At 40.1% G+C, this 71,123-nt stretch overlaps 5 protein-coding genes across 6 annotated transcripts; 4 read left to right on the top strand and 1 right to left on the bottom strand.

Annotated features, from left to right (window-relative positions):
* Positions 1 to 16,135: 16,135 nt before the first annotated feature.
* Positions 16,136 to 19,411, top strand: LOC127764230 (probable protein phosphatase 2C 12). The gene is made up of 2 exons (XM_052289082.1): positions 16,136 to 16,574; positions 17,918 to 19,411. The coding sequence occupies exons 1-2, from the start codon at positions 16,389 to 16,391 to the stop codon at positions 18,896 to 18,898; spliced, it is 1,167 nt and encodes a 388-aa protein (XP_052145042.1). The 5' UTR covers positions 16,136 to 16,388; the 3' UTR covers positions 18,899 to 19,411.
* Positions 19,412 to 23,863: 4,452 nt separating this feature from the next.
* Positions 23,864 to 31,725, bottom strand: LOC127763072 (serine/threonine protein phosphatase 2A 55 kDa regulatory subunit B beta isoform). Of its 2 annotated transcripts, none has more exons than XM_052287655.1 (14): positions 31,432 to 31,725; positions 29,478 to 29,581; positions 29,303 to 29,398; positions 28,458 to 28,577; positions 27,886 to 28,089; positions 27,603 to 27,694; positions 27,219 to 27,337; positions 26,281 to 26,404; positions 26,001 to 26,124; positions 25,379 to 25,447; positions 25,211 to 25,302; positions 25,034 to 25,111; positions 24,597 to 24,664; positions 23,864 to 24,488 (listed from the first exon to the last, which is right to left on the bottom strand). In XM_052287655.1, the coding sequence occupies exons 1-14, from the start codon at positions 31,577 to 31,579 to the stop codon at positions 24,352 to 24,354; spliced, it is 1,575 nt and encodes a 524-aa protein (XP_052143615.1). In that variant the 5' UTR covers positions 31,580 to 31,725; the 3' UTR covers positions 23,864 to 24,351. The 2 variants fall into 2 exon arrangements, with proteins under 2 accessions (XP_052143615.1, XP_052143614.1); XM_052287654.1 differs by having other exon boundaries at positions 27,883 to 28,089; positions 31,432 to 31,717.
* Positions 31,726 to 41,653: 9,928 nt separating this feature from the next.
* On the top strand, positions 41,654 to 47,182 carry LOC127764294 (uncharacterized). Its single transcript, XM_052289151.1, has 7 exons — positions 41,654 to 42,096; positions 42,825 to 42,931; positions 43,034 to 43,219; positions 43,331 to 43,426; positions 43,558 to 43,629; positions 43,864 to 43,980; positions 45,772 to 47,182. Exons 1-7 carry the CDS (start codon positions 41,742 to 41,744, stop codon positions 46,939 to 46,941), a joined length of 2,103 nt encoding a protein of 700 aa, XP_052145111.1. The 5' UTR covers positions 41,654 to 41,741; the 3' UTR covers positions 46,942 to 47,182.
* A 507-nt stretch (positions 47,183 to 47,689) lies between these two features.
* Positions 47,690 to 56,206, top strand: LOC127764295 (uncharacterized). The gene is made up of 16 exons (XM_052289153.1): positions 47,690 to 47,936; positions 48,041 to 48,090; positions 48,227 to 48,287; positions 48,865 to 48,960; positions 49,045 to 49,194; positions 49,497 to 49,628; positions 49,930 to 50,057; positions 50,625 to 50,667; positions 51,289 to 51,372; positions 52,464 to 52,505; positions 52,679 to 52,749; positions 53,036 to 53,089; positions 53,205 to 53,310; positions 53,454 to 53,522; positions 54,263 to 54,406; positions 55,535 to 56,206. Exons 1-16 carry the CDS (start codon positions 47,781 to 47,783, stop codon positions 55,661 to 55,663), a joined length of 1,515 nt encoding a protein of 504 aa, XP_052145113.1. The 5' UTR covers positions 47,690 to 47,780; the 3' UTR covers positions 55,664 to 56,206.
* A 9,721-nt stretch (positions 56,207 to 65,927) lies between these two features.
* On the top strand, positions 65,928 to 70,446 carry LOC127764466 (protein NDL1-like). Its single transcript, XM_052289350.1, has 11 exons — positions 65,928 to 66,246; positions 68,369 to 68,468; positions 68,549 to 68,646; positions 68,769 to 68,857; positions 68,947 to 69,007; positions 69,089 to 69,175; positions 69,245 to 69,322; positions 69,419 to 69,475; positions 69,567 to 69,622; positions 69,713 to 69,848; positions 69,939 to 70,446. Exons 1-11 carry the CDS (start codon positions 66,184 to 66,186, stop codon positions 70,158 to 70,160), a joined length of 1,047 nt encoding a protein of 348 aa, XP_052145310.1. The 5' UTR covers positions 65,928 to 66,183; the 3' UTR covers positions 70,161 to 70,446.
* Positions 70,447 to 71,123: the final 677 nt, after the last annotated feature.

Consider the following 71,123-nt stretch of genomic DNA (forward strand, 5'->3'; position numbering starts at 1 on the left):
TGGAGGAAGTGGCGATTCCAATATGTAAGGTCAAGGCGATTGAAGTAGTGGGCAGTAGCAATGGCCGCTCAGCGACTCAGCGAGACGATGGTGGCGTTAGGTTTTAGGAGACAGTGAATAAGGTTAGCGTGATAGGAATAGGTCGAGACGCCGCTGACCATGGCTGACCATAGGCATGGGTTGACGATGACGGTGGATGTCATGATAGGTGCGGCGTGCTAGGGAGGTCCATGGTAAAGTGGTGTGTGGGCGGTAATTAGACATTCTAAATAATAGGATCTGCACGATAGTTATGGGCTATGGCAGTATCTTTTTAGACTATGTTTAAAAAAGTTGAAGATTATAAGAAATATATAGCTCGTGAGTATACAGTTAGTAAGAATCCCGAGAAATTGATAGCCTACCTTCTAGCTGCTACTAGTTTGTTTTTTGGACTTTATTTGAAATAATCTTAAATTCTTGATGAGAATTTGAACTATTTAAGGGAGCTGACGATTCTAGCTGGATAGCTAGACCAGCCAGAAGCTTCGCTAAATATAGCCTCAGCTATATAAAGTTCCATTTGGCACTGGTCACCGCACTTGTGCACTGTAGCATGAACGGTGGAAGATGGAAAATATGTATGTAGAGTACCATCACATATATATATCATGAGTGCTTCTTGATCTCAAAGGGCAATCCTGCATGACTCATGTTTTTGTTGACTTTATATATTGCCTTTATCCGAATTCTGCATGTTTTAAGTCTGGCCGAAATCATCGGCTCTCTGTTGGCCAACATGTTTGCTTCCAGTAGCTTCCTCATGTGTTAAATTATATGCTTTATAGTATTCTTGTTAGGTCTTACCAACCTTCGGCAAATTAATTTGAGGCTGATATTTTCCGACAATCGAACTATGCCTGAAAACCTATACCCTTTTTAAAATTTGTTACGCTTTCTTGGTTTGGAGTACCATTTAGAGCATGGATAATAGTGAGCTATAAGTTTACTACTACCTTCGTCCTAAAATAAGTGCAGCCGTGAATATCTATGTCCAACGTTTGACCGTCTGTCTTATTTGAAAAATTTATGAAAAAATTAAAAATATTTAGTCATACATAAAATACTATTCATGTTTTATTATCTAATAGCAATAAAAATACTAATCATAAAAAAAATTTCAAATAAGACGAACGATCAAACGTTGAACGTGAATAGTGTAAAACTGCACTTATTTTGGGACGGAGGGAGTATAATCTTACGTGGAGGAGAGAGGTAACAAAAAAAAATCAATGGTTTTGGCTTTTATGCAAGAGCTATCTTAACACAATCTCCAAAATAAATACATTAAATATATAAGTAAGAGATAGAGAAACGAGAAGAAAATTGTAGTCAACTTTATAGCTAATCTATTATATATGTTGACTTTAAGATGTGCTAATAGTATGAAGTGAGCTCTACTATTATCCTTGCTCTTAGTAGTACTAATTAAAACCTTAGCGAGTGTTGACACTACCAAAGTATAGAATTTGTGCTAGCATATAAGCAAAAATTTGATAGCAAACTTTACATTAATATGATGTTATTGAAATTTGGCAAAATGTTGGCAGGGTAAAAATTAGCTTCAATTTAATTAAATAAGCCCGTTATACTTCTGTCCTGAGATGTCCTTGACATCTTTAGCTTAAAAATATCATGATTTATGTGGTTCCAAAACTAACAAGCTGTGTTAATCGTCCTAATATAAAAATGCATGCCTAATAAAAATCGTAGGCTGGGCACCAACCTACGAATTTCAGTACAATTTAGCTAGCATGCATCATATCGCTGTGATATTCACAATCAATTTCTTAATGACACTAGTGACATATTGCAGTCATTTCGCTGTAGTTAGCTTCCAATATCAATGGAGAATCTACCTTCAATTTGCCTCTCCAGCTGCAATTTCAATTGATCGTAATGTGCCTTACACATTACGCCCTACAATGTGTGATATATGTTTGTTTCAGTTTTAATGCTTGAAACAAACAATCAAACCCTGGACCAAAACAAATATCCTAATATTAATTTATTTGTTCTAAAGCGAACGTGATTTTTTTCAGATTACACGGCAAACGCACACGCGCGCACATCACTACACACACAACTCCCCACTCACACCCCCCACGAATTTGTCCCCTAACATATGCTTTAAGAGACGGAAACCAGTGACACACATCTATGGTCTCACACCTGCATATGCGTAATATTTGTGGGCATCAGAATTTGAACCCTGTGGGTAAGTCATGCACCCACGACTCTATCGGCACACCATTTGTGCTTCCCCAAAGCGAACGTGATTTTGTTCCTATCACACATGTCTTCTAGCTGCTCGGTAAATCTTAGCTCATTACTGATGAGTTAATCCCACAAGGTTCTCTAAAATATTGTCAAAGGTGAGATATTCACAACTTAGGTCCCATTTTAATAATTTAAGAAAGGACATGAATTTCACAGAAAAAACAATTTGATCCCCATAGAATTAGGAATTAGGAATTTAATTTAATATTGCAATTCGTGAAATCTCCATTCTGATAGCAGAAAATTATATGTGGCAACATACATTCTTTATATAACTTTTTTTCTTATTTTATAATTTTGAGTCGACTAAGGCTACTGTAATAGGGAAAAAAATAAAAAGAATAGAATAGAATAGCGCAAATGCAGAGAAGGCTTGATGCCCGAAGAAAATGATAGTTAATAGGAAATGATTAACATCTAAGCACCAAAGTTACATGAACAGACGGGGCCTAGCGATGCTCCGGTGCTCTCTACTAGTATAATAGTACCAATAAAAATGATCTGGACCCTTCGTTAATAAGGGTAAATTAGTAATTTACTAGTATGGTGATTAGGGATAATCTTGTTATTTTTTTTCCATCTAGATCGATCAATGGTCATATATTGCGTTGATGTCGCTCATATTCCTTCAAAAAAAGCTAAGAAAAGGACAAAAAAAAAAGGTGTCAGCACCATAAATGATGATTATACCCTTTCACATCTTTTTTTTTACAATAATATCCCTCCAAGTTTCTACTACCACTAACTTAAAGTGATAGTACAAATAAATTTGAACCCTTGATTAAAAGATCAACGATTCATATTACTTTTTACTGTAGATAGCAACATAGTGAGCTCATGTAAATATAATTAGAAAAATTACTTGATACCAAGGATATTTTGCTAGGGTCGTCAATCGTCATAGTTTAATCAACGCCCGGTGACTTATAACAAACGACCGGTGACCATCGATAAATGTTATGTGTAAAGTATGCATATATATCACAAAATAGGGAGAGGAGTAGTGAAACACTCAAAAAAGCGGTCAAGTGATCGCAACTGTTTGTATGAAATCGATCCTGAATTTCATATATGTTGTCAACGGTAGCGAATTCTAGAGTCATATTATTATAGTCCTTATAAAAAAACCGGTTATCAAATCGACGAAACGACAAGAGATTAAATTAGTTCACTCATCACTAATCAACCTAATTAAAGTCACCCATATTAATTCTAAAGCCATTGGCCGTTGCTATAGCTGAGCTAAGCTGCAGGTACCTAATTAAAGTGCAACGTAAGGTCGTAAGCACAATGTTTTGTCAACCAAATAATCGCTGTCACCCCTTACGTGTCGGATTTATGTGTAGTTCAGCTACCCAATTAGTTTTGTTTGCTCATAATACAGTTTAATTACTAGTTTTGTCGCTGGCAAATCACCAACTTGTAGAGAGGGTTAATTAAGCTGACGTGGCCATGTATGGATCCAGTAAGAACTAATATCGGGTTTTGTTTAATTGTTCTTGCCCATTGTTAAATGGTTAATTAATTACTTAAGGAGTACTCCCTCCGTCAAAAAAAATCTAGATAAGGATTAGATGCTACTAAAGATAATAAATCTGAATAACCTACTATTCAGATTCGTTGTCTTAGGTAATATCGAATTCCTATGTAAGTTAGGTTTTTCTTATGGAGGGAGTAGGTGTGATTACTTGGGAGGTTAGCCACTTGGCAGCAAATGATTGGACAGGGGGTGGAGGATTTTACAATGTCATCTACTCTGACGAAGATCAGCAGCAGTCAACGAACTCCCTTGACTCAGCATGAGAGCATGCAAATTAATTGTTATCTCAAAGAGAAAATGGAAAAAGGTTTTAGAATGATAATAATATCATGTTCATTAATTGTTGCAACTCTTCATCGATTTCTATGAGTAAACTTCTCAGACTGTTATATTTTATTTTATAAAAAATATATATATAACTATTAGTGTAGAAAATATATGATACCCCACACACGTGCACCTATCTTGGTATAGTACCACATACCAATTCCTATAAAAAAACAAATCTCAGATTGGGTAGAGTGTTGATTAGATAAGTAAACATACGCCGAGAAATAAAAACTCGGCTTATCTTATATACTTATATAGTACATCCCCACTAAGTGTAGTTAATACTATCTCTCTTCTCTCATTAAGCCATATCACCTTAAATATTTCTAGCATTTGGATGATAGATCTATGGTCCAAATTGTTTTTTCTTTCTTCTCTCTTAAAAACATGCCATCTAAATTATTTTTAGGCTCAAAATTGTATCGAATTGTTTTAGTTTTGATAATCAAATTACATCTTATTTGTATATATTATGCAACTTAATTTTCCGCAGCAACGTGACGGGGTATTCATCTAGTTTCTATTTGTACCCAACCATTACTACTCAAGATGTATCTAACTTGCATAACTAGTTTTATTTGAAAAAAAAAACATATATGAGGGTGTAAATGTAAGGCCTCTCAGGAGGGAAGGCCAACTGAAAGGAATCCAAGGAAAGAAAATACAAGCCATCTCTAATCTCATCGAGCAAATTAGGGGAGCCCGAATACAACTAGCTGCTGATCACCATACCTGAGCTATGTGCCGACATAGTGCGGCAAACTAGATTTGTGTTTTTTCTCTCCATACTTTATACTCATGAGATTGGCAACACTGGCCTATGATCAAATAGGAGTAAGACTACCTTGAGATCAGTTTTCAAAAAAAAACCTTGAGATTCCAAACCTATAAAAAAAATTCATGCCTCTCTTGCTCTCTCTATATCTTCGTTTCTATTCTAATATCAACCGCACCTCCACTTGTACAAATATTCCGTCCATTTCTAACTTATTTGATATTGGTTAGTTCTATTTTATACTAACCAATATTAAATAAAGAAATAGAGGAAGCACATCTTGTATAGTGTATACACGGATACTACGGTCGATATTGATCCATCGACAAGAAGTCCTTTTAAAAATATATAAATAAGTCCATTTTTCATGTTTGTAATAGCTAATACTCCATTCATCCCAAAATAATTTTGTTTTTCACCCACCCACACATACCAACACAAAATAAAAAAAACTAGAATACCCTACTTTATCAAATCCCAATGCAACTATTCCCACTTTATCTACTCACATTACAATTATTCACTACTTTAATATACTCCAATGCAATGATTACTTTACTAATAAACTTATTTTGGTACAAATGAAAGGAAGGATCTAAAGATAAACTTATTGCAGAAAGGAGGTACTCCCCTATCCCAAAATATAAGCATTTTTTATCTCGGTACGGTTTCGAGATGCTACTTTGACCAACAATATCTATAAAATTAAGATGTTTTAAATAAAAAAGAGATGCATATTATAATAGTTCATTTAATGATAAATATAGTAACATCAAATTTACATTATTAATATTTTTAAATTTTTTGCTACCAATAGTTAAAATTTAAAAAGTTTGACTTCGCACTATTCTAAAAATACTTATATTTTGGGACGGAGGGAGTAGTATTTAATTAGTCATGTTCTTATAGGCTCGAGCCCAACCACACATCCAAACGGTGCCTCTCTGTTGACGGTCAATTTGCACATATATTAATATTGAGTTATGTGCTTATAATCCTCTTGTTAGTCAATCCAACCTTCGGCAAATTAATTTGGGGGTGATATTTATCTACAATTGGACTGTGCCCGAAAACGTAGGCCCTTCTTAAATTTGTTGTGTTACTCTGTCCTGAGATGTCCTTGACATCTTTAGCTTAAAAATATCATTATTTGTGTGGTTCCAAAACTACAACAAGCTGTGTTAATTAATCGTCCTTTTAAAAAAGCATGCCTAACAGTAACTCTAGGCTGGGCACCTACCTACGAATTTTCAGTACAATTTTGCTATCATGCATCATATCGCTGTGATGTTCACAATTTCTTAATGACACTAGTGACATATGGTGATCATTTCACTGTAGTTAGCTTCCAATATCAATAGAGAATCAACCTTCAATTTGCCTCTCTCCTAGTGCAATTTGAATTGATCGTAATGTACGTCTTACACATTACGCACTACATAATGTGTAATGTGTTATACTACCTTCGTCCCAAAATAATTGCAATTCTATGTTGTTTAGCATATATTAAGGTTTGATAAGAAAGACTATGGTGCCCCTCATTAAATGGTGTTTATATGAGAGTGGAAAGATGGTTGAGAGTAAAATAGGGAGAAATTTGAATGAGATATGATTGATGGGGCAATTATTACTTTAGAATTATAATTATTTTAGGACGAATTTTAAATCCTAGAAATGCAATTATTTTGGGACAGAGGTAGTATATGTTAGGTTCAATTAATGCTTGAAACAAACAACCAAAACCTGGACCAATACTAATGTCCTCAATATCAATTTCCTCGTTCCAAAGCGAACGTGATTTGTTCCTACCACATGTTTTCCACCTAGCCCAGTTGGTCGCCATCAAATCTCGTCTGTGTCGCCTACCACTAGAGCGGCACAAGCGACAAACCCTAGCCGCTGCCACCCACCTCTCCCTCCCTCCGCCTCGTTGCCACCAGAGTAGGCTGGCCAGCAAGCCGTGCAGCGTGCCAGGATGGCAGCGGCTGCCCCAAACCTGGCGTGGGCAGACCTAGGGTGAAGGACAGCCAGGGTGACGCCACAACGTCCAAGCTCACGATGGTGGAGGTCACAGAGGGCGTGCCATGTGAGCATCGGCTCAACGGCAAGGCAGTGGAGGCGATGGCTGGGACTCAAGGTGGTGGTGGAGGTCACAGCCGAGGCTGGAGGTGGCAGTGGAGGCCACCACCAGCCCTCAGGTGGTAGATCCACGGCCGCGAGGACATATCCACCCAGACCTGCTTGAGGGGGACCAACGGATGGTGATGGCTCTAGAGATGGTGTGGCTAGGGACCTCTATGCTCGCACGGTGGTAGGGGCGATGGCAATGTCTTGACTGAACCCTGTGAGGAGGGGGACACTATCTGGAATGGTGGCAGAGGGAGCTAGGCATGGAGGTGGCTTGCACGACCGGATCTGGCATTCTATTGGCCAGATCCGGTCCTCTCCCATACGATGACGACGGTGGGAGGCGCACGTGGCGAGGTCCAACGCAGCACAAGGATGGACAATGACCTGGCTGGTGATGAGGCCGAGCCCTGCGAGGCAGCAATGGCGTGAGACAGTGGGGAGCCAGTGTCACGTGATAGCGTTGACAAGGCTTATGGGCTTGCTATCCCTAGTGATGTGCAGGGATATTGTGGCTAGTGTGTCGTCAACTCACCAGAGTTCACCGATGTGCGGGCCACCTTTCCCTAGGCAGTGCGATGGAGGATGCTCAGGGGTTGCCAACGGTGATGACCCCCAAGTGGAGGCCTACGACGGTGATAGGCAGGCAGATGCTGGCTGGTGGGGTTGTCGGTACAGTGGTTTCCATGCGCCGATGTTGGGTTGTTGGTGGTGGAGCATTAAAGCGGCAACTGCAAATTGAGAAGGCTCGAGCGGCCGGTGAGAACTTAACCCGGTCTTGCTAGGACGACAATGGTGGCACCTTGGCCGTCACTTTCCCTTTTAGGGGCGTTGTCGAGATGTCCCTCTCCTTTCCTAGTTGGGCCGTTGGGTGAAAACCTTACCTTGGATCTCCTTTGAGACCTCGCTGGATGGTGGCAGCACTCTTCATCATATTTCTCTCTAGAGACGTCATCTAGGATACCTCTTTATCGCCAAAATTGCTTTCAGATAGTCTTTGCGAAGGGCTTGGATGGCGGCATGTTGATGGGTCTGTTCGAGGAAGAGGAACCTTTCTTCGCTCTTGCCTCTCCCTCTACAACCTTCCATTTCAGCGACGTCTAGGAGTCTAGGTACTTAGCTATTTAGAGTCGACTTTGGGCATACAACTGTAGCTCTTTGTTGGTTTAGTGGCGGCAAGTTAGGTGCTAGTGCCTTCCTCGGTTGCGTGGAATGGCATGTGTGGTGGTGGTCTTTTGTTTTCTTTTCCTGACTATAATCTTTCAGGTTATAGTCTTGTAACTTTTTCCAGCCATATTCAATGACACTTCGCCCAACTGCCGATTTGTTCAAAAAAAAAAAAGTTTTTCAGCTGCTCAGACAAATCTTAGCTCAAACAGATGACTTAATTCCACAAGGTTCTCTAAGATGTTGTCAAAGGTAAGATATTCACAATTTAGGTCCCTTTTTAATTAGAGTACAGGAATTTCATAGAAAACAATTCGATTATTGAAATATGGTTTTCTTTGGATTTATAATTCCACGACTTCAATATAATATTGCAATTCTTGAAATCTCCAATCTGATAGCAGAAAATATGTGGCAACATAGATTTTTTTTTCCAATTCTAATAGAGTTTAGTATGTAACATATTCTTTATATAACATGTTTTTCTCTTATTTTACAAATTTGAGTTTTTTAAAAAATGAGCATCATTGTATATGAGAAATTATAAGTTTTAAAATATTTTATTGTAAATTTTGTACATGTGAAGTGTTGTTTAAACTTGTCATCTACCACCCTCCATCTATATGTTCCCAAACTACGTACTACAATACGCATGGCACTATTTTTTGTTTGAAATAAGTTAGGCGTTATTAACAATTCTACAACCAAAATTAAATTTCTCATAGGCATGTTATTATGTTTTATTTTGAAGTCACACATCAGTGCTAGATCATACCAACGACCGACACAGATGTAGGACCAGATGTCCAGATTAAGCACAGATGGACCTAATTAAGGAGCACAGGTGCTTCCAAGAGCTAGCTGTGCCGGTTCAAGAACCTGCACAAAAATATTGTACCGGAGGATGGGGTCATCAGTATCGAATGTTTTATGTCGGTTCATAAACCGGCACAGATGAACTGATATTAATAGTTTTATATAGTTGTGAAGGGTAATGCAATTGAAAAAAAAAAGAAATGAATAGTCTATAAGGCGTTGTAACATACACTGGTGGAGAAGTGCTTTTTAGTCCCGGTTCATCACCCTTTATAGTTTCGGTTTTACAACCGGGACTACGAATCCAGGACTAATTAAAGATTGCTATCTTTAATCCCGGGTGAATTAACCGGGAGTAAAAATCCATTTTTAATACCGGTTGGTGTTACCAACCGGGACTAAAGATAGAGCTAGGCTAGCTAGATCCGGTTATTCCATTATTTTTTTCTTTTCTTCATTGTTTTTAATATATTGATTTCACTCCATCCCCATCCCAAAATCCCAAATAAATTATCCCCAAATCCTCAAATCCTCAAATCCCCAAATCCCAAATCCAAATACATCACAAAATCTTAAAAAAAATACATCACAACTTCTACAAAATTCATCACAAATACATCACATATTCACATAACACATAAATCAAATACACATATCTGAATCACAAATTCTCAAAAAAAAAGAAAAAAACGCCCGCTGTCGCTGCCGCGCCACGCCGCCCGCCGCTGCAAGGCCGCCCGGCCCTCCGCCCACTGGTGCGCCACCGCGAGGCCGCCCGGCCCTCTACGCCACCCGGCCCTCCGCGTTGCAGATCAAAAGTGGGGATGATGAGGGAGGGAAAGGAGGAGAGGAGTTAAAGGAGAGGAGGAGGAGGAAGAGAAAGAGATGGGATGACGAAGAGATAAGGTCAGGGAGGAGGAGATAGAATTTATTAACTGATCCCGTCTTCTCCTCCTCGATCTCGCGCACGCCTCGTACTCTCCGCCGCACATACCGATCTTTTGTTCCGGTTGGTGTTACCAACCGGGACTAGAAATAGATCCAACCGGTACTAAAGATAATAGGGATCTTTAGTCGGGACTAAAGATGAAAAAGTAGCTCTAACCTTTTGAACCGGGACTAAAGATAATCTTAAGTCCCGGTTTTTATTGTAACCGGGACTATTGTGAATTTTGACCGACCGACCAAAGATGGGTTTTTTATCAGTGATAACTGACCATCCATAAATGTAATTCAAAGTATCTTTTGGCATGCATAACGTAAAATGGGGAGAGGGGTAATAAAACACTCAAAAAAGTTTGTCAATCCCAACTGTTTCTATGAAATTGATCCTGAATTATATATTCCTCTTTTAAATTGTCAACGGTAGAAAATTCTAGCTAGCTAGAGTCACGTACGATGAAAGTGCTTTATATTAGTCCTTAATAAACCGTTAATTAATTAATCAAACCGACGAGACGACAAGAGATTAGCTCACTAATCACTAATCAATCTAAGTTAAAGCCACCCATTATAAAGCCATTAGCCGTTGCTACAGCTGAGCTATAGCTGCTATATATACCTAACTAATTAAAGTGCAAGGTAAGCACAATGTTTTGTCAACCAAATAATCGCTGTACCTTACGTGTCGGATTGTGTGTAGTGTATAGCTACACGCGATTAATTTTGTTTTCTCATATTAACGCAGTTTACTTTGTCACTGGCAAATCATTAACTTGCAGAGAGGGGTTAATTAAGCTGACGTGACCGTGTATGGAATGAGTAGGAACTTAGAGAAAAAAATTATTATCACCTTCTTATTTAGATCACCTAATAAAAAGAATAAATGCACCTAAAGGTATTATATAGATCTTAAGGTGAAGGATTAAATAAAATGAATTTAGAGAAGGGGAAGGTGCATGATAGTTAATTACATGCATATATTTCTTGTACTATAAAACATGGAAAAAATAGTCGTGCTCTGTATTTTGAATGGGTAGAGCAATTAATCGTTCTTACCAATACTCTCGACGGTTTTATAATTCTTGACGTTTTAGATAAGATTTAGGTCAACTTTTATAATTTTGACTAGTAATAACTCTAAAAAATACTTAGTTGAAAGTCACTAGAACAACATATATATATATATATATATATATATATATATATATATATATAGATTTATCTTACAAAGTACTATAACATAAGTAAAATAAATGTTATTTATTATATATATTATAATAATAAATAGTCAAAAGATATATTTCAAAGACTGCGTTGTTATCCAAAACGTCAAGAATTATGGAACTGATTGGAGTATTTAATTAGTGAGGAGGTTTTACCCATTATTTCAAAAGGTAGTTAATTAGTGAGGTGCATGGGTGATTAATTAGCTTGGAGGTTAGCCACTTGGTGGCACATGGTTGGACATTGGGTGCAGGGTTTTTGAGTGTTATCAACACTGACGGAGATCAGCAGCAGTCAACGAACTCCCTTGGTCTGACGATGACTGCAAGCAAATTATTACTATTAGAAAAGGAAAAAGGTTCTAGAATAACCATATGAATATTACTTTCACTGTTCAAACACACGTAGAATTATGTATTTCTAGCTGGGTATATATCTCGATATTCAATCCATGTGTATTGGAAAATCATGTCACAGCTTTATTTTTCAAAAGAAGATTTATGTTTATTTTCCTATTTGTTGTTTAAATAACCATGCCAATTTATCAGAAAATCGATGCTCCGAAATACTTACTTCAATAACAAACGGGCAATTTTGAAATTTAGAGCTTGCAGTAGGAAACTGAAATGCAGCAATGGTGAAAGAGCCCTCACATATCATGCATTGTGTTCTACCAGTGACAGAGAAACCGGGGCATTTAACTTTTTGCCACTTTTAAGACGTGGCAATTAAGAATTTGCTACTCACGATCTATGATATGTGGGTCCTTATGTGTCTATGACATGTGAGTTTAATGACGAATCCTTAATTACCACCTGTAAGAGTGGCAAATAGTTAAATATCTCCAGAGAAACCATGTTACACTTATTTTGTCTTTTTCTTATGTCCTTAATTTTAGCAAAAGGTGCTGGGTAAAGATAGGAATACAATGGAACACGCAATTGAATTTCTTCCAATGGTTAGCCCTTTCAAGATATAGATTCAAAGGTTTCTTGGAAATTATGTTAATAGTATGTTGGCATTTGTGAAAACAAAGAAATGGGATGGTATTTCGGAATATTTTGGTAACTGAAGAAGGATGGTTCACCTGTTTCAAGAACGAGATTATCCTACATATGTGTAGGATGAATGAGACCCTTAGATTTTTCTCTTCTTAACTGATAATTTACTTTTGTTTTTTTCTTTTCTAGACCTAGTTTTTTTAAAAATATATATATTTTTATTATAATTTACACTACTAGGCACGGCCTGGTAACAATTTAAGTAAAAAAAACTTCTCATCTTCTCATCCAAACCTCTTCTTACTCACATGCCTTTACACTGTTCGAATTGGACGAACTAGATACATATTAAATTTGCCCTGTTTTGTTGCGCAAAAAGTCACGGATGTTTTCTCTTGGTTTGGAAGTATCAACTTCCCTACTTTTCCAGGGGAAGATGGAGTTGCCACTTGCCTACAAGGACAGCTCCATCATTTCTATCTCCTTTTGCCATGGATAGATAGCAACAGCAATAGCCAACCCCCCCCCCCCCCTCCACCGCCCGATGCGTAAGCAATGGCCGAGATCATTTTCAGCCCATGGAGCACCTAACTTGTTTGACATGGAAAGCACACCCATGTAGCCGACAAGGCTAATTAGTGATTGACAAACCAGAGCGCAAGAGAATTAGCTCTGCAGGTACTAGACACGCAAACTTAATTGTCTACATGTGACATTTTGTACGGATTAACCAATCACGTGGGATGGATTATTTCAGATAAAATGATAATATGACTATTTCGAACGCGTCTACGGCTCGCACCCAAATGAGACCATAGCACATAATGTCTTTTAGTCATAGAGCCACATGCATATCCCTTAGGATTTTCTTATTTTTATGATGAATTAGGGGCATAAACAGGGATCCTAAATCCCAAGTAAGCATTGTTCGTCTCTTAGGTATAAAGTTCAACCCCACGTAAATACATTCATATCTATTTGATTTCTACTTTACCTATATTAATTTTATTTTGATATACTCATGTTTTCGATTGTGCATAATCAGATTGTTGGCATGAATCTCTCTATCTTATTAGTTATTACTAAGAGAAATTTTATAGTACTGGAGAGGTACCAAGAAAATAACAAAATTTACATGAAAACTTCAGTAACTTTCGATACCTTTTTTTAAATCATTCTATTACAAATATCGGAGAACTCGAACACTTTACCAAGATTGTAACTCCGCGCACCATATTGCCAGTTTCTTTAGAGCTTGCTCGACCGTACAATCCGGATAACCTCACTCTCCCTAGCCGAAGTACATGTGTAGTGGCCAGTGGCTTCCCAGAAAGCTGGAAAAGAACACAACAAATTCAATTAAAGAGATCGAAAGAGAGACATTGATGATGGATCGACTGGGCACTTGCTGCTGCATGGTTGCTGGCAAAATTGTACAGTGGTACAAAACATTACAACTGATCGATCGATTGATCAGTCAATTGGCAAGAGGGTTAATTCAGAGAGAAGAGAGGCCTCACCATGTGTAAACACCCCTCCATCGGTTTCACTTTCACCAGAGAAAAGGTTGCACCTTAGCTATAGGGCTTGTTTAGGGGAGTTAATGATAGCTGCAGTTTCTTCTAGAATCAGAAGCTCTATCAAACAGTCCAGCTTTCCGTTCAGATTCTGAGAAGCTGTAGTTTTAGAATCTAAAAAATGAACTAGAAAATAAAAGCTGGAAAATCTAGTTTCTCCATATTTAAGCTAGCTACCAACTAGCAACTTCTTACAATTTTGAGCTCTCCAAACAGATTCTATAGTTAGCTAGGACGGTTAGCTAGCTTGGGTGCAGTGTGGGCCCGGGAGAGGATAATTAACTATGAATCTGACAAGTGAACCCGGCCAATCAGGAGCTGCCAAGTCAGAGGCCCTGTGGTTTTAGGAGTGATTGCTGGGTGGTTCTTGGGTCAATTTCTTTGGCTGGATGTTGATCTTGAACCAAGTGATCAGATCAGCTCCGTACATGCCTCGTATTTTAAAAGCTTATCATGGACTCCTTTAAATGAAGGAATGTTAGTGTAGAATACTCACTTAAATTAGTTCAATTCGTAAGAAATTCCTCTAAAATTCATCTGTTTCAAATGAGTATCTACACTGATATAGACCCCCTTTAATTTATAGAGAAAAACATAGAATACTTGGAAGATTTCAATCTCATAGGAAAAATATCCTAAGGAGGCCTTTGAAACAAAGGGTTCAAATTCTATCATTTCCTTCAAAATTATTATGAAATAGAAAATCCTACAAATATTTTGGAAGAAAATAAGCATAAGGTCCTACATCATGTTTTTCTTCATTTTATGACTCTAAATTCTTGTGTGTCACCTGTTTGTTTTTCATTCATATAAGAATTCAATAAGTATGACATTTCATTTCCATGTTTTTCACATACATGTGTTTTCAGAATCCCGTGTTTTGAAATGGATTTCTAAAATGCATATTGTTACGAAAATTTAGAAATTGCATATCTTCAAGATATTGTCATCAAAATTTCAAAATGCATTCACATGATTACATGTAAATAAAAAGTTAGTACCATGATTTTGCAAAAGCTAGAGAATAGCATTATTGTACTTCCAAAAAAATATCTTTATTAATTGTATACCAACTCAATTAATGGAGGAAATGACATAAACAGCATCATGCAAAGAAGGTACTCCTACTTGGTTGTGCAATTCACCAAATACCGGACCAGATTTTTCTCATGGAAATTAACCTCTAGAACACACAACTGCTAGCTGCCACGTATACATATACGCGGAAAAACTATACGCTGCAATTGTTTTCAAAGCATTTTCGCTGCGTGTTTGAGAAAAAATGAAAATCAAGTCACTGCGAGTTGATGCAGGTAGTATCACACACAGTACTACAAGACCTTTTTGCCAGCTGTCACAATCGTACACAGATGGTTCACGGAATGACGGCAAGATCCGACGGCTGACAAGATGCTCTCTCTCTCTCTCTCTGTTGTTAAATCTGATGACGGATGGCCTAGCCTGACTTCCAATCCAAGCACCGGTTGGTATAGTAGTAGTTCTCTTTTTTCCTTATTTTTTTTCTAGTGACAATGAAATGGTGATGCAAGATAGTAGTACCTGATGAATATATTATGCGACATGTGTTTGCAATTACACTCACGTTTTTGGGGTTACACTTTTCTCGCCTTCTCCTAATAGCCTGCCTAGAGTAGAGCTATGAAGTGGTTACCGCTCGAAGGGTTATCACTTCAATAAAGCTTAGAAAAGTTCAAATGTGGTCTTCTTATAAGATGTTACTCTCTCCATTGAGACTTTCTAGCATTGTTCACATTCTATATATATATATATATATATATATGTGTGTGTGTTAATGAATTTATATATATATATATATATGTCTAGATTCATTAACATATAAAAAAAAATCTTTTGTGTAATAGAGCATCAATTTGAGGGTTACATTATTTCGGCAAATACCGGTAATCCAAACCTTACGTCTAATCATCCTAAGAAAACGTCCAAAGAATCGATAGAAAATATTCATGTAAAGTATTGTAATTTCGGTGGATTAAGCTGATTTGTTGCTAAAGAATCGAAAAGATTCGTACAAAATATTTGTAAATCCGAAGAATTAAGTTGATTTGTTGCTAAAAGATCTCTATGATATACCAAAATCTTTTAAACATTTTTTTTTGCGAAAAAGAATCTTTTAAAAACTTGAAAACATATACGCCATATTCATATACTATCCATTTTGTCCTTTAAAAAACCAAAGTCAGACCAATGGCACCGAAAGAAAAAAAAAAAAGGTTTGCTCATGACATCTCCAGTTCTCCACCTCTGGCATCCATTATTGAGTTTATTTAATCTTCCATCCTTTTAAGACCCCCACAAGAAGCTGCTGCTCTTTGTTGGCGTCGCTTGCTGCTGAGCAGCTCTCTTCTTCTCCTCCTCCTTTTCGTCCTGACATCCTCATCACCCCCTTTGCAATTTGCATCATCATCCTCACCTCCTCTTGGTTTAAATACCCTGTCTTAGCAGCAGCCACAGCACAGCTTCCTTCCTGCACTCTCTGCTCTCCTTGAGCTTTTCTTTCTCAAGAGACAAGAAAGATTCAGAATCATTGGATGGGGATCTGTGCATCTTCAGAGCAGCTGGAGCATGTTCATGAGACAGATGAGAGCATTGTGTATGTGAAGGATGAGCAAGGAAGGGGTGATAGGGAGATGAAGAGTGGGGCTAGGAAGGTGGCCTCCCTCTTCTCCCAGAGGGGCAAGAAAGGCCCCAACCAGGACTCTGTCATCCTCTGCCAGGTACCATCTTCAGTTCTTTACTCTCTGTCTCTGAATCTTTGCTTTCTGTTTGATGTGCTCAGCTCAGATCAATCTGCTCAATTTCTCCTCTTGATGAGGCTGCTCAGGCCAATTGTTTGGTTTTGTACTCAAAAGGGTTCAGATTAGTTCAGGGCTTCAGGATGTTCTTGAGTCCATGATTTGAGCTTCCATGAGCTTATTAGGCCAGCAGTTAGTTCACTACCTTTTTTTTTTTGAAGGAAGAGTTAGTAGAGTAATTGGTAGAAATAGAGAAAAATCTTTTCTTTCCCTTGCAGAATTGCTTGGTTTTTGCTTGGTATGGTAGAATTAGTACCTTTCTTGTTGAATTATTTGTAGGTGTGATGTGTGGTGTGCAATGATTGCCTCTTGTTGGGGGTGTTCTGTTCTTGATTCTGGCTGCAGAATTTTGGGGCTATCAGCCTTGTTTTCATTCTTTTTTTTCCATTTCTTGAAAGTTCTTGTGGCTGTGTAAAGTAGTAGATATTTAGTTGAATAGTGGGGATGGATGGATTCGTTCTTGAGGGGTTAAAATATTGCGTTTAATTTTCTTTTCTTCCATGTCTAATCATGAATATATTAACCTTGACAAGGAGAAATGTAATTTTGGTTGGTCTTGGCCAAGTCTTATCCCCTTGGTTACCTTCTTGACTTTCCAATTTCTTCACTTCACAATATTCCCACGAAAAAGAATATAATCTTTGGTATTTTTTTCTTTCACCCTGTAAGAACAAATTCCCTCTCCATGTTGTTACAACCAATCATTAACACTAAAAAATTAGTTTAGAAGTTGACAAACTGTTTAGAACCTGACAAGCTATTCCAATTTTACTTCTTGGGAAGAGAGGTGGTGAAGGAAAACTGTCAAAAGGTCAAGGGGGTTAATCAGACAACTTGAGATCATGAACAGTGATTAGTAGTACAGCTAGGTTTGTGCTAATCTAGCAATAGCTGTTACTAGATGTGATCTGCCAAAGGACAGTTTTGCACTTCAAAAAAAAGTGTAATCACTTTAGACTTTTCCTGCTCAATGATTGTACTTCATGTGTCCCAATCTCTAGGCACACACACCATGATGTTCCCAAATCTTCTCCAGAAAGTTTGCCCTTTTTTTAACAAACACCACTAATCTCACCTACCTATATTACAATCCTAATTTGTTAACAGCAGAGCATCATCAATCTCGAGATGTTCTCATCATCAGGAGAATATCTGAAAAACTTGCAAGTTTTTTAGAATCTTTGAGTGATCAAACCTCACATGCAATGCAAAGATGCAATGTGGTCTGGATTCTGAAGCTGATGAGTGTTTCTTGGGTTTGTCAGGGATTCGGCATGGAGGACGGCGTGTTCTGCGGCGTGTTCGACGGCCATGGCCGGTGCGGGCAATTCATCAGCAAGCTGGTGAGGGACTACCTGCCGTTCATGATCCTGAGCCACCGGAACGCGCTGCTCCTGGCCGCCGCCGACGACGACGACGTCGACGACGCCGCGTTCAGCGACGACGCGGCGCGGTCGTCGTCCACGGACAGCAGCGGCAACTCGTCGCCGCAGCCGTCGGCGTCGGCGTCGGCGCAGATGCTGGAGGAGTGGAGGCAGGCGTGCGCCAACGCGTTCGCCGCCATGGACGGCGAGCTCAAGCTCCAGCCGAACCTCGACTGCGCGTTCAGCGGCACGACGGCGGTGTGCGCCATCAAGCAGGGCAGGGACCTCATCATCGCCAACCTCGGCGACTCGAGGGCGGTGCTCGCCACCATGTCGGACACCGGCTACCTCCAGGCGGTGCAGCTGACGGTGGACCACAAGCCGAGCGTGCCGGAGGAGGCGGCGAGGATCAAGCGGAGCGGGGGGAGGGTGTTCGGGCTGAAGGACGAGCCAGGGGTGATGCGGGTGTGGCTCCCCGGGGAGAACTCGCCGGGGCTCGCCATGGCGAGGTCGCTGGGCGACATGAGGCTGAAGCGGCACGGCGTGATCTCGGCGCCGGAGGTGACGTCGCGGCGCGTGACGGGCGCCGACCTGTTCATGGTGCTCGCCACGGACGGGGTGTGGGACGTGCTGAGCAACGAGGAGGTGGTGTCCATCGTGTGCGCGACGCCGCGGAAGCAGCACGCGTCGAAGGCGGTGGTGGAGGCCGCCGTGCAGCGGTGGCGGGCCAAGTTCCCGACGTCCAGGGTGGACGACTGCTCCGCCGTCTGCCTCTTCCTCCACGACCACACCCTCGGCACCGCCGCCGCCGCCTCCGCCGCCGCCGCGGCGGCGGCCAGGAAGGCGCGCAGGGCCGCCGCGGCCACGCCGCCGGCGAGCTGAAGCTCCCGCTCCGGCGAGCTCGATATTATCCGTGTTTGTTTGCAGTTTTTGTTGATCTTGATGTGCTGCAAATACCTACGACCTCCGTCCCTGGAAAAACCAAATCCTCGCAATGAACTTGGATACATAATACATGTGTGTCCAGATTCATCGCTAGAATTAGACTCTTTTTTGGACGGAGGGAGTACAAATTAATAGACAAATATAGCTATAGTCTATTGTAACATAGTTTAGAGAAGATTGGGGAAAAAAGAGAGGCAATTGCGAAAATGCAAATGTTGCCAAGAAAAGAGAGGGAAAAAAAGTTGTTTTTACTTTTGATGATGATCATAGTGAGGGGAGAGATTGTAATGGCTGAAGAATGGCAATCAGCCAATCTGATGCTGTTTGTGAGATACCAATTGCTTGTTGGCAATTTGGAACTTTGGAATGCCATTGTAAATACCTCGACAAAAATGTAAATACTTGGCTATGACGGTGTAGATATGTTCCTTTTACATTTCTTTTTCTATTTCCAGTGTTTTTTACTAAACTTTTAATCTTAGGTTGTGTTTAGTTCACACTGAAATTAGAAGTTTAGTTGAAATTGGGACGATGTGACGGAAAAGTTGAAAGCTTGTGTGTAGGAAAGTTTTGATGTGCTGGAAAAATTGGAAGTTTGGAAAAAAAAACCTTTGGAACTAAACACGGCCTTATTATCATTGCCAATAAGCTTAGACATGGCTGAGTCACGAGACAAAACCACAAAAAACAACTAGAACACCAAAACCCTACATAAAACCCAAACGGCTAACTAGGACATTAAACCCTATCGTTGTGGGGAAGAGCTAAAAATCAACTATAACACTAAAACCCTACATAAAACCCAAACGGCCAATTAGGACATTAAACCCTATCATTGTGGGGAAGAGCTTGAAGCTCAAGCTATCCAATGGTAAAAGGCAAAACTAATAAAAATGTTTGTTGACTTTTACATAGCAACATTTTTTTTAAGGTGCAACAATGTTTTGAACATACTACTCCATCCGTTTCACAATGCAAGTCATTCTAGCATTTCTCCCAGATTCATTAACATCAATATGAATAGGGGAAATGCTAGAATGACGAATCTAGACATATATGTCTAGATTCATTAACATCAATATGAATGGGGGAAATGCTATAATGACTTGCATTCTGAACGGAGGAAGTAATATAGAGCTGTAAAATTGTTTTAAAGCAAGTCCATATCAGCAAAACAACTCTTTAAAACTACTCTAGGGGGCGATTTTCTTTTATATAAAACGGTGATGTTAAATGAGTGATTTAGAAGCTGGCTGTTCTTTCCCTCATTTTTCGAACCCACCTCTCTCGTTTTCCACGCGCACGCTTTTTAAATTGCTAAACGGTGTGATTTATACAAAATTTTTCTGAAAGTTGTTTTAAAAAATTATATTAATCCATTTTTCAAAAAAATAGTTAATACTTAATTAATCATGCAATAATACGAGCTTCGCTTTGCGTGCCGGAGAGGAGTGGTTTCCAACCCCTCCTCCCGAACACAGCCTAAGGATCTATTTGGACCACTTTGATAGTGTGCGCGGGAGGCTTGTTCAAAACAAAGCTGAAGGCTTAGTTTGTGGCCCTCAAATTAGCACATGAGCAAAATTTAACCAAACAAAAGATCCACCACAAAATGGAACTAGCTCTTGTGCAATACGCATTTCAATCCAGACGGCTCCATTGCATCTCAGAATTTCAATCGAGGCGGCTACATTCTCCTATACTCCCTCCGTCCCAAAATAAGTGCAGTTTTGTACTATTCACGTTCAACGTTTGACCGTTCGTCTTATTTGAAAAAATTTTATGATTAGTATTTTTATTGCTATTAGATGATAAAATATGAATAGTACTTTATGTGTGACTAAATATTTTTAAATTTTTCACAAATTTTTCAAATAAGACAGACGGTCAAACGTTGGGCACGGATATCCATGGCTGCACTTATTTTGGGACGGAGGTACTCCCTCCGTCCCAAAATAAGGCAAACTCTGGGTTTCCGTGTCCAACTTTGACTATCCATCTTATATGAAATTTTTTTATAATTTGTATTTTCATTGTCGTTAGATGATAAAACATGATTAATATTTTATGCGTGACTTGTCTTTTTAATTTTTTTATAATTTTTTTAAATAAAATAGACGGTCAAACGTTGTACACGGAAATCAGGGTTTGCAGTACTTTTCAACGAGGCATGACCGTACGGCGTACGGTGAGTGAACTGTGTTCTAGACCAAAAAGGCCAGCGTGGGCCCGCGTCAGCAAGCCAGGGGCCCCACCGGTCAGAGCCGAGGTGGGACCGGGTCACAGAAGAACAACAAAACCACGCGGTTCAAAGACTAGACAAATCCAGCGGCGCCTCGACGGAGAAGCCGAAATTCGATCTCCGATTCTGGTTTCCAAACCGGCAAATTCCAAGTAGTGAATTGAATTCGGGACCCCCAAAACGACATGTGAGGAATCAATGGTCAGAATTCAGATGCGTGCACTGGAAGAACAGTGGATTTGGGCAGCATTTGGATGCCGCCGATCAATCGACGTGATGGGGACTGAACTGTTTGAATGTTGAACCGTTCAATTTTTAGAGGGGACAACAAATCATTTACCGGTTATTAGTACGATCCTAAATACTACTCTCTCTGTTACAAAATATAACAAATCCTAATGTTTAAAGTTTATCTCAAATATAGCAGCTTATTACATGTAAAAGATATTTTTACCATTAAATGATCTATATACTATCTCTAATAGTCTAGACATATCGCTCATTCATCCGGAGAAAGCAACAAGTTTTTTTTATCTATTTCTTAATATCTGTGATAAAAATTAAAAACTTTGGTATATTTTAGGATAGAGTATAATTTATGATGCAATGTATGCACTCTAGATGGGATTATGCAGTAATCAGCATAAGGTTTGACGTTTGATGCCCCAAAATCATGTCCACGTCTTGGAGCTGTACAAGCAGCACATTCTCTACACCATTAATTACGTAGAGAGACACTTGTATTAGGGGGGCGTTGGAGGATTTGACTCTATCCATACGGGGCAGCAGCACACCAGCAGAGGCTAGTGGGGCCCACTTGACCGGCTTGGTATTGGGTGCTTGCGTTCTTTTCCCCTTCAATATAAATTCTTTGGGTGATTGCTAGAAGTAATTCGTGTGTTTTCTCACTTGAGTTTTGACTTGTGACTCTGTGAGTACTCAATGTACCATCACCTCCTATATGTTTAAAGTATTTGTTTGTATTCCGAATTCATCTTATAGCCACCAACTTGACACGTGTTAATATCGATTAAGATTGGGTTCGAGGGCGAGAGTGACAAGAGGGGAAATAGGAAGAGGAAAATGCCATGATAGCCTTGACAAAACCATGTGCGAAGGGGGATTGTATCACAGTTGTGTTGCTCCCTGCTTCGGTTTTCCCCACTTTGCCTAAAACTACTTTTGGTTGATCTTGGTTATACAAAAGGTACACAAGGACCTATTTAATTGGACTGTACGTTACTCGTACACCGAAGGCAAAAGTAGATCCTCCAAGTTTTTTAGATTAAAAAATAATAATGTGTTCGACGTGCGCATCAATGTATGCGTGTGGTGTGGACTGTGGAGTGAGCGTGTGTCTTAAGGCTGTATTCTTTTGTTCAGTGTTCCCAACCCCTCTCTCTTGTGTTCCGCGCACGCTTTTCAAACTGCTAAACGGTGTGTTTTTTAAAAAAAGTTTCTATATGAAAGTTATTTAAAAAAATCGTATTGATCCATTTTTTTAAAAAAATAGCTAATACTTAATTAATCACGTGCTAATGAACCACTCCGTTTTTCATTTGCACGAGATGAGCTCCCAACCCATAGGAAGCAACACAGCCTCACTATATTTACAGTTCAGAAAACCATGTGAGAAGAAGAATAACGGTGGGCGGAAGTAAGAACCAAACAGGTTAACAAACGGTCGATGCGACGGTAGCTACAATATGGAAGGAGAAGGGTTGCGATCGATCTTCGCGAGCCCCCAGCTGAAAGATAAGGATAACGACAATGGCGAACGCGACGGTGTCTCACCCCAAAAGGATGAGGTGGCACAGGGGGTAGAGTTGCACGGTAGGGATGGCCTTCTAGTAGACAGTGTTGGCGCCAAAAACCAGCAAAAAACATGACAGTGAGGGTGCAGCCGCCACTGCCAACAACATGACAGTTTTGCAGAGAAGAAGGTGACACAACAAACGCCAGCCAGCAAGTGTGCACCTAGCGACCTCTACTATAAAAACTTATTATAACTGGAATTACATCGGTGGAAGAAGATAAGCCCGGTTGAAAAACCGGGCCTAAGTGTCGAGGTCACACGCTTCTGCGTTCAAACAGGAGCGTCGTCAAGGTCAGGAACAACTAATAACTTCACATGACATTGCCTGTCAAAGATTAATTACTGGGTCCCCAAACTGATAAAAGAAGACAGAAAAACGTTGGATTGATCCGAATTCATTCCAAAGCTCAGACGCATACAGGCAAGCACCGGGTAAACTGGAAAGTGTAAACGTAGCTCAACTTGCACGGAGGCTCAAGAGTTGAGTGACAGCAGCAGGGGGTTGAAAAGGTGCCAAGCAATTAACAGCAGGCAAACGAAACCAAACACTGTGAAAGAGAAACCACCGTTCTCCAGGAAGTAGCTGAAGCTGCACCTGCAACTTCTATCTCACCTTCTTCCAGTTGGCACCAACCAATCTTCCTCAGAAGATGGCTAAAAATCAAATTTCTGGGTATGATCGGCTACAGATTAATTTTTTCTTGGAAACCAAAATGTCCATGAATTGTATTCATATCTTTGTGTTATACACATTTCGGTTTACGGGAGGGTTAAGAAGAATCGAAGGTGATACAAGTCACAAATTTTGATCACGTGTAGATTAATGAATGAACAGGGCAGCAAAGAATAGCTACAATAACTGTAGTAAAATTTTATGTTCAAAGATTTGGATGTTCATGACAAGAGATGGTTGTTAGCCCTGGCTAGGTGGCATTACATGTGAAGAAATGAAAAAGAAAAGAAAAAAAATCTTACAGCCCTGTTAAGCAGATATTTTCTGTGACCTTCGGTGAAATTAGCATCAGCATCGCCTATCTTCTGCTTTATCTTTCGACAGCTGATTCTGGCTACAAGGCAGCTACAATCATATCTTGGGACCAAAAATGTTGATATGATTAGATATATTTAACATTTACTAAAGAATCGGAACGGAGCAGCCTGCTACTGTCGCAAGTAGCATCGGGAGTGGTCTCGTGGAAACCGACTGCCTCTTTTGGCCCCAGTCATGAAATTGACAACAATGTCCTTTGCACCATCTCCCTGGTTGCATGTGAAAGTAGAAGGCTTTCACGTCAACCAAACCAAAAAACAATTTTCTCTCTAGCCTGTTATCTATGCATAGTACATGTACAAGCTATTTGCAGCAGCACACGCGATGGAATTCTCAGTTGGGTGCCATGCAAGATGGAGCAACTTTGTTGAAAGATCGTAAGAATTTCCATTAGCATCAACTCCCGGATTTTCCCCACCTGTTTCATATGAGCTAATGTGATGAGAGAAGGGAATGAGAACTGGACCAGTCCTAGTCCATGAATGTGGCTGAAACTAATAAGTCTAAAGAGAAAATAGTCATATACCTCTCCTCACGGCACGGGTCAATGAGGTCAGGGTCCGTGCAGGCCTTGTTGGATTAGCAACCTGGCGCCTATGGTTTTCAATTCCAACAATAGAAACGAAGTTTAGCAAGGTTTGGAAAAACAAAAGTCTGCATTTGAGTATGTGTTGGGTTGGTGTAGACATGACGTGTTTATACCTACTATTAAATAGCCACTGGTCATCTATGTTGAATGATTGGCAATCCAACCAACTTTGACAAAGGAAACTCAAATAAAATATTCTTTTTTTTCTTCTTTGTAGGTAGTGCCAAAATTAGAGGAAAATTAGGCAGCAGTACTGAGCTAACTTAAGACAGGAAATCAAGGGGCACAGCCAAACAGGAGACGGCTGATACAGAGGGATAGTCCATATGTAGGTCGAGTATAAATAACACCAGCTCACAATAATATAAACAAACCTCATAGGATTTCTGCTTGCTTCCAAGGTGGTTGCCTCCGCACTTCCAGGAGTACAACCAAAAACACGAAATAAATTGCTGCAGTTGAAGGCACCACAAGGAGAGTTAACATATAGTAGTTCCAAATAAAATAATAGTTAGCGGCATTGGTAACTCATAATGAGAACAAGCAGATACCTGTAAGAGCCAGTTGCAACACGAAGTCCATCCCCACTCAGACAACATTCAAATTTGTCAAATATTGAATCATTTTCATATAGATCACAGAGCTGCAAAAGATGAAATTAGCACGGCATTAGATTGTGGCATGTCTTAACAGCCATCATTCAGGTTACGAAACTTCACCTTAGGTCTTAAATATTCATGAACTTGGAAAGTTGCAACTGGGCCTGAATCCATGTTTATATCCCAAAACTGAAGAAAGAAAAGGAGCAACGGACTAATGACATTCCAAGCAGTAAACCACTTAATATGATACGTAATATTAGAATCAGCTGCAGAATATATAAAAGTTTTAGCAAGAACTTAACTATGGTCTAGAATGTCTAAACTCTTAAGAGTTGTTTTGGTACAAATGCCATTTTTGGACAAAACAAGACGAGAAAAATGGTGTCCATGATCCTAAGGACTAAGTGAAAGTATTACTAAAGCTAATATTTCTTTCTGGCCGACCACTTAGTTGGGATTAAAAATAACCATACGATGCAGAGACCAAAGGAAAGGTTCAAGCAACTGTAATTGAAGATAAGTGAAAACTGAGGGTTGCAGAACAAGAGAAATGCAAATGCATATGTACTGAATACAGCTAATTTACATGCCAATTCAACCTATCAAAAGATGAAATACAACAAAAGACAATGCAAGATGAGCATGTTGACACAACTTTTAAATAAAATCAGTGCCAACTTGTCAATTTATATAAAAAGCAAAAGCCTAAGAAAATCAAACGAATAGGACAGCTACAGACCTTGAGAGTCATATAATCACGACTAAGAATGTGCCTTCCATCCCTTGCAAATTTTATATCTGAAACCGATGCAATTATCTCTGTAAAAAAGGATCTCGATCCAGGTGCTTCATGCTCCTCAAATCTGCACAGAATGCGCACTTTATTTTAGAGAACAGCTTGTGCAGATTTTAGCCATATAAAACTTAACTTCAAACATTTGCAACTTTTTAATTCCATCGAACATTTCCTTCTAAACAATGATAAATGTTCCATTAGGAAGTGCAAGGGAGTTACTAACAACTTAGCATGGTTGTCACATAGTGCTGATTGCCGCAGATCAATAAGCCTGATAGAGCCCTTCGAGCTACTATAGGCTAATGTATTACAATGAGTTGGGTGGAACTCCGCACATGTGATCACCTCTGAAATTGCACAGAATTTATTAACATGTGAAGCATGTTGCCACAGAACACATAAAGAACAGAATGAACAAGAATTGTTTCAGACATAAGATCAAAAATTTACAGCAATAGCCAAAGGTGCGGCAGCATCAGCTGATCAACAAATATATTGGGGATCACAAATGCAAGTAATATATCGGTTTTTGTGTTCTACCAAAAATGGACTATACAGATTATCCATTTATGTTTATTTCAACTTCCTCCATTTTCCAGAAAAAAAGCAACGGCTACTCTGATTCGTTATTTTGTAGTCTTGCATGAAAGCTGCCAGATACGATTGTCAACACTGAGCTACAAAGTGTATACATTCGCAAGGAGACGCTAGCAAGTATACCAACATATAGATGCAGACAGATGATTCCTCAAGAATTTGCTTTCTCATCCAATCTAACCTTTAACCATAATGGAGCATGGACAATTTTCAGACCACCCAAATAGGGAGAAAACTTCAAATTAATACATAGTGATATGCATGTTGCCATTCCAACAATAGGTTATTCACATGGGAAATGCAATTAGTAATTAGGGATATCAAGAGAACTAGTACCCTGCATACATTCAACACTTGTAGTTGTAGGATACCAATGATTGCATGGTAAAAGGACTCCGGTTACTTTGCCACGTGTCTTACTCCACTAATAATATATGGAACATCTTGTTATTGGACCGAGTGACCAATCAGATAGCATTCGTATGTTTAACATTTAAAATTAACCGGAAGCCAAATGGCAAATCCACAACATATGCCTAGTTTATCTCACACTGGAAAATTTACCAGTTAGATCCTCCATGTTTGCAGGCTTCACATCAACAATATTAAAGCTTTGGTTGCTAATTTCCAGGTTCCAAAGATTTATTCGCAGATCATCTGCTGATATGTATGTCTCCCCGTCACTGGGTGTAAAACAACATGAGAACATGATATTAGCTTCATGCTCATGATTTGAAAATATACAGAAGTAGTATTGTAGGTTCAGAGAACTCACACAGGAAATAAGGCACAAATCAGTAAAGAAACACAGATACACGCATAAACAGATGAGAAAGTAGATAAATAAGCAGTGTAAATGTGTAATAGTTTGGAGCCAATAAAACAACAGAACAAGAATCAAAATTACAAGCCTGATCAGATATCCATAATATCAGGAAGGTAGCTAACCTATTATTTGAAATGGAATTAATATGGTAATCATGAGCATGTGAATATACACGCCGGCATCTTGGTACAAGGTTCAAATCTTGGCCAGTGACCTGCATATGTAAATGAAAATAAATACTCATATATTTTAATCATATGTGAAGTTTGCCATAAGAAGAAAATCTATCTATAAGTATTCATGCCAAAAGGAGACTTATTTTACATGCGAACACCAGATTTGGTGCTGTACAGAACAACACGATTACAGATGAGATAATGAATAAAGTGGGTTAAGTACAACTACCACAGGCAGACGCAATGATGTGCATCCTCCAGGAGGAAATAATAGGTCGTTGTTTGGGAAGTTGTATAACTTCTCTGAGCATCCACCATTTGGAAGAATTGCTCTAGAACTACTGCTGCTCGAACTAGAAGTTGTGCCATTGCCTGAACTTTGAGAGGTATTCAAATTCATCACTGAAATTCGTTTTACTTTCCTCTCTTGCACCTGTACAGATAGTAAAACTGTAATGTATTGATACTACATAGCTTAAGTAATAAGAGCTGAACAAAGAAAGAAAGAGATAGCATGCAAATAATTAAAACTGTGAAGCGATTGTATGATTCATTTGTATGTGTAAAGATCAATGAATGAAAAGCATGTGTTCCTTGATAGAACCAGCCTGTGAAGAAATATCCTGTCCATACCAGGAGAAACTCTGAAATAAGTTTATTATAAATATAACTCATGGCCTCATGGGGCAAAAACATTATGCAAACTAAAATATCGGATGCAAACTTCTAGTACCGATGTAGGCAAGTGATCATACCCATAAGAAACGAAATGAACATGGAAGCTTCGTGACACAACTGTACCTTCCAATACTTGATTGTTTTATCATTTGTAGATAAGAGAAAGAGGGCGTTGTTGGCTGTTTGGCACCACTTGATCTTGTTAATCTTCTCCTCTATTTCCAAACTTTTTAGGTAGTCGAACTACATGGATTACATATAAATCAGAAAAACAAATTGAGAAGTTAGGATAGTTAATAACAATCTAATATGCAGTGCATATGGCTTGGTAAGATAATTCTGGAAGCCTGCAACCAAAGCAAAGGAAAAATTTTGCTATAACTAATACTATCTGCCCCTATGTGCACTTACAGACTTGATACAGTCATCGGTGCACAAGCTTGACAATCCTGTTGCTATAGACTCTGATACTGTCTCCATTGTACAACTTTGACAATCAATTTCGTGTTAATTAATATATTAGCATAAGTTAAAAATGTTATAACATCATGAAAACACTTTTAGCAATAATGTATTAAGATCGCTATCATGTTGTTTTTATAAGGTTGGATCTACAAACAGCACATATTCATGGATGAAGGGTACTACCACATTACACCTAACTGGATGTTTTTTACCTACCATTGTATGTACTGTCAGAATTGGCAATTTCCTACGCTTATGTTTCAAAATATAATGTGATTTCCTCCAACTTGAAATTTTATTATAAACTCTCAAGTTTAAGTGCCTGACTTGACTCGGTTTCCAAGAAATCTAACATGGGCAAAAACATATATCAGATCAGATATTTTTGTTACTTCTAAATTCTTATCAAAATTATACAGTCCAACTGTGGGAGATATATATGTCACTCTGATTCATGGACCAGGGGAGACACTATAATTATAACCATTTTAAGTTTCACATACCTCAGGTTCATGACTCTGAAATTCGGTCTTGTAACGGAATTCAGGATGCCTGGCAATCGGGTAATCTTGTCTCTCAAGTTCACTCCGACTAGCGCTCTGCATATAATTGACTTCTATGAGAACAAGAGATTTAAACAAGAAACCTTGCATGACTTAGATAGTGTGTGGTACTTACATCCCTGGAGTCAGTCCTTTCAAATAAAACTACACGACCACCTCTATCTCCAGTGGCAAGATGGTCACCGGATTTGTCAAACTCAATTGCAGAGATGATGTCAACTGAAACAAGAAACACATGTAATTAAGATGCATATCATGATATCAAATACGCCTTGTGAAAAAAGCAATGCTCAAGTCATTTGACACAACTTTCGGGCAAAATGAATAAAACCACAAACATCAGTACATTTGAACTGAAGAGAAGAACGGACAATTTTATGTTAAGTAAACTGGGACGAAGTATTCAAAAAGGTTTGTGAGGACTATGGCAATCTCTAAAAAAGATAAAAAAAGGTAAGAAACATCACTGCTATTTGGATAAATTTGAGCTTGCTTGTTTAGTTTTGTCGACTATGTGCAATTATTAATTGGCATTGATTTACTTTTTCCATCCGCTACGCAGCAGTGGAGTGCATTTTCTGTTTAGAAAAAGGATGATACTTCCTCTGTTTCACAATATAAGACATTTTGGGTTTTGAATAGATCCATGCATGTGCTTCATATATGTGCCTAAATTCGTCCGGATGCTAGTGAATCTAGACGAGGGATGGAGAGGCCAAAACAACTTATAATGTGGACGGAGGGAGTAGCACAATATTAGTAGGTGCTGATCATGTTAAATATGCGACAGGTAGAAGAACTGGATCCAATAGGGCTATAATTTGCAGGCATTTTCAGCTTTATGCTACTGCATTCATATAGGTAGAGGTAACACTTTGCCTCCCCTAAACTGCACCATCATACTTATGTACCAATGCATTTTGTGTATTGAATAACACTACAAACTGAAGACAAGTAGAAGATCCTGAATTCCTGAATGAAAGCTAATCATGGACCGCTATGGTTGAAACAAGAAAACGATGTGCTGCTAATGTGAGCAAGTCAAAGGCCGAAAACAAGCATGCGAAACACAGGCAGGTCATATGTAAATCTGTTACAGGGGAAAAGATTACAAGAATTATCTCACTACTCATTGAGAAATCATTATCAAACCAACACATCTAACCATGGAACCAGGACAAATTGAAAATCTACTAAGAAGCAATATATCACATAATCCACACATGCCTAAGAGAAGATGGCCCATTGAAAGTAGAGAAAGAAAATAGGAAATAACTGTGCCCTTGACATACTTATGAGCCCTCATATAAACACATTAAAAGAACATTTAGAACGCAAACATTACCCTCAGCGGCTCCGCGGATCACTTTCAATTATTATGTGATCCCACTTAGCATGCCAAAGCTCATAAATATATATTTGTAGCAAAATCATACTAGGACACTAGGAATAAGAAAAACTTGAGCAATACACAATCACCACACATCATCGCACAAAGATTCAGACTTTCAACACTCCCCACTAAAGTGCCATGATGTAAAGCACGAGGCATTATGTCCAGGAGATCCACCACCCCCCACTTTCCTCCTCATATCCATACAAACCCACTCTAATGGCAAACAAAAACATCTCGGTTCACCAACAAACACTAACTAACTACCAGCTACAAAGTCTTAGCGAGCAAAGACTACATCGCATGGAAGTGATCCATTCCCGCACCTGGCATAGTTCGGTAAAGCCATTTATTTATTTAACCAGTGAACCCGTGTCCTCCCTCCTAGATCGCTTCTGCGGAACATATGCTGCGAGAAGAACGAACGAACGAACGAACGGCTCCACCCTACGCAACGAACAACCTCAAAAATCACCAGCGAAATCCCCTCGATTCGCCACCCCGCCACACGCCCCCCTCCCTCGAATCCGAACCCCCCCACGGAGGAATGCGCGGCCACCCCGCGTCGAAACCCTCCCACGTCCCGCCCCGCCTGGCCCCGGACCGAGGCAGATCTCACGGAACCACGCGACGCACGCGGCGAGCAGCGGAAGGGGGCGGGTCGGCGCGTTCTCACCTTCCTGCACGTCCTCCCCCGCCGCGCGCTCCCCGAAGACCTGCGCGAACCGCCACTCCCGCGGCTGCGGCTGCGGCTGCGGCCGCCTCGCCGCCTCCGCCTCGGGGCGGAGGTCGTCGTCGTCGGGGGACTTGGAGGAGGGGTCCATCTTCCGCTCCCGCCGCCGACGTCACGACACCATGGCGCTGGGGGAAAGGGAAGGGGAAGGGGAGGGATCGGGAGGAGGTTCTGGAAGGTTCTGGAAGAATGGGGGGGAGGAGATCGATGGGGGATGGAAGGGGAGGGGTGGTGGGGGTGGGGGTGGCCAAATGATGTGGGATCGATCGATATCGATCTCTCGCGCTTTTCTTTCGCTGCTGGTTTCCTGATGACTACTCATGGCTGTCTGTCTGCGGGGAGGGGAACATTTATCGCTTGGTCCTCGAGGATGTACCAATTCGCATTCAATTCTCTTAATCTTTCCAATCAATTTTAGGCCATGTTCTTTTCTGCTCCAGCGCGTACAATAGCGGACTATAAGCCAGCTATAAACCTATATCGAGAAGATAAAAGAGAAAAGAGAGGAGTAGCAGGCTACTGTCGGAGAGTGAACTCCTCTACCAGGGAACCGTGAGGCCCCTTTTCAATTCAGCGGGGGACCGTGATTGAAGCTTGAGGTTTTCTTGTGGTGAAGAGCAGAGGAGATTGGACCCCTCGGGGGAAAAAGACAACAGTGGTTTATACATGTTCGGGCCGCTAAGAAGCGTAATACTCTACTCCTGTATTATGCTGACTAAAAGAGAGATTACAAGATCTCCTTGTTGGAGTAGAAGGTGTTGATGATAAGGTGCAGGAGACTGCTCTAGTGAAAAATGGCTTATCCCCTCCCTAAGTAGGGCAGGACCTCCTTTTATATCTCAAGGGGTTACCACATGGGCCCACCGAGCCTATTCAGGGAGGATAATCACATCGAATGCAAGTCTTGTTGCTTGCCTTGGAAGTCTCTTACACGCTTTGTTGCACCGTGGGGCCCGCCGGATCCATCCGGGTAACACGGGCGATGCGCCTGTCATTCGACATTTAAAGGGTGAGGACTTTTGAGTCCTCATTTGTGGCGGGAAATGGGAACCCTGTCCTAAACGGGTTAGGCAAACCGTCTCCAGCTGACATGAGAGGCTGAGCTGCCTCTCACTATTACAATGTGAACGGGGGTGTCAGGTGGCTGGCCACCTGACATGCAGCCAGTGCACAGGCGCACTACCTCTGCCACATCAGTCATTCGACTGGTCACAGACCAGTCTGGCGCGCCACACCGCATTAAATGCAGCGCGTGGAGCGCTCGCTCAGACCACCTTAAATGCGGTTAGGTGGGCACTAGGAGCGTCCACCAGGCGCGGCACACGCAGCGCCACGCGGAGGAGGTTGGGGTGACCAGACCCCTGGGCACGTGGGAACGGCTACCGCCCTGCCTCGGGCCGAACCCCCTCAGGGGGAAGGCCATGTGGCTACCAGGGGCAGGCCCTTCCTCACAGCCTGGGTATCTCCGGACCCATATCATTAATAGTATAGTACTTCCTCCGTTTCATAATGTAAGTCATTCGCATTGTCCACATTCATATAGATGCTAATGAATCTAGGCATATGTCTCTATGCCTAGATTCATTAGCATCTATATGAATGTGGACTATGCCTAGATTCATTAGCATCTATATGAATGTGGACAATGCGAATGACTTACATTATGAAACGGAGGGAGTATATGTTTATCGGTAACTATTGTATGAATTGGCTATTAAATTGACTATAGATGATTTGGAGCCAGTAGTTAGCTATACTATTAAACTTGCTCTTAAGATGAGCCACTCGTACGTACCTTTAGCAGTTTGAAAAGCGTGCCACAAATATCAAAAGTTTCATCCAACTTTTGTTGGACAAAAGAACCGGACCTAGTGTATCTAGAAGAATAAAATGTGATACTCTTTCCATACCAATATATAGTGCACCTAAGATAGCATGTGACATTTTATAGTACACAAATTTGTACGGTAGATTCGTTGTACTATAAAATACCACATCCGATTTTAGGTGCACTTATATTGGGACAGAGGAGATATATCCTAAGACTACAAATCTGTTAACGACCAAATTTGGTAATTTAGGTATCGGAGATGAAGATAAAATCGAAGCGGAATCCAAGATGAAGATCGTTCCGGAAGTGGAGTAAGAGTCGGCTAAAGTCCGAATCGGCTACGATCAGGATCGACAGAGTTCAAGTCGAATAAGGTTGGCCGATTAAGCCGATTCCGACAATGTGACTCGGTACACGTTGTCGGGTTGAGTTAATGTGCTTCACGAGGATTGCCATGCACGGATTTGAGTCCTGAAAAGGCAATTGTATCTATTAATTAGGGTATTTTATGTAATTTCCTTAGAGATAAGTTTGGGCAAAAATCTGCCGCAAAGACTTATGATATCTTAGAGTTTGTTAGAGATGAGAGTCGTGTCCGACATGGATATATTTTGTAATCTCGGGTATAAATAGACCCCGAGCCCCATTTAATACAACAACACACGTTCAATACAATCTCGGTGCATCGGCACCCTTTTACTTTCGTTTTGTTTCGACGAGTTCTTGCTTTCGAGTTGATCTGCATCGGCTTCGATCTTCAACTAGAGGTAAAACTTGTTATGGCAGCTTGCGTTCTCGGGATTAGTGCTTCCATCATTATGATACTCTAATCTTGTCTATGTAATTCGCCAAGTTATCATATATTCTATATAATCTTTGACAATATTGTTATTTAACCTTCAATCGGCTAACATATATCGTTAGAAGGCAGCCGATTGTATGATCGAGATGTTGACTAGAGGGGGGTGAATAGGCGATTTAAAACTAAATGACACCTAATCAAAACTAACCTAAGTTGCTAGGCTTGGTGAGGGTCAACTCTAACTAAGCAACTAAGTTATGTTTTGCAAACCTAGGGTGATAGTGGCTTAATTATATCTCTAGGAAAGTAAATCACACTCCTATGTCAATGTTTAGCAATCCTAGGGTGATATGATCTCAAGTTTGTCTCTAGAAATGTAAATTGCACAAATGTAAATGCGACAATCAAATGAGACAAGGAGACAAGAGATTTTTCACCGAGGTTTGGAAACTCGCCAGTTTCCTACTCCCCGTTGAGACGAGCCAAACTCCACCGCTCAACCACGAAGCCACTGTACGCCCCCTTCGTCAAGGGGTGGGCAAGGCGGGAGCCAGCCCACGGAGAGGACTACCCAAGCCTCGATCACTAGGGTAGTTCTTCCTTCACTCCGAAGGTGGTGAACTCCAAACCACTCACAAACTGGCGCCGGGCCTCCTCCACAATCTTCTCGGAGAGGTCACCGGGCAACTCCACCACAAGCCGTCTAGGAGGCGGCAATCTCCAAGAGTAACAAGAAATGACCCGGCGTGGAGATGATCAATCAAGTGCCACACTAGCTCTACAAATGGAAGCAATGCACTTGACTCTTGGCTAATCAACCCTCTAACACACTAGATGGATGAACACAAAGCTCAAGTGGGTGTGAGAGAGGTGCAAGGGGTGTATGCAATTGAATTGGGTGCCAAGAGAGTCTCCTTGCTGCTGGTGGGGGAGTATTTATACTCCTACCCACCAAAACTAGCCGTTAGGGGTGAAATCCCCCAACTTTGTGCTCTGCCAGTCTAACCGGAGGTATGTGGGCGGTCAGACCGTGCTACTCTGCAATGGCTAGAAAACTAGCCGTTGTAGTGCTGTCAGAGGGCCCCATCGGCCTGGCCGGTCAGACCGACGTTGAGTGGGCGGTCAGACCGGCCTCGGCTCGGTCAGACTGCCATCGGCTCAGTCTGACCGAATACGGCTCCGTCGGCTCTGTATCGGCCACCCCGAGCAGCACCATCCTGGCCTCCAGGGGGCCGGTCTAACCGCGCATGTGCCGCCGGTCAGACCGGCCTTATGCGCCGGTCAGACCGCCGTCTTGCGGCCGGTCAGACCGGCCAAGGCACGCCGGTCAGACCGCCACTATGTGGCCGGTCTGACCGCCCCTGGTCAGGTCGAACCCAGTGAAAGGTAAAGTGTTTGTGTGTGTGATGAAAATGTGAGCACAAGTGAAAATGCAATGACCTAATATGGCAATTTAATCATCTCTTTGCTAGGTCATTACCCCCTTGATAGTACGGCGAAACTAACAAATAAACTAGCAAATTTGATCGCCCTTCACCTCGATCAATTTTAAAACTAAAACACTAGTTTTACCGTTTTCTTTTCTTCGCTTCGTGCCATCAAATTTTAATCCATCGATAGTCATCCATGTGCACACATGACGTGGACCTAACTTAAAATATTATCTCAATAGCAACGGTTAGTCCACAATTAGCGCTTGTCATTAATTGCCAAAATTAACAACGGGGGCCTAGATGCTTCACCGATTAGGTTAAATACCAACGTTGACTCAGATTATATAGGGTATCCACCACTCTATGAAACAACCATCGGCTTGATTGTGTAGATATTGTCCTTCTTTTCATACTTATAGCTGCATCAGTTGAGTTTGACCTTATAAGTCGTAATTAGAATCTCAATCTCTAGCATGCATTATGGTTGCCGATTAGGGTAGTATCGGGGGTTTCAGCCGATCTTACCTGATTTAACTACTTTATATCTTATATGCTTTATTGATATATTAAATCTGCCCTTTTTGTTAAGGTCTTGTTGCACTTAGTATATTAAGCTTCCTATTTGATATATTTTGCTTACTTTAATATCTTAATATAGAGTGGTATCGGAGTATTAGCCGATACATGCTAGATCTATCTGATCGGCTATACTGTGAACATCTATAATCTCATTGTTAATATATATTTTGATCTAAGTGATTTATATTGTCTCGGCATGGTGTCCGATCTATCCCAATCACTTGATTCAAGTATATATCGACATAAGGATTATATACTGTTTATATCTACAGTCGATCGAATAGATTTAGTTCTTTCTTACTTATACAAAAGTACCGATCGATTCAAATATGACATCGGCTCAGAGTTAAATGATATGTGATCGGCGACTGGCCGATCGACTATCATTTATGGATTTAACCGCGGTTTCTTTGTCTTTATTTCTTGTTGATTGCGGGATCAGATCAACTGGCACGCTCACGAACCTAAAAGCAAGATTTTTGGACCTGCACTGAAGTTAAGCAGATCTTCCAGGCCTCGTGTTTTCGCATCAACAGAATCTTGACAGTTTGTCTATCTAGATTCGTAGTCTTATGATATGTCACATCATGTTCTACATGGATTTATATTGGAACGGATGGAGTAACTGAGTTTTTAAAAATTATGGTGTGTTTTGAAATAGACTTTTATATAGAGCTTTATTTTAAAAAAAAATCAAATAAACCTATTTTTAAATTTAATCAATCATGTGCTAATCGCTCGTCATGTTTTCCGTGCCATCAAATAGCTCAGCCGAGCATCACTTTCAAATGAGGCAAATGCTGGTTCAGATTGTTGCCGAAATTAACATTGCTAATATTTGGCATTGCCACATTATGGCATAGTTTATTATAGCCTGATTTTGGTGATTTTGGCAACGTTGCAACATTGAAAATGTTCAGATTCTGGTCTTACCAAAATTTTGTAGTGTTGGTATGACAAGAAACTTCTAAAAATGCCAAATTTTGGTAGAATGGTAATGGCTATAATATGTTTAGTTTGCTACCCTACCAATTCGGTAACACCAAAAGTTGGTAGGGTTGAATGTGGTAGAAAAGTAAACAAACCCTAACATTCCTCCTTCACGGTTTCATTTTTACTTGTGGTTGATTTTTGCTTTTTTAGGGAGGGGTTGGTTTCTGTTAGTCCATGTATGACATTGATTTTTTTAATCATATGTTCATAGAAAATATTGAGATTATAATAGAAAGTCATGAAAATTCTATTAGCACTATTTTTTATTTTTTATATGGGAGGTCTATCATATTTTTCAATGTATTGGTGAGTTAGTATTTTAATGTTTCATAGCTCGCATACTATAACTTGTTTTAAAAACTAGTCACATACGTGTGCGTTGCAAGAGGATGATACGGGGTGTGATTCATTTTTTCTCTCCCAAGGTATGATGAATATGGTTTTTATTTCTTCGAGGAGGGAAGATGGCTTTTTTTTTCTCTCCGTGTTTTTCTTTTTTTTATCTCCTGTATTTTTTCTGATCTCCTATATTTTTTCTTCATCCGTATCTTGTTTTTTCCTCTCAGTTTATAACATTTTTTTACATGAGATGGGGTGAAAACTAAGCAGTTTTTTCGAATGTGGAGTGGGGTGAGAATGGGAGGAGGACGAGTCCAGTTTTATGCCATGTTTGGTAGGGCTCCAACTACTAAATTTAACTCGGGAGTCAAGTATGGAGTAGAGATATAAAACAGCATAAACCCAGCTCCACCTAGTTTATTTTGTAATAGCACTCTAGTCTGCACTACTCTCCTTTTGGGTGGAGCTGAAACCTTTTGGTTGTGTTCCACCTTCATGAGAGGAGGAGCTGGGGCTACCAAAAGCCCTTAAAGTAGTAGAGGAAATGGATATTATGTCTTTTAAACAATGACATTAGTTATTACCCCTACCTGTTTGCGTCGAATGAGTAAGGGATTGTTTAGATCACTCCCAAACTATGCCAAAGATTGCCGCATCTTATGTTACGCAAGTTTAACCAAGTTAGCTCATTGTTTGCTTCATGGTCAGACTTGTGGCAACATTCCCTCTCATTTCTCATGATCCCACTTGACATCAACTCGAGAAAGTGTGGCACGCTCTTCTTTTGCTAGTTAAAGTGTGACTTACTTTTTATTGACCATAACTTAGCTAAAGTGTGACACAAAAGTATGACAATGGTGGCAATGTTAGTACAACATCCATACAACCCCTAAAGCTCAAAAAGAATAAAGTGATTGAATGGATCACCAAATGCAAAGCTCTAAAGTCCAAGGCCTCTTTGAAACGCGATTGTGAAAACACAGGGATAGGAAAAAAAATGTAGAAACAAAATGCCATGCTCATTAGATTCCTATGGGATTTCAGAACACAAGAAAGTTTCAAAACTATTGTTTAATTGGTACACATGAACACATCGGAAGCGGAAAACAAGGGGAATTGGAAGGAAATGATTCTTTGTTTCAAATGGCTATATAAGACTATTTCATATGTGATAAAAATCCTCCAGAGTTCCTTTTTTTAATTGATTATGAAATAATATATAGCAAAAAATTTACTCCGCAAGAACTAAGAATATAGTTTCACCTAAAGTTAAGTGTGTTTTAATTATAATTTTGTTGGTTAATTAAACTATACACATAGGGGTGATAATAATGCTCGGAGGATCAAGCAGCATATACTATTACGAATCATGACCTGGGTTAATTAATATTTTTGTAGTTTAAAAGTATATGTATTATGAATCACGTAATTCTCAGGGAAACTATGCACCCATGATTAGGCTTTTCTAGATCATATTTATGTGGATTTCCAAATAAAGTGATATATAAAAGGTACACACTTAGTGAACATGATTTTAAAAGCATCGTCAAGGTGTTGTCGCGAGGCAGAGTGTTCGGACATATCCTTCCACACGGTTAGGCGACCCGATTTCTTCAAATAGAGGGATAGGGCCACATGGACATGGTGGTCTATATCACGCGCATCGCCCCATGGGATGAAAATCATGCTGAATTCTAAGGGCGAGACTATGGGTCAAGGTTGTGTGAGGAAAAAAATTGCTGTTACGTGAGGGGCACAATTAGAAGATGAGATAAGGAAACAACTGAATGCGCACTTGGAGGAGGAAATAAGAAAACAATAGAAGAAAGGAATTGGAGGAAGAGGTAAGGAAACAATAGAAGATAAGCACCTGGAGGCTAGACCTTAGTGACGATAGCAACATTCGTCTTGGTCTTACCCCCTTCTTCTTCGACATATCCACACTTCCTTCTAGGGTAGGGCACAAAGAACCATCTCCCCGCTAGCACCCTTCCTTCTAGGAGTCATCCTGCAGACTATCCTATGCTCTGTTTGTTGTGCTCTTTCACTCGTTTGCTCTTCTTCATATGTTCTATTATGATTTTTACGCTCTCTTCATATGGTAGATAGATGTAATGAAGAATTGGCAGCAAGCTTGGGAAATGGAAGAATGGGTGGCACAAGGTATTTAAAATTGGCAGCAAAGGTATGTGTATGCAATAAATTTTAGGAATATATGTAAGTTAGGAATAGCTGACACGTCGCCTCGAATCACACCTTGAACGCCAAGCTTGCCCTTGTCGCCTTGAATAAAGTTTTGTTTCTAAAACCTACAAATGGTTGGTTGCTATAGTTTGGAGACCAGTTTTCTATACTGAAGTAAGAATGAATTTTATGTTCGTGGGAAATAGGAGAGATCATAACCAAAGTGCAGACGTTTAAGCATAATTCGATCGTGTACACTCATTTTATTTCGGATAACTTGAAATTGAAGGTCTATTCTCTGGCCTATGTTAGCGAGTCGACTCTACATATCAACATGTTGTAGTAAACCCTCAATTTTCAATCTAAACGAGGTTGCACGATCAATTTCTCCGCTTTATAAGCATAATTGATATGTATATGGATATACAGTTTTGTTTAGATAATACATTGGACTTAGACTTCCTAGAAAAAGTGTTGAGCGATTTGGGGTTCCCATTGATACATAACACAATTTTCAGCTAAAAATTACAAAGTTTAGAAAACATAAACAATATCATCTTCGGAATTGAAAATAAGGGAAAGATTGTAAACACCCATCTACATTACATTCAACCATGTATTATATTGTTTTGTACTACAACTTATACAGTACACACCAGTTAGTTCTACCTGATGACTGATCTTACATAGTACATGTATATGTACTCTGAATACAGCAAGATCGCAAGTATCTACATGAGTCGTCGCTTACCGATTTCTATTCAAGGAGTACGCCTTCAGTTAATTTTAAAAAAAAGGGCAATTGCTTATTTGACCCCGTTTTAAAACCTAACTACCAATTTAACCCTACTTTTCGAAGTTTGCTTGTTTGACCCTCCTTTTCAAAAACGAAGCTCCTGTCTGACCCTGTTTCCACTAGTCCGTTAAGTTTTGATTTAAAATAAAAAAAGAAATGCAACTAATATTCATAATACACAGAATACCCTTAGGAAACCTATCCATCCACCCAACCTTATCCACATTTCTCTCTCCTTCTCCTTCCTCCTTCTTGCTCGCTTGACTTGTGGCGGCGGTGCTAGGGGGCGGCGGTGGCGACTGAGGGGGCGGAGGGAGGGAGCAGCAGCGGCGACGGCTGAGGGGCGCGGAGGGAGGGAGCGGTGGCGGTTGAGGTGGCGCCGGCGCGGCAGCTGAGGGGCGCGGAGGGAGGGAGGGAGGGAGCGGCGGCGGCTGAGGCGGCGCCGGCATGGGATGAGGGAGGCGGCGGCTGCGGCGCTGAGGGGGTGGAGGGAGGGAGCGGCGACGGCGTCGGCTGAGGGGCGTGGAGGGAGAAGATCCACGCCGGCTGAGGGGCGGCGGCGGCGCCAGCGGCGGCGGCGCGGGATGAGGGAGGCGGCGGTGGCACCTCCGGCGCAGGCGCGCGGAAGGAGGGAGGAGGCGGTGGTGGCGGCGCCGGATCCGCTGACCGCAGCTCGAGCTCCACCGCCCGTACTCACCGCCGCCACTCGTCGTCGTCGTCACCAGGGCCGGCGCCGTCTCGCCTTTCATCGCCTCTCCCTGTGGTGGATACGTGGAGGAGAGGACAAGAACGCGCCGCCGCCACTCGTCGTCGTCGTCATCACCAAGGCTGGCGTCGGCTCACCGTCTCGCCTTTGGCCGTCTCTCCCTGTGGTCAATCCGTAGAGAAGAGAGAAGAGAGGAGAGGAGAAGAGAACTGACGGGTGGGTCCCACATGTAATAGGGTTAAATGAGTAAGGGCAGAAGAGACATTTTGTGCTTCAGTTAACACCGTTAGATGCCCTTAACAGAATAGGGTCATACCGTAGCTTCGTTTTTGAAAAGGAGGGTCAAATAAGTAAACTTCAAAAAGTAGGGTCAAATTGGTAGTTATAGTTCAAAACAGGTCACCCAAAAAAAAAAAACTGCACAGTTGGAAAAAAAATAATAAAAAACCAGGGAGAAAAGGCCACCGCTATAAATCACGGCTGTCCGCTAGGGTTTTCCGCCTTCTTATCTCTTCGCTTTCCCCCTCATCGCGGTCGTCGCCCCCCGCCGCCGCCTCCCAAACCCTAGCTCTCACCCCCCCGCGTCCGCCATGGCCGACGACCACTACTCCTCCAAGCGCAAGTACGACGACCCCTCGCCGCCCCCGCGTCGCACGGGCTTCTCCTCCGCCCCGCCGGCCGCCTCCCCGCCCTCGGGCGGCGCGCCGGCGTCGTACAACAGCGTGCCACCGCCCCCCGCCGACGAGATCCAGCTCGCGAAGCAGCGCGCGCAGGCGATCGCGGCCAGGCTCTTCAACGCCGCCGAGGCGAAGCGCCCCCGCCTCGACGGCGGCGGCGGCGGCGACGACGACGACGCGGGCGCCGGGGTGGGTTCCCTGGGCGGCAGCGGCGGCGGCGGCGGCGGCCGCGCGACCGGGCTCGGCTTCTCGTCCTCGGCCGGTGGCGGTGAGTTCCCCCGCGCCTTCTCGTTAAACCCTTGTTAGATCGGGAGATCTTGTTTTTGTTTTCTCGTCGTTAGTGGCAGGCTCGTAGCTGCTGTGATGTGGATTTAGTTAGGGTTTTCCTTTGCTTGAATTACTCTTCGATTTGTCTCTTGGATTACAAGATCTGTCAGCCTGAGATGTTACCTGATTTCAACCCCTTAAGATTAGGCAGTGAGAAGTATGGTTTACTTTTGTTACAGTCTGCAAGTTAGTAAGCTGCAAGTACTCGTGCACGATCCCGCGGTTTACATGCAGTTACACCATGGCTTTGTTGATAGCATGACGCCTTGTCATGTGCAGATGAGGATTTACCATAGTATCTACCTGCATATAGTTAATAACGCTGTTCTAGTGTTGTAGGAAAACTTCATCGGGCAGAATTATGTGTTAAACTGTTGTTGCTTGTCACGTTCTGTGGTTATGTGGATGCTGCAGCGCGATCTGTTTGTGTTATCATGATTGTCACCATTATACTCTGCCTCCTTTTTCGTAAAAATGGTATATGGGATATTCAACTGTACCACATTCACTTTACCATGGTATCGATTACCTTTTTATGATTGTATTATTTCCTTCTATTGAAGTACCCCTATGTCTATTGTTTCATTTAAATTGTTTGTTTACTTCACTTTTATTATGGATTTACCCATCTACGTGCTGCCTGTTATATCATTATTGCATTTTTTTCAGGGCACGGATCTGCTATCCCATCTTTATCTTCTCATGGCAGCACACCTCAGTACTCATATGGTGGATACCAGGGTACAAGCAAAACAATTGAAATCCCAAATGGAAGGGTAGGCTTTCTTAGATTTACCTGTTCCAATGACTAACTTTTTTGTGATGGAATGAATTTCACATCAACTGGTCTTGCTAACAAGTCTGGTGGCCTAATGCAGGTTGGTGTTATCATTGGAAAGTCGGGGGAAACTATAAAGAATCTCCAACTTCAGTCAGGAGCTAAGATCCAAGTGACAAGAGACCTTGATGCTCTACCTGGCTCACAGACAAGACCTGTTGAACTTTCAGGCACTCCTGATCAGATAAGCAGAGCTGAGCAATTGATCAATGAGGTCCTGGCAGAGGTAATCCTGTTACGCTCGTGGCTTTCCTTTTACCATTTTAGGGATGACTTGACATTAGCTGAACATCTTGTTCGATGACCATACTTATTATTCATGTAACCTCTTCTGCAGGCTGATGCTGCTTCATCTGGTAATCTCTCTAGCCGAAAGTACAATGCTCCTCAACCAGGTGCTGATCAATTCCAAATGAAAATAGCTAACAATAAGGTAATCCACTTTTCTGAATTAAAGTTAGCTTGATGCTATTGAAAAAAAATCACAGTTCTGCTAAAAATACAATGAGGATGAGGGTCTCGGTGACAATTCCACATCTGACCTAATAATTTTGTTTATTTCAGGTTGGTCTGGTTATTGGAAAGGGTGGTGAGACTATAAAATCCATGCAAGCCAAATCTGGTGCTCGTATACAGGTCTGTGTTCTTGCCCTGCAAATTCACGCTTTAGGCAAGGGCGTTCATGACATGGCACTATTGTTTTTGTTATAATACTTTTTTTTTCTGCATTGTAATTTTGTTGGCTAAGACTACCGAAATGACACACATGCTTGCCTGTTTGCATATGAAATATCTGAAGCATGCTTACTATATGAACTGGTTGCTTCCAGCATTTCTATATCTTTTATGTTCTCATGTGCACATTTGCAGGTTGTCCCTTTGCATTTACCCCCTGGTGATCCTGCAACCGAAAGAACAGTGTATATTGATGGTACACAAGAGCAAATTGAAACTGCAAAGCAATTGGTGATTGAGGTTACCAGTGAGGTCTGCTTTTATCCCTTGTCATATTTGTTGCCTGATTTCATGATTGCTATGCCAATTTGCGACTTATCTGTGGTGTTAAAACAATTCTGCCTTCTTATTTTTTTGGGTTAATTTTGGATCGTTATGTTTTATCCTTCCCCCCTAATTGGCCTTCCCTTCTTTACTTGTTCTTTTTAAAAGAAACATTTGCCTTACTTTTGCTTCTGTGATGACCTATGGTTCTCTGACAATAATGTTCATGACATCTTTATGAACACATATTAGTCATGGATTCAGGGTATGCTGTCAACATGCTCCCACACATGAGGGTGCCATACTATCTTTCTAATACACACACAGTTTCCAATATCCGATGCACAAACTGATTTATAATTTTTTTTTGTCTTCATAGCTGCTCTATTGATTCACATTATTTTAAATGTGTACAGTTAAAATAATCTTCTAACTATTGATGCAAAAATCTCCATTATACCCTAATAGTACTCTTGGATCAATGTTCTGATTTGTTAGCTACATATTGTGTGTGCTTGGTGCTGCCTATTCAACTCTGAACTATATTCTTATATTGATTCTCTCAATTAATGTATATATTTCCCATCTCCAACTATATTTTTATATTGATTCTCTCAACATAATACTGTCCATACCTTGGTATGTGGCACACATCTACACTGGAGACCAGGTTTGTTATGGCATAAATTTTCATATACGAGATCCTGCTTGATAGAAGATTAATTTTTAACTGATAGTTTGGATATCTGTTTGTGATCTAACCTCATATACCTGGTCTCGTATAACTTTTAAGTTGGGCTGGTCCCTTATCTCTTTTGTGGATAGTTTGTATACATTGCTTTACTCAAGTGAAATACATGGGTGGTGTACATATATGATTGCAGGTTGTGCAATTTAGGTGCAGGTATTTAGGCTACAGTTTTGTTTTGCTGTTTTAGTACGCTATATATATATCACTTCTGGCGTCTTTGCCTTGCGCACTATTTGATGCTTAATTCTCAGTATGGATGGGCGCTGGTCACTACATGTCAACTCACTCTAGTTCAATCAAATGAACTAGTGGGCCGATTGGTACTCACATAGTGACTCGTGTCCATCCCTAATTCGCAGCCCATGATATTTGCTCTCTTCAAGTTGGGAGTAGCATGTAATTCGAACTTGATGTTACTCTAATAATAACCCTGAAAATCTATATAGTTCAAACTTAGATTCATGTAACAAGGGCACGTTGGATTCCTTATTTGTTTATTTCTCGTCTATATTTTCTCCTCTGTGAACTTGCAGGTTACCATACCTAAGCTGTTAGAAAACTGCAAAATATTTCTCCTTTGTTTATACCATATTCTTGGAGGAGACCATGGACAAAAGAAATTATTGGTGCTTATCTGTTTTGATTATCAATGAAATAGATATTTCACTTAGTTGAGTAGTATAATCACTTATCAGTCAATTATTTTTGACCTGTCAACATATATAAACTGCATGGCACTGTTCTATTGCTATTCAATATATATGTTCGTCTAGATGTCCAATCTTCTTTAGCCCCCATAGTTTTGCACATGGGAGACGATAGATGGGCATCACCAATGTTGCTTGAGAATATTGATCTCGGTGAGTTTTGCTCCCTCTATTTTTCTTGGTGGTTCTGGAATTTCTGTATGTTACTTTGCTTTGGGTTTGTATATGTTTGTCTGTCTTTTGCACTGCTGTTCTGCATGGTTTGTCGTATATTATCTTGTTGTATATACATATACAGATGTGCAAACTATATTTTTGCAGAATCGTGCTAGAAACCCAATGTCAGGTGGCTATTCTCAGCAGGGCTATCGCCCTCCTCGTCCTCAGTCAAATTGGGGTCCGCATGGGGGGGCACCGATGCAACAGCCTGGTTATGGTTACATGCAGCCTGGAGCCTATCCTGGGGCACCCCCACAATATGGCGCTCCTCAGCAACCTTATGGTAGCTACCCTCCAGCATCTGGGGGTTATCAGACTGGGTGGGATCAATCATCAAATCAGCAATCTCAGCAGGCCCCCCCTGGCACGGGCTATGATTATTACAATCAACAGCAGCAACCTCAACAGCAACAATCTGCCCCTGGGACTGCTGCACCTGGTGATGCTACTAGCTATAATTCCAGCCAGCCTCCTGCATATGCTTCCCAAGGGTATGATTCGTCCTACGCTCAGCAGAGTGGTGGGCAGCAGCAGGCATATGATTATTCTAGTTATTATCAGACCCAAGGGCAGCAGCAGGGTTACTCTCAGCAGACTGGATATGATCAGCAGGGCTATGGAACTTCTGGCTATGGGTCCGCCGCTAATTCAACTCAGGATGGGTCCGCACCAAGCTATGGTGCTCAAGGTGTAGCTGGTCAAGCATCTCCTGGACAGCAAACTTCAACTCCTGCTGCTGGAAGCCACCCTGGCTATTCAAGCCAACCACCTACTAGCGCTGCTTCAAGCTACCCGGTGCAAGGGTCTGCTCCTCAGTCTGGATATGGGGCGCCACCACCACAGACTGGCTATGGTACCCAGCCCCAACCACAGGGAGGGTATGGTCAGGGCAGTTATGGCGCACCTCCTCAGGGACAGAAGGCTCCTCCTAACACTTCTCCTTACGGACAGGCGCCGCCTCCTGGATCTGCTCCTGGTGGGTATGGCCAGTATGGTTACTCTCAGAACCAGCAAGGCTATGGCGCACCTCCGCCTTACCCTGGTGCACCTGCTGCAAGCCACCCAGGCTATGGTCAGCAGCAGTCATACGGTGATCCTTATGGCAGTGGAAGCTACGGGCAGCCCACCGCTTATTCTACTGAAGCTACAACTGCCGCTGCCTCCCAGGACCAATCTGCTTCTGCCCCTGCAGCCGGGGCTGCGCCTGCGACAACCGCTGCTCCGGCACCTACTGCTCCTGAGAACAGTGGAGCCCAAAGTCCTGCTAGTTAAACCTGCACCTCAAGCTTTAAGCTTCTTTTAGAGAGGGGTTTCCGGATTTATGTGTTGAAATTGTTTTTTGTTGCTCCTTAATGTTGACTTGTTTTAAATATAGACTGTTATTATTGTTTAGTTTTGCGTTATGTTATGTTACTTTTGATACATATGCAGGCTTGACTGTGTGCTTAATGTGCCGTGTTACTGCCATGTAAGCTGGACGTTATATCCAAATCTGAGCCCTACTTTTGCAATAGTTTTGTCTGGTCTAATATTTCTTGCGGTGGGTTGGATTGATATTGATTGTTTTTGTATGGAAATTTTAAGTTATGTTTTGTTAGGTGTGTTTCGTGTAAAAAGCACCGCCATCCCGAAATCCTATTTCAGCGCCAATTCATCATCATCTCTGTTTTCTACTCGGACACAAGCTATATCCCAGAAAGTTTCCAATCCTACCCCAATTCATTATTCGAAACCTCGCTCCACTTCAATTTAATTCATCATTCTAATAATTTATTTACTTGAAACCTGCTCCGCACCAATTTAATTCATCATTCTGGTTTATTGACGCATAGTTCAGGTAATCTAGCTTTTTGTTGCATTGTTCAGGTATATTGTAATCAAAGATTATCCATGTATGGCGCGGATTATGCAGACAAAAGCGTCCTAAACTCGTTTACCTATCGTCCCATCCAATTTCTTAAAATCTGCTACAGGCAATATATATCTAGCATGCACAACGGCCTAACTGGATTCCTAATTTTCTGACGAAATCGAAGTTAGTTATTATACCCCGTATGTAAACCAGTAGCGTAGACGCGACGATTCTGAACTCCCCCATCACATCTCCGGCAATGGCGGCGGCGGCGGCGCCCCCCTCCTCCTCGTCGCTCGCGCCCCCCGAGGTGCCCATGGAGCTGCACGCCGGCAACCGCGATCGCCTCGTCGCCGCGCTCCGCGCCCACCTCTCCGCCTCCGGCCGCCCCCTCCGCGGCCTCGTCCTCCTCCAGGTCCACCTCCCGTTTCGCCTCTTCTGTTGTTGTATCCCCCTTTTTTCCCGGAGGGTTTACTGAAGGGTTTTTTCCGGCGATGTTGAACCCTTCGTCTTCTCCAGGGAGGGGAGGAGCAGACGCGGTACTGCACCGATCACCTCGAGCTCTTCAGGTAGTTAGCTGCTGCCCTGAACTCACTCAAGTCCGTGTTGTTACTGCATTATTGTATTTCTGTTTCATGGGACAATCAGATTGGGAGGTTGAGTGGAGATCGAGTGGAAAACCTGGATTGATTTTTTTTTTAACAGGCAGGAGAGCTACTTTGCTTATCTCTTCGGAGTGAGGGAACCGGGGTTCTATGGCGCAATCGTGAGTTTCTCTTGTTCCTCTTGCTGTTGCTCGGTGGACTAACCTTTCATTATTTTCCTGCAACTATTTGGTCCTGATATATTTGTTCATGAATTATGAATATATACATGCTTGGAAGATGGTATTGTCCCTGTGGTTATTGGCATGGTGTGTGTAGGTGAACTTTTCGGGACTTGTTCTTGCGTATAAATGGTAGAGCTCCTCATTATGTAGGTGAAATGTTTCTATGAATGTATATGTACTCACCTCGCTGTTAGTGTAATTTAATTTGGTGCTCACGGGGCTAACTCACTGTCCCATCCTGCTTAGTGCTTTGTTCACTTTCTGCATATTAGTTAGAGCCACGGGAAAATGTTAGGATAGATTGGTGGTTGGTTCAAATCAGTTCACTTGTCTTCCTACACAATCATGCTTATAAGGCAAAGATCCGTGACAATTATTGCAAATCGTTTTGTTTCTAAGAGCTTTTTGACAGTGTGGCAACAAGCCCCTGCTACTGCAGGTTATTCTGCATAGTTATATGATACTGGTTATTTGATATGACGTGTCCTAACTGAGTCTTTTGTTGTTCTGAAAGGACATTGCCTCTGGACAGTCAATTTTGTTCTCTCCAAGGTTGCCAGCTGATTATGCTGTGTGGATGGGTGAAATTAAGCCATTGTCTTATTTTAAGGTATTTGATCTTCTAGATACCGCATTTTGCATTTTCTGCTAAAGTTTGAAGTTTGAACTAGCATCTTTGCATGAATCTATACAGGATAGGTACAAGGTCGACATGGTGTTCTATGTTGATGAGATCACACAAGTTCTGCAGGACCGTTTCAGCGATCATGGAAAGCCTCTTCTGTTTGTGTTATATGGAAAAAATACAGACAGCGGAAATTATTCAAAGCCTGCTAGTTTTGAGGTACTTAAAATATCAATGCATACATCATTAACATCAGTTTTGTATTTGTAAAATACTGTAGATTGAAAGCATAATCAGGCATGTTGCTCTTGCAATACTGTTTTCTTTATGGTCTTCAATGTAGTCTCAAACAAGATCCATTTCCTTCTTATGGTCTTCGACTTATTCTCCAAAAAGATCAAGATCCATTTGTGTATTATGATATATGTACTTTATCAAGGCACTCAGTTTCTCTCACACTTCTCTGCTCACATTGTGCATTCAGGTTACAATGTTGATTTTTTTCTTCCTGTTTTTGCCAGGGGATGGAGAAGTTCGATTCCGATTTAAGTACACTTCACCCTATTTTAACTGAATGCCGTGTTATCAAATCTGACATGGAGCTTGCCCTTATTCAGTATGCTAATGATGTGAGCTCTGAAGCTCACATTGAGGTAACTATGGATACCGCTTAATGTAGTTTCTTTTTTCTTTTCCTTTTCTTTAAAAGGGATCATATAGAAGCAGACAAATACTTGTAAGGTTACAAGAAAGAGAAAAATACGATATGCATTAGTCAGTCCTACCACACCAGGTCCTAACGCATCAAGCAAAGTGCAATGCTAATAAAGTCATAATACTGGGACCCACTATCTGATTCAATTCATAAGAACATATGTTTGGCATTTAGGTAATTATAATTACTTATTGAGATGCAAATTGTATAGCTGCTCTTATTAACTTGAACTTTACAAGGTCATGAGACGAGCAAGACCAGGCATGAAGGAATACCAGTTAGAAAGCATCTTTCTTCATCATGTTTATATGTATGGAGGCTGTCGACATTGCTCTTATACATGTATATGCGCTACTGGAGAGAATAGGTGAGTGCTCCTGTTGTGAAACAAATGCCTATATATGGACTGATTGGTATCTTTAAACGTTTTTTCACCCACTTTTGAGTATAGTTCAATATGTCTAAGCTGAATAGGAAAGGAAGGATGATAAAATCCTAGATCCATTATCCACTGTTACTTTGCATGCTGTTTCCATTCGAAGTTGGGACAGTAATGTATAAAGCATTCTGATACCATGATCTTCTAGTGGAAGAGGCAGCAATTTTTGCAATAGAGCAACCCTAGTTCTAGAAATAAGAGTACTCATTTCAACATTGATGTGTCAATAGGGTCTCTCTTTTACTAGCATTCAGATCGAAGCTGGTAACTACCTATTTTTGGACTTATTTTGATACAAATGACTACGTAGACGTATATCAGGTCCAAATGTGACATTCTGAATGTGTTCTAAGTTCACTACTCTGTCCTAAGTCTGCATCTCAGATATTCATAGTGGCATAATTTTGCCAACAGGATTCAATCTACACATGAAACTATATTATATTTGAGTTGGTTGAACTATCTGGTGTTTTAACTCTTCTGCCTGTTGTGCAGTTCTGTTCTTCATTATGGACATGCTGCAGCACCAAATGACAGGGTACTCTTTTACGAAACTATGCGACTGTTGTTAATGTTTTTGTGCTATTTATTTACTTGTTATACCCACCAACAAGCATAGCTTAACTTGTCCAAAGTGGCAAAGCGCTCAAACCTCTTATGATCATGCTGCCAGCTAATTGGAAATGGGGATGATTTGTTTTGATTTCAAGACAGTAGAGTTCACCTACCTTGTTCATCATCAGCTACAATTTATTAAGTACCAATGTACCATGGGGTCTTGTAGTATTGGAAGCCACTAAGCCAGAGCAACTTTCTCTTCTCTAGCTGATGTCTCTGTTCGTAGCAAACTTGGAGGTTATATAATGGAAGCAGCCAAGAGGACGAGTTGTTCTGGTGCTTTATTTAGTCGATAACTAGGTGGTATATCAGTGTATGAGTGTCTGCTATGCCACCTCTTTATACCGAGTTAGTGAAAAAGAAAAATTGAATGTTCATTCTCTTCAATGAAGTATGTGAATGTGAATATGTGGTGGTGTAGTTGTCCTACGGGGACTATGAAACGCTAGACCATGTAGTCAATGATTTAAGCTACTATGCAGGTCCACATTACTAGCTAGCAGGAAAAAAAATGCAACTTAAATTATCGTTTTTTTTCCAGACCCTGAATGATGGAGACATGGCACTAATGGACATGGGAGGTGAATACCATTGCTATGGATCTGATATAACATGCTCATACCCCGTAAGTGTTTTGGAATATCCAGACATCTACTTTGATAGATATTTTGTTCCAACTTCCAATATATTAGAACTGCTTTATTGTTATTTATTGTTGCTAGAAACATGTACCAATAGATGTAAGCTATGATTATATTTGATGCTAACTGTTAACATATGGATGATATTGTTCTTACAAAACGTCCGGCAATTGAAAGAGGTCCTTTCTTAGTCCTATATATAGTCTCTTGTGTTATATAGCAAATTTGATTTCTTACTTTTTATTTTTAAGAATAATTTTAGGTAATTTTTTTTGACTTGTCTTAGTAATCATGAAAAGAGAACTCGGCGATGAAAATAACAAGAAAACCCCTAATTAATCTTGAACTCAAACTCTAAAATTTTTTTTCGAAGATCGGTCAAGCAAAGGCTTGTCTATGTTGCTATCTGATTATGCGTTATTTCTTTCTTAATTGCCACTATCTATAGTGTAGTTTGTTGGAGTTATATGAGATGATGTTCATTTCTGTTTTCCATTCTATGTTAGTTTGCTTCTGACATTTCCTTGACCATTGGCTATTTTCCCCCCTTTTCCTGGGAGTCTTTTGTCTCCACCTTGTTTTGTCATCCTTATTAGTTTTTATCATCACATACCATGGGTATCTGTTGGATGTATGTGTCCAGTTCAATAGTATCTAGCTGCCCTGAGCTTTTTTCCCCATCCAATATTATCTAGTCTCATCGTGGTGCTATCCCATATTCTCTCAATTCAATCCTCATGCATATTTGTCTTATGATTCCTTTTGATATATATACTTGAGCTGACTTTGGCCAATTGGTTTATAGCTGACGGAGGTATCACCACTAGGGCTGTAAGTGGGTCAGCCGCAAACCCACTTATAGGTCAAAATAAGCGGGTTCGCGGCTTTTTTTAGCCTATAGGTGGGTTTCGCGGGTTAGCCACTTACACCCCTAATCACCACATTGCATAGCCTTATAACTCTAGAATCTAGATTGATGCATTACTTTTTAGCATAACTTTGATCAAAACCACACAATTGTCTCTTTGTCTTGTTCTGTCTATTGATATGATCTAATTGACTCTATATATTTCAGATAAATGGGAAATTCAACAACAATCAGACAATAGTATACAATGTGAGTACTGATAAAAAACATTTCCTTTCTTCCTGATCTATTTCTTGCCTGGCTGTTTTTTATAATCTTTTGCTGGCTTCGTTAGGCTACTATCCTCATATGAAGAGTTCTTCATGTGAATTGAACTTATATGCATAGCACCATCTTTATATGAGATTATCTGTGTTGTACAGGCTGTCCTTAAGGCTCATAATGCTGTCATAGCACACATGCAGCCTGGAGTAAATTGGTTGGATATGCACAAGTAAGAATGCACTATTGCAATTTAAAAACCATGCATTTTAAATGCGCCCTTTATGAAGTTCTGTTAATGAGTGAGTTCAATTATGATGCAACTTTCAATGCATGGAACTTTATTCAATCCGTCTAATCCAGGAATATTTGCAATGCAACTTCAGTGCATGGAACTTTATTCTATCCATCTAATCTAGGAATATTTGCAGTTGAATTATGAAATTTATCATGTTGATTTATGCAAAATTGAATTGTTTTCTCCTGTTTGTTCAAGCATAATTTGATGGTATTTGCAGACTTGCGGAGCAGACTATACTTGAATCTCTCAGGAATGAAAGAATTCTCCATGGGTGTGTATGCTTGCATTCATTGTACTGAATTACTGATTGAACATCAACCTCCAAAGCTGTGGGCCTGTGATGTTGATTTTTGCTGGTGTTTTATCCTTGGTCATCATTTGTTCAGGGATGTCACTGATATGATGGCTCAAAGGTTGGGTGCTGTTTTCATGCCTCATGGTCTTGGACACTTGCTTGGTATTGACACCCATGATCCTGGGGGCTATCCTGAGGTTGTTTAAATACATACTTTATGCCATGAATTATCTTTAAGCGTAGCTTTATAGCTCTAAATTGCTCCCTTCTTTTAACTGAGATGAATGTCCTCTTTTCTTGGCTTTTAACTGAGATGGACGTGTTTTTTGGTTGATTTCAGGGCTTAGAGAGGCCAAAGGAGCCAGGACTGAGCTCCTTGCGGACCATAAGAGAACTTAAAGAAGGCATGGTTAGTAGCTGCTTTTCTGATTAATTTCTGAAGATTTAGCATAAAAAAATCTTCTAATTTTTTCCTGTTAACTGTGTGTGCTTTGTCATGAATGCGGCATTAATCAATTTAGTTCCTTGACTGTTTACGACTACATTTTCTTTTTAGGCATTCTGGTAACGTTTTACCTTTTTCAGATTTTGAGAATTCCAACCTGATTCTTGTCATTATCCCATTTATGTTACATCTGATTACTCATGACCAATTTATTTGCTTTGTTATCTGTAGAATTCTGCAATATCGGGAACTTGTTCCCACTTAATTTCTTGTCAAATTCTTCATAAGCAAGTTACTTTATTGTAGACATCAGGCTCCTGGGATCCATTTTCCTTCATGTCTCTCTTGAAATGAGATGATATAATGACCTTAATGGGTTCTTCGTAAATGATAATATTTTAGTGCAAACTGCTCAAGGTGCTTCAGTATATATCTCCTATCTGACAATGTAGCTGGAACTTAAACCCCCTTCTTATATCTGAAATTACGGAGATAAATGAAGGGAAAAGAAATGTTTGTGTAAAAATGGTACTACACTGTCATCCTCCATCCTAGAACTTTGTGATCCTTGCTGAGAAGGGTCTGGACCGTGGGTGCCCTATTTTTCTTTTTTTCTTTTTTCTTTCTTTTTTTTTTTTTGAGACAGGGTGCCTTATCTATAGCAACAATAAACCTTTGAACTCTTTATGGTATGTGTGTTGCAGGTTATCACAGTTGAGCCAGGCTGCTATTTCATTGATGCTTTGCTGATACCAGCCAGGGATGATCCAGTTTACTCGAAGTTCTTCAACTGGGAAGAGATTGAAAAATACAAAAGCTTTGGTGGTGTTCGTATTGAGAGTGACGTGGTATGTCTATATTTCCCTGTTCTACATAACTAAACTAGTACTTTAAGAGGATCATGCAAGCATGCTCTCTTTAATGCTAGTGCTAGTACCAGGTGCAACACTACTAGTACATGTAACAACTAACTTCAGGAGAGTAGTTACTAAATCTCAGTTGGACCTTTGAAACTATGATTACGATTTACGAGCCACATAAAATGGATCGAATGTATTGTGGTAGTGTCCTTGATGAGGCAAACTGTCTTGCATTAGCTGGATGGCATAGAAGGAAAAGGATACTCCTTGATAGTTGAAGAATCAAGTACTCGCATTAGGATTATGAGATAAAAAAAATAGTTTCTCTTACAACACGGGAGACTAATGGATCATTTCAGGTGGTGACTGTCTCACATCACATTGATGGATCAGAGTGCAATAGCTTTTTGGCAACAATCATGCTTGATTTGAATAACTAGAGTTAGATCTAGGAAACTAAGAATCCACTGCTGACTTTGCCAACAGCTTCCATGAGATGTATATGCTGACTGTAATGCATTTTAGATTTTTATTTAACTAGTTTTTGGTCAGTATTGTTTCAAGCTTTTAGACGTAATATTGAAGATTTTCTTACAACTTGATGAATATGTTCTACTTTTCGTGGTTAAGCTGGAGATGCTTTGACATGCTCCACCACCTTTACAGCTATCTTGTTATTATTCCTTGTGAACCTCAAGGAATTCGATAAGCATATTAGACAAATGGTGACCCTTCTCCTGCCAAGTCTGAGTAGACAATGACACAAGTTCTACAAATCTTATTTCCCACTTAACATCTGTCGTGTTATTCATAGTGAAACACAAGGAAATCAATAAGCATATATTTAATGATGTCTACAATAGTGGCACCTGCTCTGTAAAGTTTGAATAGACGTTGGTATAAATTCCTCAAATCTTGTTTTCCTACTAAATCAGTCATACCTCAAAAACAGCACAAATTCCTGTGCGCACGCATTTGATACTCTATTTTGGTGTTGACTTCATCTCTTTCTCTAGTGAGAATTACTGCAATCAAATTTATCTTTTTATGCTTTAGCCCTTGTTAGAATGCTAAACTTAATCTTGACTATTAACATCATAATTTTGTTGTTTACAGTATGTGACGGCGCATGGATGCAAGAACCTGACAAACTGCCCCAGGGAGACCTTGGAAATCGAAGCTGTAATGGCTGGTGCGCCATGGCCTGTGCGTGCGACAAATAATAGCTTGTCCAAAGCGTCCTGACCACCTTACCTCAGTTTTTCAGTGCTCCTGAATCCTGTCCAAGCAGATACATATGGAGATAAAAATAGGTGAACCTCCTGGGGTTGTTGGTCTGATGTTCATCGGTCATTTCATATGTTAAATTGTAGGATCTGTTGAAGACGGTCCCCTCGAGTATCGTCCTTTGAAAACTGAAAGGTACAAATAAAAGATCAAGAAAACTGAAAAGTACAATAAAAAGATCAGCTTGAGAAGAAAAGATGCCGTTCAATTTCCTTGCGATTAGTTCAAACGTCTCTGTTCATAACCATCAACTCTATTGGCATGAGAACAGCATGAGGTGCATAATCATGCAACACTTGTTTTGTGCAATCACAGGACTAATGTGGTATCATTAAAATGTCTTGCTTCATTCTACAATCTGGTCGGTTTCAGTTTTATTTATGTTATTAAAAAATATTTGTTTATGTTTTTTTCCCTTTAAATGTATATTTTTTAGTTTGTTTAGGCAGGGATGTACATCAACTTGTCATAACTTAAATGAAGCATTATTATGTTTGGTAATGGCCATGCTAATTTATAAATACCACACTTGAAGAATTTGGCAAATAAATGAACACTAACCTTCACCTACCTTAAGAGTTGGTGAGTTGGCATTTTGCTGCTTATTCGGCATGTACCTGCTGATAACCCCGTCTTCAAAAACTGTGCCAACTTTTTTTGACATAAAAAATTGTGCTAACTCAGCACAAGATGCTCAATTAGCCTTATTTTGTTGAGCAGTTAACAGCATCATGGTTGGGTTCGAATGCAGATTTTTCTGTACATTATTTTGTACAGTTTTTTTTTTTGTATGATAGATTAGTGATATACTCCATATCTGAAGCAAAACTGTGTCTTTCCCATCTTTTACAGCTGTTTTAGGGGGTATTGCTTCCTTTTCTACGGCAGTTTGGCAATTTAACTCTTTTGCAGTTCTAAATTTGTTATTTCTTGTATACTATTATGCTCTCCATTTTTGTTGTCCGATGACTTTCATTGAACCTGCAATACATGCACGGCGAAGATTGAAACATTGCACTTGGACTAAATTGTAATTTGCAACTAATTTCACATTACATACCTTCCCTTCTACACATGCATGGAAGAAGCTTATACTTCAGCTTAAAACAACAACCATGTATATACTTCTTTGCACTGCTAAACAAGTTGGTAAACTGGCAAAATCTGACGAAGCTTCTCGAACAGGGTAAAATAAATGGATGGCTTCTGCTCTAGACAAGCTGTGCTACTACCTCCGTTCCAAAATGTTGCATCTAGGATGGGATTAGATTCATCATAATATAACGAATATTAATAGAGGTAATCCAGATTCTTTATAATCATAGTTATTAAGACCGGTCTGGACCGGTGGTCGGACCGGGGAAAAGCGGAATCAGCGCCTCCATCGGTGTGGTTCGGATAAAAGATGTTACAAACTTATAATAATGATGTGAGTTTTCTTCAGAGCAAAGACATTTTCCAGTTGTCTGCATTTGGCTGCAACAGATTAAAGAAATATGGATTGAAGGCGGAACTGAAAAAGCTCAGACAGAAGGGTTGCTTGTATTGTTGTGAACAAATTCCTTGTTCTTTCTGCATCTCTCAACACATGTGGCCTTCCATGAAAGCAGCCATGAGCCCATACTACTATACAAGTTGCTTGTATCAGTACGGGTTTCTCTTCTCTTCTGGCGGCTATGTTTGGTGAACTGAACCCATTTCAATGCTTATTATAAAAATTATGGCAAACCTGGTGGCACCCATGCCGTTCATTTACCAATGAACTCTATTTTGTATATTTCATTCTCACATTGCGAAACCCTACCGATCTTTCAATCAGTGGAATTGAGTGGAGCAAGGCTTCCTAGCTTTTAGATAATCATGATTCTTTTGTTAGATTTTAATACACTTAGACGTGTACATATCTTGGCTAAACTCGAACTATAGTTGATTTAATACTTATGTACTCGGTAAAGAATAAAAAGGTACTTGAAGACGACTTCGAATGGGAGGAGGTTTTCTTTTTACCCCCCTAACCGCCTGTGACTTTATTATTGCTAGGTATGATATTGGCTTAAAGACATAGCATTGAAAGAGTGAGTAATCAATATGAAATCCAGTCTCCTTGTAAATTCGATTAGACGACTGAAACCAAAGTCTCTGGGGAGAAGAGTTAGACAGATCTAGTAGTAATATGTATTGTTTTCTCCTCAAAAGAAAAAGCACTTGCCCTCCTTTGAAATGCAGAATTTTATAGGAAATTCATGGAATTAGTTCATGAAATTCTTGCAGGAATCTTCCAAATTCGTGTGTTCGAAAGGAATCCTATACTCCTATATATTTTCAAAGTGCATTTGGGCCCATTTGAGTAGCTAAAATTGATGGATAATTTGATTTTTGTGGTAGCTATTTGAGGGTATAAATAAATAAATTAACTACTACAAAGTTAAAAGTTACTCTAGAAAAGTATTCCAAATGAAGTTTACATAGAAAATTTATACAAGAAATTCACTGTTTTAGGAGCTTGGGAAGTGTGCAAACGAAAATCCAAAATCTAGAATTAGAAATAAAAGGGCCCGTGGTATTATTGGGAGCTACTTGCAGATATATTTTATTAGCCTTAAACTCCATTTATTGTTTTTATATGATTGGGAATTAGCCAAGCACTTTGGAGGCTCTACGAGCCAATTATGTATCATGGCTCCATGGTTAGTTTCATGCATCGCTACAGAAATTGAGAAATCTCATTCGTTTATTATGTAGACGTGATTATTATGGCCAAGTACACGTTCATGTATCTACATCAAAGAGAGGTACCATTACAAGGACAAGATTAATAATTCGGATTCGGCGAGTTCTTCTTTGCTCCAGCTGTCCCTTTGGCCCCTAGTGATCAGGTTTCTCAACTCTAATGCCTCCATGGTTGAAACTTATTTGTATTTTTGTGTGATTTCTCTTACTTCTCTAACAAACCTCTCCTTTTCACACAAGTGGCCAAACGCCATGCTGCTAACTCCCCCAGAATGGGGCCTCTCCAAATTAAGGAGAATATTCATTGGCAGGTGATCCAATTCCTGTTTGACCACATGATTAATTATTATGTGTTGAATTTTTAAGGGCTCCATTGGCCATGTTTAATTTAGATTATTGAGGTGTCGCGAATTTAGTTTATTGGCCATGTTAAATCAAATATTTTTTTAAAATAAACTTAATAAATAACTTAAAACAAGTGGTCTAAGTAATACATGAGAAGAAAGATTTTTAAGAATTTTTTAAGAATGGAGCAAATAATCTGTTTTAATAATCCTGATGAATAAGCTAGAAAAGAACATGACCTTAGTGGTTTATAAGTATTTCAGAATTTCACAGGAAGTTGTATGGTGAGGAATGAATCAGGGAAAAAAAAAGTAGTGTTCCAAACAATCTCTGAGCAAATAATCACAATTGCAAGTTAGAGATATTTTAGTTGGGAGTGTAGCTTGATGGTTTGTAATAGCAAGTCCATTCCTCGCCGCAAATTGCGCTTTTAAAAGTCCTTATCGTTAGAAGTATTTAATTTTAATTTTGTTAGGGTTTTATGTGCTGATGGGTTAGTGGAGTAAACAATAAGTTGAAATGGACTAATATCTTACTTATTTTAGTCAGGAAATAAGGGAGAAATCTTATTGGTTCCACATCAGTTAGGCCATGTAAGAAACTAATATTCATAGGAATTATATGGCGATGTTGTGTAAATCCAATTTCTTGACCTCCCTGTTCTATATATGGATTGCGACATGACATGGATGTTTTAACTTGTAGTAAGTAATGCTGAATTGTAGAGACAAGCTTAAATCCCATTGTTTATTATTTTTTTTATCTAATGCCGTTTCATTAGGGGAAAAAACTTAGGACAAAAAAATGTAGTATTTTATGGTGGCTAACTTGATCCATATGTTCAATTGAGCTGTGGTATCCACTTGATAATAATAATTCGTAAAACAATAGCAGGGCACCAATTTTTATTATTATTATTTTTTTGCAACTTGCCTAATTGTGTGCCACAAATTCATATGCATTTTCTATATGCCTTTTTTCCAAAATAGTTGCATCTTGAGAGTATGCCAATTTAGGACAGGCTGGCAAGTAAGGACTAAAGTGCTATAGTGCAAACAGAATCCTGTGATACATCATTGTTGACTACTAGTGTGTATTAGCACGTTACGTTGACACATGTGTTGTACAAAATAAGTTTGCTTCATTGACATATTTTGTACACAACCACTCCTTAAAACATGGAAAAAAAGAAGTGATATGTTCTCAATGTGTAAATCTTTATATTTTTTTCATGAACTAAATTGTTTCCGATCAAAGCACTACAATATTTTTTCCCTCCAATTTGAGATAATGAGGGGCAAATAAGGGATTAGGTTAATTTTCAAGGGTAACTAGTATTTTATTCATAAAGAGATAAATCGTGAATATCTTGACATTGCTAAAACAGATGAATACAAGTTTTTTTTTTATTGCACACGTCCATTGTAATTTTGTACATTGAGGACTTGACAAATTTGACATGATTCTTTTCTCTCTTTTATTTAGGGCAATTTATCATGATTCTATAGGGTTAACCTTTGTACATGATTCTAAAAAAATGCATGATTTTTTTTCTGTGGAAATCTTGCATTGAAAACATACCCTAATTATGCATACAAACCAAAGCAAAATGCAAATTACATAGAACCCATTTCATCTGCCTTTCCATCTGGTACATCATCCTGGCCTGACACACAATACACATGAAAGCAACATTTGGTTTCCTCTCCTTTTCCCTTTCTAAAAGAAAAGTGTGACAGTAACACTGAAAGAGATTGCCTCACCTAAAAGAAAAAAAAAAGAGGCATGAGAGAAGAAAAATATGTGATTTTGTTTTTGAAGTTCGCAGATAGTGACTAAAGTACACAAGGGTTCCTTCTCCTGTGCCAACCAATCCAGCTACCTCATCTTTGTACAACACACTAATGATTAGTTTTACAACTCAGTGCTTTTTATCCAAGAGATACTAAATAACTTAAAATTAAGCTCTCTTTTGCTGTGTATATAAATAGTATGGTAATATGATACTGGCATACCACTGTTCCAATTATATAATCCTCCGTTTCAAAATATAGTAACATATATAGTACTCGGAATAGAAGAGTTTAATTAGGTGGTGAGATAGAACAATACATAAATACATATATTTTTTAATTTCATCCTGAAATGCCAGAACCTCACAATCCAAGAGAAACAGTGGAAGCAAGATATTGTTATCAATGACATTATATAATGTGATCACAACTAACATTTTCACCTGCAGCCTGCAGGCACCTGTTCTTGTTCATCAGCTGCTCTCCCCCTTTTTTTTCCCCTAACTTTAATTAATTTACATCATGGCATTTGACCTTAAGATAGCGTCGGCCAATGCCAAGCGGCCACACTTCGCACGCTTCGATCCAACCACATGATTATATGTATGCTACACGATTAAGGATAGGCTAATATAATTAGCATGAGCTACTTCGTAGTACAGTAGTATAATGAGAAGCATTCATTCGATCGATCATCTGAAATGTAATGTAAGGACAGTTGGAGTAGCAATTGATTAATTAATGAACTGAATTGATGGAGCTCTTGACACATGGCCTCGCTTGCAAGTTTCGGATCGCTCCAGAAGACTACACCCTCCAATTTCATACTCCCTCTATCTACTAGTCATATTTTTAAATCTAAAAAATTTATTTTTATAGATATATTTTAATTCAACAATCTATCATCTTAATGACTTTCTCGGGATTTAATGCATGACTCTCCATTCTTACACACAAGATTGTCTATATGGGCATCGAGAAATGTAAATATTAATGAATCGCTTGTTTACGAGGAATGACTAGTAGTATGTTTAAATGGATGATAAGTAGAATTATTTATCCTTGATCTATGAGTCAAGATGAAATATAACTATCAAAAGTAGATGGAGGGAGTAATTCTTAAATGTTCTACGCAATCTCCAAAATATATATCTTTGATCTTGTTTATCTATTATAATATACACAATAAATAAATGCATGTTTACTTTTTATTATAATATTGTTCTAGTTCCTTTAAAAAGTGATTTTAAATATATTGGTAGTCAAAGTTATAAAATGTTAACCTTAATCTTATCCAATACGTCAAGAATTATAGAATTGAAGGAAGTAGAAGATAATACTCCACTCGTTCTTAAATAATAAGTATAGTTTTAGCTAGTCAAACACAAATAATAAGCAAGAGATTCAAAGGTTATTTTGCCATTCATTAATACATAGTAAATAATAAGAGAAAAGGGGATAAAAATATTACAAAGACTCAATAGCTAAAAACTAGAAGGAAAAAAAAGGATAAAATAGTATTAAAGAGGTCTATTAGACAATAGACTATATATTTAGTACCCCGCCATAATATAAGGTGCACACTCATTTCAAGATTTCAACTTTTAAAATATTTGACCAACACTTAGAATAATATGAAATTAATTTTATTTATTAAAAAATATATCATATAGTTAGATTGAGATTTAAATTTACTTTCATATGGTTATAATTTTTTTTCTACAAACCTTATAGTATATGAGAAATTGTAAGCTAAAAATTAGTTTTAGAGACCGTACAACTTTGACTGCGTCTTATATTATGTGATAGAAGGAGTAACAAAATAATGTTGAAACTAAAACTATTTTTATTTATGCACGGAGGGAGGATGCAATTAGCGTTAATTACACGTGCATATCTCTCTCTTGATCCTTCCCTCTCAATTATGCTTTGCTGAGTAATAAAGGAAGCTGCTCATAGCTTTGCAAATCCACTTTTGTCTTGCGGGCGGCCCTGCACGGCTATGATAACTACCTCCTCATTTCCAAACACCTTTGTTGTTGAAAACTATTTACATTAATCTAAACTTTAAAAAATTATGGCTGTATCAAAGTGTTGCATCTTAAATGTAAGCAAGCTTTTGTTCGTGATAGTCTAACCTAAAAAATGGTAATAGTCAAAGTTCAAATAATGCTGATAAAAAAAATCAAATATTTGCGAACGGATGGAGTTATCTTGGTGTAAGAGCTGTTCTCGTCTCAGTTAAGCATTTGCTATTTCAATGTCAATGCGGTATCCAAAATACAAATCAATCTTGCTTTAGTTTATGATATATTATTTCTGAAATTGTTTTGAGTCTTTAGAAGGGCTTCCATCACAGCTTATAAGCTGCCAACAAAATTTAAATTCTCAAACTTAATTTTAAAGTAATCAAGGTTTATTTTTTAGCATTAGTTTTAAAATTGCTAAGTACACAAATAAAAAAAATACTCACAAATTATTAATTTTTCTAATAAACCGTACGCCTTAGAATAAAGCATATGGCAAACCAATGGGAAAAAAATATAGAGATGTTTTGAGAAAATAACTCAACCTATTAACCACCAAGACTAGTTGCGATTAGTGGGATGATTTGGATCAATTGTTAATTTTTTTTACAATGCTATTCTTTTTTAGAAATCAAAATTTCAAAGTTGGATGGTTTTTATAGAAGGAGAGGTTTTTGGGTAGCAGTAGAGAAATATATGGTTTTACGTTAGTATTAAACCCAGTATGTGACACTCGACTATTTTTTTTAAAAAAATAAATGTACAGTTTTTGCAACTGCAATATAGAACCACAAATAAGTTTTTTTCTAAAATTTGTTGATCAAATGACATTAAAATAGTATTTTCAATAACTATTTTGACAAAAAGATAAATGATACTCTAATCTCACACCTAGTGGCCTGCAGCTTACTCCCTCCATCCCTCTCATCAGGTCTGTTTGGAGGAGTCTAAAATTCTAAGAAGCAGCTGATAAGAAGCTAGCTGGTGGAAAAACTGGGAAACTCAACTTTTGGCTTATAGTTTATTTTCTGGATTCTACAACTATATATTCTCAGAATCTGAATGAAAATCTGAACTGCTTTGGGATGAAAATCTAGACAGTTTCTAGCCGTTGGAGATTTTAGTAGAAACTGCAGCTATCAAAGCTCCCCAAATAGACCCATCAAAATACATCCCATTTAAATTTCCACCGTTCTATTCTCACTATCCTTCTATTTCTTATTCAAACAAGGGACTCTATAGTAGTCTTTAATTTCACGAACCTTAATTTAAACTAAACTATACTTTCTCCATCTACTTTTGATAGCCATATGTTATCTTAACACACAGATCAAGGATAAGTAATTCTACTTATCATTCATTTAAGCATGCTACTAGTTATTCCTCGTAAACAAGTGATTAATTAATATTTACATTTCTCGATGCCCATGTAGCCAATCTTGTGTGGAAGAATGGAGAGTAACGCATTGAATTAGAGAAAATTATTAAGAGAATATGTTGTTAGATTGAAATATGCTTATCAAAAAATTTTATTTTTCAGATTTGAAAATATATCTATTAAAAGTAGATGAATGAGTATATACCACTTCCTTAAAATCTCGTTTGCTACCCGGCTACCCCAAATATTACCGTCAGTCTAGCAGTAAATCCGCACAATTTTTACTATTCCGGTTCCGGAGAATATTCCCAGCCTCCCAGGGTCTCAGGTCTCTGCGGAAATTACAGCTTTGCCCCTCGCATCCACGTTTGCGGGCATTTAATGCAGCACGACGGAAAACGTGGGCCCGGGCAGGCCAGTCTGCCACGCGTACCCTCGCTCGCTTGACACAGACAGGTGGGCCCCACGGGTGAGCAGGCGTGGCCCACGTGTCGCAGCGGCCGATCCTTGCCGACACCTAGGCGCGAGGGGCCCTCGTTACAACGTGTAGAAGGCCAATGGGATTCCGCCACGTGGACGGGAGAGCCAACGGTCACCTGGTGGGCCCCACGTGGAGACCCGAGACGAGCCGGATGCGGATGACACGTGAGCCCGACTGTGCAGAGGTCGCCGCGACCGCGAGGCCGTCTGCTCGGGGAGCGGGGTTGACGTGGCTGGATCTGGAGCCGTCCGATCGGGGGGAGCCAACGGTTGGGATTGATTCGTTGGGTGGATGCGGTCATCGGCGAGCGAAGCGTCGGTGTCGCCAGTCTCCTCTCGTCGGTGGCCGGTGAACGGAGCAATTTTTTTTCACATTGGCCCTTGAGGGTCTCCAAAATTACATGAATTGTTGAGCATTTCAGCGTCTAATACCACTGTCAATCTCTCTGATCGAGTGTTTCGGCACCATTGTCGCACTATTACTCCATATTTTCTTGATACGAAATATTATTCTATTTAGAATCTAGAATGTACACGATCATCGCTTTTTTATGAAAAAGTACGAATTACCCCACTCAACTATCATGGTTGACTGAATTACCCCCTCCAACCATAAAACCGGACATTTGATACCTCAAAGTATTGAAACCGGATAAAATTACCCCCTTGGCTCAATTAGGAGCGGTTTAGATCCTACGTGGCATACACGTGGTAATCCCATTAAAAAAAACTTTGGGCCCTACTTGTACACGTCATGTACTCCTACCTCACCCCTCTCTTTCTCTGTTTTCTCTCTCTGCTGCTGGCGAGTGGGACGGGGATCGGAGGACAGGCGGTGACGGGCTGACTACGGACACGACGCATAAGTGACCGCTTCCGTGGTAGTGGTATGTGCGGAGAACGCGACGGCGGCGGTTCGGATAGAGAAGGTCGTGGCGAGGGAGGGCGGGCGACGGGCGCGGCGGGGAAGGCCACAACTTCGCCGGAGCGCAAGCTCTCTATCACGCTTGGGACCAACTCCGCCTTCGCCGCCGGCCACTTGATCCGCCTCCTTTGCCGGACGGACGATTAAAGTTGGACAAAGAAACTCGTGGCTGCACTTATTTTAGGACGAAGGGAGTAGATATTTTGAAGAAAAGTTAGCAAGAGATGCAGCCTCTTGAAAATTTACCTTAACCTATTTCTATCATTCAATTCATACGTTTTATCTGTGGCTAATCGAACGGTTATTTCCGTGTTTTGTACAGCAAATGTTACAATCCTGGGATTTATTTTCCCATTCTTTCGAGCTATTTTGACGGAGTGATTCTCATCCTCTGATTGGACTTCTACACTGACTGATTTACCCTTGATCATACTACTAGTACATTAGTACTACTATTCCTTTCCATAAATGGCAAGTAACAAATCACCCAGGGACTGAGCTGCAATAATAGGAAAGCTCAAGAATGGCGGCGCGAATTTAGCAGCAACCCTCCCTCGTCAAGGGAGGAAAGAAGAAGCCGACGACGACGACGACGACGAAGAGAGAGAAATTCAGAGAAGCTCGCTGCTCTTCGTTTATAAGCGACGCCAAGACAAGTCGGGTGGTAGAGAGAGAAAGTGAGAGTAGAAAGGGAGGACATTTGTAGTACTATTCCGTAGGAGAGAGAGACAAGAAGGAGAGAGAGAGAGAGAGAGAGAGAGAGGAGGCGGCCCGTCCGGCGTCGAGGTGGGCGGCGGCGGATGGGGGACTCCGGCGGCTCCGTCGTGTCGATCGACGTGGAGCGCATCTCCTTCGGCGGCAAGGTCCGGGGACCATCTCTCTTTCCTTCTTGCTTCCTCTCGCCGTGGTTTCTTGGGTGGGGGCGCTGCTCGCATTGGGGATACGGGATGAGCTTGGCGGCCATATTTTTTTTCTTTTTGGAGATTTTCTTGGATTTTCGTCGGTTGCATTGCGCTGTTCTTGAATTTTTCCTAGTATATATGGAGGAGTCCAAACTAACGGAGAATTTTTAGGATACCCCGAATCTTGCGAGTCAAACCGTACGAGAATTCATCTCCGATTAACCATGTGTTTTGCTCTATGTTTTTTTCCCCAAAAAAGAAGGGAGCTGCTTTTTATGCGCGTGTTTACGGCGTATTTTCTCGCTGCTATTTGTCACCGCAATCTGCGGTTCTGCATTCGTCACCTGCTGGAGTAGAATCGTAGCCGTGTTCGTCGTCGTCTTCAGCCTACGTATGCCGAAAATTCCACCTGTAATAGTGCTACAACCTGCTGTTCTTGCCTGGCATATGGTCCTTTTCTCGCGGAGAAAATTAAGCTAATTTAGTTCGTCAGTTAGTCGCCTTGCATATGCGCTTAATTGCGCGATTTTTAGCTCAAAAAGAGTCAGAGTTGGACTGCCGTTGCGTGCTTGCTTCGTTGTCCTAACAACCACTTTTGTTGCAGCGCCTGTTTCTTTAATTGTTTCAGTTCTTTATTTGATTATCTAGGTTTCATGCTCGTAAATTTCCGTCGACTATTCCACTGTACAAATTCCTTTTTCTCTCTATGTACGAGAGAAATTGGAGCTAAATAAATAATTTTTTTTATGTATGGTTGATGATTATTTGCTCTATAGAATCTTCTGTCCGTGTTTGACCGTGGACTAGTGTTTGAGTAAGTGGGTAAAAAATATTGAGTGTAGTTTACAGGTCTCTTTCATGTTAATTTCACCAGTTTTTTTTTTTAAATAGGATGCTTGTGATGTGGCTGCAAAATCATTCCTCTTTACAGAACAATCACTCTTCCTGTGTTAGAAAAACATAGTAATTAGGTGCTGTCATTTGGGCCTTTTGCTTCTGTGATGGTGAAGGGATCGCTTGTGGTTCGTATCATGATCTGTGGTACTTTACTTTGTCCTACAAGAGATGTTTGTGGAATCATCGCTTTAGTTCCACTCATCATAATAAAACTATTATATTATTCCCCTTTTCTTTTGTTAGCATCTTGTCAGCCTTTAGTATAATATATGCAGAAAACAAAGATCCTTCAATCATGAAGTCATCCCCTTTGCGTCATTTTGGAGAAATTCTTTCCTTCAAGCGTCAGGGGAGGACTGCCACCTTTTCTCACCTGATGGAGAAAAACAGGAGGATAGTTCTTGCTTGACCAAGTTTAAAGGACCATTTCTCTTTGTATCGGTGTCTCTGAGGTTGCTGACAAACTTAGTTGTAGTACGGTCACAGGAAGCACATGATTTCTTAGTTGTTAAGCATTCTGTAGATGCATATATATTTACTTTGATTGGAACATTTCTATTATCTTCTTTGTATACACTTTGGGGACTTGAGTGCTTCCATATGGTGCGTTTGCTTATCTCAAATAATAATTGATTTTGGTATAGTGCAAATTTAAATACATTGTTCCATTGATTTTCCTCCTAGCAAGTTTTACCTTTTGTACTGACTGTGTTTTTTACCTTCTAGTGTTGATGAACTGAAAGTTGTATCAATTTGAAGGCTTATCTTGATTCTAATTATGATATTCATCTAGCTCAGGATGTAGACATGTTGTTGGTTTCTCTAGTCTTGCGGATTCCATGCCTATCCTCTGGATTCCATGCCTATCTATTTTGGACAGATAAGGCTAATTTGGCATATCTATTTTGTATTTTAGTTAGGATTGGGTTTTCATGACGATGCTTCACATTAACAGTAATATTTTGTTCTTAGCTGATTTGCCACAGTTTTCACCTTTTTGTATTCACAGAACATTTTTTTTTGGCTGGAAAAATAGGGCCTTTCTGTTATGTAAACTCATGCAGCTTCTTTTATGTGCTTTGCAATGTGCAAAAATCTTTTTTTCTGTTAGATGCTATTTTGATTAAAATTGTTCTCATTGTTTTTCTGTTGTTTAAGCAGTTCTTCCACTCTCTTGTTTCTTCAGGAACATCATATACATACCAATCATGGACCCGTATCTGTTGCGGTGTATGGTGACCATGACAAGCCGGCTCTTGTTACTTATCCAGATATTGCTTTAAATCGTAAGTACCACATAATAGTTTAAAGTGCAGCTGTTCTCTCCGCAAATTGTTCCAGTAATCCGACATACATTTATTTACAGATATGTCTTGCTTCCAAGGATTGCTCTTCTGCCCTGAAGCTGCTTCATTGTTGCTTCACAATTTTTGCATTTACCATATCAGCCCCCCAGGACATGAGGTTGGCATTATGCATTTCATTAGCACTGAAATCTGCATTTGCCTTAAATATGACAAACTATATACCCACAATTTTACTGTCTTGTTTTCGCCCTTTTATGCCCTAATTTGACAATCATGCAGTTGGGGGCAGCTCCAATTTCGCCAAATGCTCCTATACCATCTGTTGATGATTTGGCTGATCAGGTTGCAGATGTTCTCGATTTCTTTGGGTAATATTCTATTAGATTGCCTAAAATCTTCAAATGGCCATGCCCAGTTTTTGTCAATTCTATTCTCTGATCAAATTTGCTCTTTCCAGGTTAGGTTCCGTAATGTGCTTAGGTGTCAGTGCGGGTGCTTACATTCTTACTCTCTTCGCAGTAGGTGTTTCTTCAAGCCAGCATTTTGTCCATTGCTTATTCATCGAAACTTATTATTGAACTATGTATTTTTTATGGCAGGCGAAGTATAGGGATCGTGTACTAGGTCTTATTCTTGTTTCTCCCCTATGTAAACCTCCCACGTGGACTGAGTGGTTTTATAATAAGGTAGCTGTTGGTAAATGACCTACCAAGTTAATTTAATAATAGGGGGTTATACTGACTAATTCTTTTTAGGTGGCATCCAATTTGTTATATTACTATGGGATGTGTGGACTGGTGAAGGAGGGCTTACTGCAGCGGTACTTCAGCAAGGTATCTAAAATTAATTTCATTTATTCTAATTACCATATTACATTACCTTTGCATGCTTGAGCCTTTTCTTATGGTATCCTTGAATTCTATTTTTAGGAAGTGCGGGGGTGCTCTGATTTACCTGAATCTGACATAGTGCAAGCTTGTAGAAGTGTAAGTATCACATTTTTTTCCTTCCTCGATTGTTTACTCAGCTGTTCTTTAGATATATTAGATGTTAACTCTCTTTGTACACATTTTCCAGTTGCTAGATCAACGGCAGAGCATGAATGTGTGGCGCTTCGTACAGACAATGAACATGTACACATTCTACACTTGTTATCATTTTCAATAACTGCAGGGTCAACTTCCACGAGACTGAGCTCTAACAAACCTGGGAACGATTTACAGGAGATATGACTTGACAGAAGACCTGAAGCAGCTTCAGTGTAGGACCCTTATTTTTGTCGGCGAGTACTCTCAGTTCCATACTGAGGCTGTTCACATGACATCAAAGCTGGACAGGAGATACTGTGCTCTAGTTGAGGTAAATTCACTAGTGTGCTTAATTACCTCAAGATTTTCATTGAAATTAAAATGCTGGTTTCATAATGACTTTTTTTGCCATCTGTTCCAGGTCCAAGCATGTGGGTCGCTCATAACGGAGGAGCAACCACACGCGATGCTTATACCCATGGAGTACTTCTTCATGGGTTATGGCCTGTACAGACCAAGCCAGTTGGACTGTAGCCCGCGCAGCCCCCTCAGCCCATTCTGTATATCACCCGATCTCCTGTCACCCGAAAGCATGGGAGTAAAACTAAAGCCAATCAAGACAAGAGTCAGGCTTGAAGTGTAGCATAGCACACAGGTAAATAAGGGTGGTGCAGAGGGGTGTCGCTTAGGGCTGACATGGTGTGAGTTTAGGCTAACCTGATGGTCGGTTTACCGAGTTATAATTTTTTGGTGGGTAAAACAAGATAATTTTTATACTGTCATGTAGATATAGGAAATGCTAGGTTGGTCAGGTCTGGTGGGGTGGGGTTGTATTCCATTAATTTGTAGCCATAAACCTGTAAATTGTTACACATTGTTTATCAAAAGCAAAGGAAAATAATAGCAGAAAGGTGAGCTGTTGGTGATCATTAGATGGTGCACGTTGCTGTCTCTTGTGCTGTGGGTTGCCTGTGCTGAAGGAAATGTTCTTTGTGAGCTGGCTTGTGAACCTAAATTCTTATTCGTTCATTGTATAGTTTTGTTCCATCAGTCTAGATGAAGCCTTTTTATTTTATTGTGAGCTTTCAGTGGCACGTTGTTGCCTTATTTTCCATACAGGATGCCTTGTCAAGATATGATATGTGCATTAAAATGTGACCTGGATCTATGCAATTTCTGTGGTTTTGATTCGTTGAGGTTTTGGATTTGGCATCTTCAGTCAGGTATCACTTGGATTGGAAGTTTCCAACACTGTCAGGCTGATATATCCTGTTGTAAGCATAAATACTCAATTATTGAATAGTGTAAGTGGTTGGTAGCCATCTTTGTTAAATTGGAGAGCATGTGACTTTTTTGTTCTTCCAGAGATGTTGAATGTGGACATGGAAGTGTGCTCAACCAGATTCTGCAATTGTGTATTTATATTGTCCCTGAAACTCTCATTCCTGGGACCTTTGCTTAATGCAAACATTGAATTATATAGCACTCCTATATATCTTGCAGGATGGCCATTGCCATTTGCCAATAAGCATCAAGATGCCAGTTATTGCCATGTCAGTGCATAGTTTACCAATGCTCCAACAGATGTCTCTATACTGCTGTTCTC

The sequence above is a fragment of the Oryza glaberrima genome, chromosome 2 (assembly GCF_000147395.1).
Source record: "Oryza glaberrima chromosome 2, OglaRS2, whole genome shotgun sequence".
Taxonomy (NCBI): Eukaryota; Viridiplantae; Streptophyta; class Magnoliopsida; order Poales; family Poaceae; genus Oryza; species Oryza glaberrima.

What these genes read in the sequence shown, in the direction of transcription:
- LOC127763072 (XM_052287654.1), bottom strand. Translation starts at nt 31,579, where the DNA reads ATGGACCCCTCCTCCAAGTCCCCCGACGACGACGACCTCCGCCCCGAG. An exon ending in CATTGCGTCTGCCTGTGGTA is followed by an intron (nt 27,695 to 27,882) that starts GTTGTACTTAAC and finishes TTACATATGCAG; the next exon opens with GTCACTGGCCAAGATTTGAA. An exon ending in GACCCGTGCCGTGAGGAGAG is followed by an intron (nt 24,489 to 24,596) that starts GTATATGACTAT and finishes CATATGAAACAG; the next exon opens with GTGGGGAAAATCCGGGAGTT.
- LOC127764230 (XM_052289082.1), top strand. Translation starts at nt 16,389, where the DNA reads ATGGGGATCTGTGCATCTTCAGAGCAGCTGGAGCATGTTCATGAGACA. An exon ending in ACTCTGTCATCCTCTGCCAG is followed by an intron (nt 16,575 to 17,917) that starts GTACCATCTTCA and finishes TGGGTTTGTCAG; the next exon opens with GGATTCGGCATGGAGGACGG.
- LOC127764294 (XM_052289151.1), top strand. Translation starts at nt 41,742, where the DNA reads ATGGCCGACGACCACTACTCCTCCAAGCGCAAGTACGACGACCCCTCG. An exon ending in TCAATGAGGTCCTGGCAGAG is followed by an intron (nt 43,220 to 43,330) that starts GTAATCCTGTTA and finishes CCTCTTCTGCAG; the next exon opens with GCTGATGCTGCTTCATCTGG. An exon ending in TGAAAATAGCTAACAATAAG is followed by an intron (nt 43,427 to 43,557) that starts GTAATCCACTTT and finishes TGTTTATTTCAG; the next exon opens with GTTGGTCTGGTTATTGGAAA.
- LOC127764295 (XM_052289153.1), top strand. Translation starts at nt 47,781, where the DNA reads ATGGCGGCGGCGGCGGCGCCCCCCTCCTCCTCGTCGCTCGCGCCCCCC. An exon ending in AGCCATTGTCTTATTTTAAG is followed by an intron (nt 48,961 to 49,044) that starts GTATTTGATCTT and finishes GAATCTATACAG; the next exon opens with GATAGGTACAAGGTCGACAT. An exon ending in AATTGGTTGGATATGCACAA is followed by an intron (nt 52,750 to 53,035) that starts GTAAGAATGCAC and finishes TGGTATTTGCAG; the next exon opens with ACTTGCGGAGCAGACTATAC.
- LOC127764466 (XM_052289350.1), top strand. Translation starts at nt 66,184, where the DNA reads ATGGGGGACTCCGGCGGCTCCGTCGTGTCGATCGACGTGGAGCGCATC. An exon ending in TCCAGATATTGCTTTAAATC is followed by an intron (nt 68,469 to 68,548) that starts GTAAGTACCACA and finishes ATTTATTTACAG; the next exon opens with ATATGTCTTGCTTCCAAGGA. An exon ending in TCAGCCCCCCAGGACATGAG is followed by an intron (nt 68,647 to 68,768) that starts GTTGGCATTATG and finishes ACAATCATGCAG; the next exon opens with TTGGGGGCAGCTCCAATTTC.